The sequence below is a fragment of the Oncorhynchus nerka genome, unplaced genomic scaffold (assembly GCF_034236695.1).
Source record: "Oncorhynchus nerka isolate Pitt River unplaced genomic scaffold, Oner_Uvic_2.0 unplaced_scaffold_1192, whole genome shotgun sequence".
NCBI classification, from domain to species: Eukaryota; Metazoa; Chordata; class Actinopteri; order Salmoniformes; family Salmonidae; genus Oncorhynchus; species Oncorhynchus nerka.
In genome coordinates, this window is record NW_027040143.1 from 56,102 (window position 1) to 127,440 (window position 71,339).

Genomic DNA, 71,339 nt, shown 5'->3' on the forward strand with positions numbered 1-71,339 from the left:
AAAGACAAACAGCATCTCCACAAACAGCCACCTAAACTACTGTCCTACAGAGGCAAACAGCATCTACACAAACAGCTACCTGAACTACTGTCCTACAAAGACAAACAGCCACCTGAACTACTGTCCTACAAAGACAAACAGCATCTCCACAAACAGCCACCTGAACTACTGTCCTACAGAGGCAAACAGCATCTACACAAACAGCCACCGGAACTACTGTCCTACAAAGACAAACAGCATCTACACAAACAGCCACCTGAACTACTGTCCTACAAAGACAAACAGCATCTACAGAAACAGCCACCTGAACTACTGTCCTACAGAGACAAACAGCATCTACACAAACAGCCACCTGAACTACTGTCCTACAGAGACAAACAGCATCTACACAAACAGCCACCTGAACTACTGTCCTACAAAGACAAACAGCCACCTGAACTACTGTCCTACAAAGACAAACAGCCACCTGAGCTACTGTCCTACAAAGACAAACAGCCACCCGAACTACTGTCCTACAAAGACAAACAGCCACCTGAACTACTGTCCTACAGAGACAAACAGCATCTACACAAACAGACACCTGAACTACTGTCCTACAAAGACAAACAGCATCTACACAAACAGCCACCTGAACTACTGTGCTACAAAGACAAACAGCATCTACTCAAACAGCCACCTGAACTACTGTCCTACAAAGACAAACAGCATCTATACAAACAGCCACCTGAGCTACTGTCCTACAGAGACAAACAGCCACCTGAACTACTGTCCTACAGAGACAAACAGCTACCTGAACTACTGTCCTACAAAGACAAACAGCATCTCCACAAACAGCCACCTAAACTACTGTCCTACAGAGGCAAACAGCATCTACACAAACAGCTACCTGAACTACTGTCCTACAAAGACAAACAGCCACCTGAACTACTGTCCTACAAAGACAAACAGCATCTCCACAAACAGCCACCTGAACTACTGTCCTACAAAGACAAACAGCATCTACACAAACAGCCACCGGAACTACTGTCCTACAAAGACAAACAGCATCTACACAAACAGCCACTTGAACTACTGTCCTAAAAAGACAAACAGCATCTACACAAACAGCCACCTGAACTACTGTCCTACAAAGACAAACAGCCAACTGAACTACTGTCCTACAAAGACAAACAGCATCTACACAAACAGGGAATCTGAGAAAAAATGGCTTTAAAGTTTGTTTTCTAGTCCATGCATATTAACCATGACCACTGATCTGAACTATGACCCCTAAGTACTGATACTACACTCTGCCTTGGTCTGACCTTAAACAGCTGTCTGGGTAATGAAACAGCAAAGTACAGCATCTAGAAATCTAAATGTGTTGATCCAGATTTATTGTTGTTTTTCTGTTTGATGGAAACACTTTGAGTTCTAACTACATTCCAACTGTATTTAATGGTGTTATGTAGTTGTGTTGTCATGTTGTATTGTAGTAACCCTCAACTGTATTTAATGGTGTTATGTAGTTGTGTTGTCATGTTGTATTGTAGTAACCCTCAACTCTATTTAATGGTGTTATGTAGTTGTGTTGTCATGTTGTATTGTAGTAACCCTCAACTGTATTTAATGGTGTTATGTAGTTGTGTTGTCATGTTGTATTGTAGTAACCCTCAACTGTATTTAATGGTGTTATGTAGTTGTGTTGTCATGTTGTATTGTAGTAACACTCAACTGTATTTAATGGTGTTATGTAGTTGTGTTGTCATGTTGTATTGTAGTAACCCTCAACTGTATTTAATGGTGTTATGTAGTTGTGTTGTCATGTTGTATTGTAGTAACCCTCAACTGTATTTAATGGTGTTATGTAGTTGTGTTGTCATGTGGTATTGTAGTAACCGTCAACTGTATTTAATGGTGTTATGTAGTTGTGTTGTCATGTTGTATTGTAGTAACCCTCAACTGTATTTAATGGTGTTATGTAGTTGTGTTGTCATGTTGTCATGTTGTATTGTAGTAACCCTCAACTGTATTTAATGGTGTTATGTAGTTGTGTTGTCATGTTGTATTGTAGTAACCCTCAACTGTATTTAATGGTGTTATGTAGTTGTGTTGTCAATTTGTGAATGTTGTATTGGCCTAACCCTCAACATTTTCTGGTGATGGAGAGAGACACAGACAAGACACAGACACAGCAACAGTATAGGATATGATGGAGAGAGACACCAGCCAAGACACAGAGACAGCAACAGAATAGGATATGATGGAGAGAGACACCAGACAGGACACAGAGACAGCAACAGAATAGGATATGATGGAGAGTGACACCAGACAGGACACGGAGACAGCAACAGAATAGGATATGATGGAGAGAGACACCAGACAAGACACGGAGACAGCAACAGAGGAATAGGATGTGATAGAGAGAGACACCAGACAAGACACGGAGACAGCAACAGAGGAATAGGATATGATGGAGAGAGACACCAGACAAGACACGGAGACAGCAACAGAGGAATAGGATATGATGGAGAGAGACACCAGACAAGACACGGAGACAGCAACAGAGGAATAGGATATGATGGAGAGAGACACCAGACAAGACACAGAGACAGCAACAGAGGAATAGGATATGATGGAGAGAGACACCAGACAAGACACAGAGACAGCAACAGAATAGGATATGATGGAGAGAGACACCAGACAAGACACAGAGACAGCAAGAGAGGAATATGATATGATGGAGAGACACCAGACAAGACACAGAGACAGCAACAGACGACACAGAGAAAGTGATGGAGAGAGACAGAAGAATAGAGTTCCAGACAGTTGTAGAATGTATGCCAAGGCACATTGTAAGAGCTGTAAAGAGAGAGGGAGAGAGAACAGGCAGAACCTGATATGTAAATGAGCAGAGCAAATGAAACTCACTGTTGACGACCTGATGATCATTCAGACTCTGTTTCTATTGAGAGATAAAAGGTAAGACGACGATTGTTATGAGTATTCATATAGTTGATGATATTGTTATGTGTATTCATATAGTTGATGATATTGTTATATTCATATAGTTGATGATATTGTTATGTGTATTCATATAGTTGATGATATTGTTATATTCATATAGTTGATGATATTGTTGTGTGTATTCATATAGTTGATGATATTGTTATATTAATATAGTTGATGATATTGTTATGTGTATTCATATAGTTGATGATATTGTTATATTCATATAGTTGATGATATTGTTATGTGTATTCATATAGTTGATGATATTGTTATATTCATATAGTTGATGATATTGTTATATTCATATAGTTGATGATATTGTTGTGTGTATTCATATAGTTGATGATATTGTTATATTCATATAGTTGATGATATTGTTATATTCATATAGTTGATGATATTGTTGTGTGTATTCATATAGTTGATGATATTGTTGTATTCATATAGTTGATGATATTGTTGTATTCATATAGTTGATGATATTGTTATGTGTATTCATATAGTAGATGATATTGTTATGTGTATTCATATAGTTGATGATATTGTTATATTCATATAGTTGATGATATTGTTGTATTCATATAGTTGATGATATTGTTGTATTCATATAGTTGATGATATTGTTATATTCATATAGTTGATGATATTGTTATGTGTATTCATATAGTTGATGATATTGTTGTGTGTATTCATATAGTTGATGATATTGTTATATTCATATAGTTGATGATATTGTTATATTCATATAGTTGATGATATTGTTATATTCATATAGTTGATGATATTGTTATGTGTATTCATATAGTTGATGATATTTCTGGTGGACAGTGTTATAATAGTCCGACTCTCCTTAAAATGTTTGATATAAATTAGATGCGTGGGGTGAATTGGTTCTGTGCCCATCTGTGTGCCCCAGGGTGATCGCTCCTACACTATCTAGAATCTAAAAGGGTTCTTTGGCTGTCCCCATAGGAGAACCCTTTGTAGAACCCTTTTTGGTACTAGGTAGAACCCTTTTGGGTTCCATGAAGAACCATTTCCACAGAGGGTTCTACATGGAAGCAAGAAGGGTTCTACCTGGAACTCAGTGTTCTCATATGAAAAATAATCTCCTATGGGGACAGCCGAAGGACCCGTTTGGAACCCTTTAGTCTAAGAGTGTACTGTATCATAGGTCTATAGACCAGGGTGATCTCCTACTGTATCATAGGTCTATAGACCAGGGTGATCTCCTACTGTATCATAGGCCTATAGACCAGGGTGATCTCCTACTGTATCATAGGTCTATAGACCAGGGTGATCTCCTACTGTATCATAGGTCTATAGACCAGGGTGATCTCCTACTGTATCATAGGCCTATAGACCAGGGTGATCTCCTACTGTATCATAGGTCTATAGACCAGGGTGATCTCCTACTGTATCATAGGTCTATAGACCAGGGTGATCTACTACTGTATCATGGGTCTATAGACCAGGGTGATCTCCTACTGTATCATAGGTCTATAGACCAGGGTGATCTACTACTGTATCATGGGTCTATAGACCAGGGTGATCTCCTACTGTATCATAGGTCTATAGACCAGGGTGATCTCCTACTGTATCATAGGTCTATAGACCAGGGTGATCTACTACTGTATCATAGGTCTATAGACCAGGGTGATCTACTGTATCATAGGTGTATAGACCAGGGTGATCTCCTACTGTATCATAGGTCTATAGACCAGGGTGATCTCCTACTGTATCATAGGTCTATAGACCAGGGCGAACTCCTACTGTATCATAGGTCTATAGACCAGGGTGATCTCCTACTGTATCATAGGTCTATAGACCAGGGTGATCTCCTACTGTATCATAGGTCTATAGACCAGGGTGATCTCCAACTGTATCATAGGTCTATAGACCAGGGTGATCTTCTACTGTTCATTAGTTCCCACCGTAGCAAAACGTTTGGCAACAGAACCCGTTTAGGTCACATTGTACAGCGTTTAGAGTGAACTGTTTAGGTCACATTGTACAGCGTTTACAGTGAACTGTTTAGGTCACATTGTACAGCGTTTACAGTGAACTGTTTAGGTCACATTGTACAGCGTTTACAGTGAACTGTTTAGGTCACATTGTACAGGGTTTACAGTGAACTGTTTGTGTTTTATGCAACTGTCACGGTCGTTGTAATGGACGGACCAAGGCACAGCATGTGTTGAATTCCACATATTTATTTAAAGTGAAACTACTTAACAAAACAATAACCAAGCAACAAAACGTGACGACGTGGTGCAACACACACAGACACAAAACAACAATGGAGGACTGAAGCTGATCCCCAATTAGAGACAACGATAATCAGCTGCCTTTAATTGGGAACCATACCAAAAACACCAACATAGAAATAGGAAAACTAGAACACCCTCCTAGTCATGCCCTGATCTACAACACCATAGAGAACCAAGGGCTCTCTGTGGTCAGGGCGTGACAGCAACATTTTAAAACTGTTGACTGTGGAGTAAACTAATGAATACAACCCAGGTTGTTGCCTACGACTCTGCATGTTGATACCTGCCTGATGCTGAAACCTGATTGTAGCCTGAGGGGTAAACTATGATACTAGCTAGATATACTGGTTTTCTAAAGTTAGCCAGATTCAGTTAGCTTCACATTCCAGCTCAGACCTCATCCATCAGAATATACAGAACAGAACAGAAAATATCTCAATGACTTGACATGTTCTGGTTGTGAATTCAGGCTACAAGGTGAGAATCCTGCCAGTGTTGTCACATATTATCAGGGTGGGTGGAATCAGGCACAGAGAGCAGACAGTTTATTCTCCGGAGCACAAGAAACACGGTTTCAACACACAGGGTGAACAATCCAACACAGGATCAAAGACAGACCGGAGAATAAAACACAAGTACTACACCAACTGACATGAATACAAAAACAATCCCGCACAAAACAAGGGGGGGACAACCTACTACATATAAGGATGTTAATTAAACTAAAATACACACAGGTGAAACTATTAAGACAAAACCAACAGACAAACGAAAAAGGGATCGGTGGTGGCTAGTAGGACGGTGCCCGAACAGGCAGGAGAGCCAACTTCGGCGAAAGTCGGGATAGGTGTAATGTTAGTATAGTGAAGTAAAACACTCCTAACAGTAGATAAATTAAATGTCTGGTGTAATGTTAGTATAGTGAAGTAAAACACTCCTAACAGTAGATAAAATAAATGTCTGGTGTAATGTTAGTATAGTGAAGTATAACACTCCTAACAGTAGATAAATTAAATGTCTGGTGTAATGTTAGTATAGTGAATGGAAGTAAAACACTCCTAACAGTAGATAAATTAAATGTATGGTGTAATGTTAGTATAGTGAAGTAAAACACTCCTAACAGTAGATACATTAAATGTCTGGTGTAATGTTAGTATAGTGAAGTAAAACACTCCTAACAGTAGATACATTAAATGTATGGTGTAATGTTAGTATAGTGAAGTAAAACACTCCTAACAGTAGATAAATTAAATGTCTGGTGTAATGTTAGTATAGTGAAGTATAACACTCCTAACAGTAGATAAATTAAATGTCTGGTGTAATGTTAGTATAGTGAAGTAAAATACTCCTAACAGTAGATACATTAAATGTCTGGTGTAATGTTAGTATAGTGAAGTAAAACACTCCTAACAGTAGATACATTAAATATATGGTAAAAGTGAAGTATAACACTCCTAACAGTAGATACATTAAATAGATACATTAAATGTCTGGTGTAATGTTAGTATAGTGAATGACAGTAAAACACTCCTAACAGTCTACTTCTACTGAGACAGGTTGGTGTCAGTTTAATCATACAACATGGAGCTGACTGGACGTGGTCAAGTCAAATTCAATATATCAATATTCATATATTATAGTTCTACATTTAACATTTCATATGATAATGTAATTGTATCATAGTTCCTCTACATTTCATATGATAATGTAATTGTATCATAGTTCCTCTACATTTCATATGATAATGTAATTATATCATAGTTCCTCTACATTTCATATGATAATGTAATTATATCATAGTTCATCTACATTTCATATGATAATGTAATTATATCATAGGTCCTCTACATTTCATGTGATAATGTAATTATATCATAGTTCATCTACATTTCATATGATAATGTAATTATATCATAGGTCCTCTACATTTCATATGATAATGTAATTATATCATAGTTCCTCTATAGTGTAGTATTCCTCTACATTTCATATGATAATGTAATTATATCATAGTTCCTCTATAGTGTAGTGAGCCACGTCACAATTCCAACCAAGTTACCCAATTGATGCCAATGGCGCGATGCATAGGTTTTTGGCCTTTAACACATGCAACCTGGGTTCACTTCCCTGCCCCGCTGTTTGCTACATTGGTGTCAGAAGTGGTGTCTGAGACATGCTTTTGTGTGAGCCAGGTAACAATTCCCACCATGTGGGTTAACCCTATTGGTGCAATACGTAGGGTGTTGACCTCCCTGCCCGCTGTTTTCAACTATATTAACAGCACAGGCTGCCTGTAGGGTGTTGACCTCCCTGCCTGCTGTTTTCAACTATATTAACAGCACAGGCTGCCTGTAGGGTGTTGACCTCCCTGCCTGCTGTTTTCAACTATATTAACAGCACAGGCTGCCTGTAGGGTGTTGACCTCCCTGCCTGCTGTTTTCAACTATATTAACAGCACAGGCTGCCTGTAGGGTGTTGACCTCCCTGCCTGCTGTTTTCAACTATATTAACAGCACAGGCTGCCTGTAGGGTGTTGACCTCCCTGCCTGCTGTTTTCAACTATATTAACAGCACAGGCTGCCTGTAGGGTGTTGACCTCCCTGCCTGCTGTTTTCAACTATATTAACAGCACAGGCTGCCTGTAGGGTGTTGACCTCCCTGCCTGCTGTTTTCAACTATATTAGCAGCATAGGCTGCCTGTAGGGTGTTGACCTCCCTGCCTGCTGTTTTCAACTATATTAACAGCACAGGCTGCCTGTAGGGTGTTGACCTCCCTGCTGTTTTCAACTATATTAACAGCACAGGCTGCCTGTAGGGTGTTGACCTCCCTGCCTGCTGTTTTCAACTATATTAACAGCACAGGCTGCCTGTAGGGTGTTGACCTCCCTGCCCGCTGTTTTCAACTATATTAACAGCACAGGCTGCCTGTAGGGTGTTGACCTCCATGCCCGCTGTTTTCAACTATATTAACAGCACAGGCTGCCTGTAGGGTGTTGAGCTCCCTGCCCGCTGTTTTCAACTATATTAACAGCACAGGCTGCCTGTAGGGTGTTGACCTCCCTGCCTGCTGTTTTCAACTATATTAACAGCACAGGCTGCCTGTAGGGTGTTGACCTCCATGCCCGCTGTTTTCAACTATATTAACAGCACAGGCTGCCTGTAGGGTGTTGACCTCCCTGCCCGCTGTTTTCAACTATATTAACAGCACAGGCTGCCTGTAGGGTGTTGACCTCCCTGCCTGCTGTTTTCAACTATATTAACAGCACAGGCTGCCCAACATTCATTGAACAAAGAGACACAATAATACGAGTGAAAGGATTTTAGGATAATATCAGTAAGTGTTGATTTAGAGTTGTCTTCTGGGTTCAGCCTTCTAGTTGCCTTTATCAACAGGTTGAAATGTAATAAATGACATCACAATGACATGTCCTCAGAGTTGGAAAGATACTACATCTGTACACATTATTTAACATGGTGACATGGTGCTGCTAGTGAAAGAAAACATTAAGAGACAGAATACAGGTGGTGGAGTTTGCACAAAGTTTACGTACAACAATATATTGAACTAGGTAGACTGAGCATAGAGCTAAAGGCTGTAACCACGGGGAAGAAACTGTTCAGATTGGGGTCTATAACATCCAATCACTTAGGTTTACAGCAGCTGACAGTTGCAACTTCATTGCTAATAACTCAAACTTCCTTTTTCAGATAAAGACATCATCTCTGTACAGATGTAGGATCTGAATTTGATCACCCTGTTGCAGGAAAACTAAAACTTGTAGTGTATTTGATGTTTTAAAAGGCTTCTGAAGTTTGTAATTTCCACTTTCCACTTTAAAATGTTAATTATAGTCCACATAATTTTTCTTCTTCAGTAAACTGTCTCAAATTAAGATCCTACATCTGTAGCAAAACACCTGTCTTTCATGTGTTCTCCTTTGACCATTTGACATCTTTTATTTACTGTTGTTTAGGCTGGTTGAATGAGTTGTCTATGAAAGCTACATCATCTGTAAGAAAACAGACGGCTGCACCAGTGACTGTAAGTTATGTGATTTCCTCATGTGAAATTAAAAGTATGTTTGTAGCCTACGCAGTTATAAAATGGCTGTTGAAACTGTGGCACATATTTCTCAGTACATTAGAAGTCAGATAAATGTGTTGAGACGTAGGAAAGATGGGCAAACTCTCGTTGGTCTTGGCTTTCTACACACTATTATAAGGTTAGTCGATGTCAGACATTCAATAGTCAGAGTAGGTTTGAGTTATGATCACTTATCATGCTGACAAACCTGATGGTCTCTGTGAACTGATCTGAACAGGTTTAGACTGGTCATCTATGATATGTAGGTTATATACAGTACATTCTCTGTCCTGCTACTGGAAGGTCTATAACATTATGTGAACTGATCTGAACAGGTTTAGGTTGGTCTGGTCATCTATGAACAGGTTTATGGTCATCTATGATATGGTTATATACAGTACATTCTCTGTCCTGCTACTGGTTGGACTATAACATTATGTGAACTGACCTGAACAGGTTTAGGCTGGTCATCTATGATATGTAGGCTATAGCCGTGTTATAGACCTTGATCTGCATATCACTAACAAACTGCTATTATACATTATAACCTAGTCTATTTTACATAATATAACATCTGCATATCACTAACAAACCACTACAATACATTATAACCTAGTCTACTTTACATAATATAACATCTACATATCACTAACAAACCACTACTATACATTATAACCTAGTCTACTTTACATAATATAACATCTACACATCACTAATAACCCACTACTATACATTATAACCTAGTCTACTTTACATAATATAACATCTACATATCACTAACAAACCACTACTATACATTATAACCTAGTCTACTTTACATAATATAACATCTACACATCACTAATAACCCACTACTATACATTATAACCTAGTCTACTTTACATAATATAACATCTACATATCACTAACAACCCACTACTATACATTATAACCTAGTCTACTTTACATAATATAACATCTACATATCACTAATAACCCACTACTATACATTATAACCTAGTCTACTCTACATAATATAAAATATCTTACTTGATGCATAAAACCTTTCTGAAAGGATCAATGATTTCCCCCTCAGATCAATCATGTCTGTTTTAACCCTTCTGTCTACATTCTCAGATACATTTATAAAATAACAGATTGAAAGACAATAAATAGCCACTTTTAATGAATAAAAATAAGTTTTAGACATGGCCTTGTGTTGTTGTACTGTCTATAACTACCTTAACAGACAGTGACTTATTATTATTATTATTGTTGTTGCTGTACTGTCTATAACTACCTTAACAAACAGTGACTTATTATTATTATTATTATAGTTGCTGTACTGTCTATAACTACCTTAACAAACAGTGACTTATTATTATTATTATTGTTACTGTACTGTCTATAACTACCTTAACAAACAGTGACTTATTATTATTATTATTATTATTATTATTATTATTATTATTATTATTGTTGCTGTACTGTCTATAACTACCTTAACAAACAGTGACTTATTATTATTATTATTGTTGCTGTACTGTCTATAACTACCTTAACAAACAGTGACTTATTATTATTATTATTATTATTATTATTATTGTTGCTGTACTGTCTATAACTACCTTAACAAACAGTGACTTATTATTATTATTATTATTGTTGCTGTACTGTCTATAACTACCTTAACAAACAGTGACTTATTATTAATATTATTATTATTGCTGTACTGTCTATAACTACCTTAACAAACAGTGACTTATTATTATTATTATTATTATTATTGTTGTTGTACTGTCTATAACTACCTTAACAAACAGTGACTTATTATTATTATTATTATTATTATTATTGTTGCTGTACTGTCTATAACTACCTTAACAAACAGTGACTTATTATTATTATTATTATTATTATTGTTGCTGTACTGTCTATAACTACCTTAACAAACAGTGACTTATTATTATTATTATTATTATTATTATTATTATTATTGTTGCTGTACTGTCTATAACTACCTTAACAAACAGTGACTTATTATTATTATTATTATTATTATTATTGTTGCTGTACTGTCTATAACTACCTTAACAAACAGTGACTTATTATTATTGACAGTTACCATGGAGATGAAATGTCACAACTACATGTTCATGTGATGCATTAAATCACCTGACTGTTTCTATGTATGTTAGTAAATGTTTCATTTCTCAAAGAGATAATGAATACATGAGAACAATAATTAGTTGTCACTGTGTTAATCACAACCAACATGCTGGATCTCTGTTTAGGGGTCAGTGCTCTAAAATGAGTCTCTCTGGGGAGAGAGAGGAGGGGGGCCCTGCCTCTAAAATTCATCTCTCTGAGGGACATGACACCAAAGCTAAGAGGTAAGATGACAATTTAATGAATAATTTATAAAGTTTATTTCCAAAATAAATAGCTATCTTAAGATGAATGCACTTACTGTAAATCACTCTGGATAAGAGCATCTGCTAAATCAGGAGTTCTCAATCCGGGGTCTGTGGAGGTACTGCAGGGGTTCTCAATCCGGGGTCTGTGGAGGTACTGCAGGGGTTCTCAATCCGGGGTCTGTGGAGGTACTGCAGGGGTTCTCAATCCGGGATCTGTGGAGGTACTGCAGGGGTTCTCAATCCGGGGTCTGTGGAGGTACTGCAGGGGTTCTCAATCCGGGGTCTGTGGAGGTACTGCAGGGGTTCTCAATCCGGGGTCTGTTGAGGTACTGCAGGGGTTCTCAATCCGGGGTCTGTGGAGGTACTGCAGGGGTTCTCAATCCGGGGTCTGTGGAGGTACTGCAGGGGTTCTCAATCCGGGGTCTGTGGAGGTACTGCAGGGGTTCTCAATCCGGGGTCTGTGGAGGTACTGCAGGGGTTCTCAATCCGGGATCTGTGGAGGTACTGCAGGGGTTCTCAATCCGGGGTCTGTGGAGGTACTGCAGGGGTTCTCAATCCGGGGTCTGTGGAGGTACTGCAGGGTTCTCAATCCGGTGTCTGTGGAGGTACTGCAGGGGTTCTCAATCCGGGGTCTGTGGAGGTACTGCAGGGGTTCTCAATCCGGGGTCTGTGGAGGTACTGCAGGGGTTCTCAATCCGGGGTCTGTGGAGGTACTGCAGGGGTTCTCAATCCAGGGTCTGTGGAGGTACTGCAGGGGTTCTCAATCCGGGATCTGTGGAGGTACTGCAGGGGTTCTCAATCCGGGGTCTGTGGAGGTACTGCAGGGGTTCTCAATCCGGGGTCTGTGGAGGTACTGCAGGGGTTCTCAATCCGGGGTCTGTGGAGGTACTGCAGGGGTTCTCAATCCGGGGTCTGTGGAGGTACTGCAGGGGTTCTCAATCCGGGGTCTGTGGAGGTACTGCAGGGGTTCTCAATCCGGGATCTGTGGAGGTACTGCAGGGGTTCTCAATCCGGGGTCTGTGGAGGTACTGCAGGGGTTCTCAATCCGGGGTCTGTGGAGGTACTGCAGGGTTCTCAATCCGGTGTCTGTGGAGGTACTGCAGGGGTTCTCAATCCGGGGTCTGTGGAGGTACTGCAGGGGTTCTCAATCCGGGGTCTGTGGAGGTACTGCAGGGTTCTCAATCCGGGGTCTGTGGAGGTACTGCAGGGGTTCTCAATCCGGGGTCTGTGGAGGTACTGCAGGGGTTCTCAATCCGGGATCTGTGGAGGTACTGCAGGGGTTCTCAATCCGGGGTCTGTGGAGGTACTGCAGGGGTTCTCAATCCGGGGTCTGTGGAGGTACTGCAGGGGTTCTCAATCCGGGGTCTGTGGAGGTACTGCAGGGGTTCTCAATCCGGGGTCTGTGGAGGTACTGCAGGGGTTCTCAATCCGGGGTCTGTGGAGGTACTGCAGGGGTTCTCAATCCGGGGTCTGTGGAGGTACTGCAGGGGTTCTCAATTCGGGGTCTGTGGAGGTACTGCAGGGGTTCTCAATCCGGGGTCTGTGGAGGTACTGCAGGGGTTCTCAATCTGGGGTCTGTGGAGGTACTGCAGGGGTTCTCAATCCGGGGTCTGTGGAGGTACTGCAGGGGTTCTCAATCCGGGGTCTGTTGAGGTACTGCAGGGGTTCTCAATCCGGGGTCTGTGGAGGTACTGCAGGGGTTCTCAATCCGGGGTCTGTGGAGGTACTGCAGGGGTTCTCAATCCGGGGTCTGGGGAGGTACTGCAGGGGTTCCGCGGCACCCTGACTGTACTCGTTGCAATGTAAGACATTTGATAGGATTTTTACATGACAAAACCACTTTGCCTACTCTTAATTATTGCCTAATATAATGGAATGCATATTTGAACTCTTAACTACTTAGGACAGCTCACGAGGTGTCCTAAATATCTGCTGACTAGGTGGGTAGGTAATTTAGGCAATGGGTAGGTAACTAGGTCATTTATACCCATAAGTGTAAAATGTCTTTATTCTCAGCACTTATACGACCAATTTTCTACTCAGACACTTTGGCGATATGGACCCAGATCTCAACATATTGTCATAAAAAAACTGAATGTTTGATCTCAAAATGTTGTTATAATTTTGTAAAAAATGTTGTTAAACATAATAATAAAAAATGAATATTACTAATGTAACCCACTGTAAAGACTGGGTTTAGGTTATTGTGTTGCACTGCTCATGTCCGCGTTCTGGAACTGTCCGCGTCCCCGTACAGAACTGTCCGCGTCCACGTTCGGTGTGGATATTGTCCGGTTACGCGCAGAGTGGACTGAGGTGATGTTGGGGAATAACGACAGAGTTTGTTTTAGTGTTGAGACACCGAAGTTTATTGTTCAATTTGCTTTTTTCTTTACGGTGAGGGACATTATGAGTGTAGCCAGATCCTTTTCACTCTCTATCCTCGTTTCATTTTGTGGTTCACCGGATTCATCATCGAGACGAGGGACAGACGAACGACCTGCTAACTCGTCGGTACAGCTCGGTAAACTAGCTAGCTACTCTACCAGCAGCATCCTAGTTATCCTAGCTAGTCGGTACAGCTCGGTAAACTAGCTAGCTACTCTACCAGCAGCATCCTAGTTATCCTAGCTAGTCGGTACAGCTCGGTAAGTTAGATAGCTACTCTACCAGCAGCATCCTAGTTATCCTAGCTAGTCGGTACAGCTCGGTAAGTTAGATAGCTACTCTACCAGCAGCATCCTAGTTATCCTAGCTAGTCGGTACAGCTCGGTAAGCTAGCTAGCTACTCTACCAGCAGCATCCTAGTTATCCTAGCTAGTCGGTACAGCTCGGTAAGTTAGCTAGTTACTCTACCAGCAGCATCCTAGTTACCATAGCTACCACTACATCATCACCGGCTGTCTGCATTTCTTGTGGACCGATGGAGCTCCCCGGTTGTTTCTTCCACCTGTTAAATCCCGGTGAGGCTTCTCCCTCTCTCGTTGACGGATGCTGGCTACCTCTGTCCGGTTCTCCTCTCTTCACTAGATGGACGGTAACTTTAGTGTTTAACCCGTCTGAGTCCAAGGACCGAACTTTTTAATATTATTTTCAGGGCGCCTCAATAGCAGGTATTGAACCCCGGGTAAATAATCACTAGTCAGAACCTCAACCTCAGTATACATTCATTATAAAAATATATTGTGAGTAAACAACCTCGAGAGTGCGTCTTCCAGCCCTCCAATAAATTACATAATTCAACCCTCCCGGTTAGTAAATTTACCTCAACAAGCCCCTCATTTGCTCGAGAAGGCAGAGTGACGGCACAAGCTTTTTTTGACTAAAATCAAATCAAATTTGATTCGTCACATACACATGGTTAGCAGATGTTAATGCGAGTGTAGCGAAATGCTTGTGCTTCTAGTTCCGACAATGCAGTAATAAAACTAGAGAGAGAAGAGAAGGCAGAGCGGGTCGATGCTGACGAATTTGACAATGCTACTACAATTGCTACAATGCTAACAGATGCTACTGAGCCAGATGTCTATGTGTCAGGGGAGAAGCTCCAGGTGGTATCCGATTTTAAGTACCTTGGCATCATACTTGATTCCAACCTCTCTTTTAAAAAGCATGTGAAAAAGGTAATTCAAATAACCAAATTCAACCTAGCTAATTTCCGATTTATACAAAATTGTTTGACTACAGAGGTAGCAAAACTGTACTTCAAATCTACTTAACATACTGCTTGACTAGTTGGGCCCAAGCTTGCTGTACAACATTAAAACCTATTCAGTCTGTCTACAAACAGGCTCTCAAAGTGCTTGATAGGAAGCCCAATAGCCATCATCATTGTCACATCCTTAGAAAGCATGAGCTCTTGAGTTGGGAAAATCTTGTGCAATACACCGACGCATGTCTTGTATTCAAGATCCTTAATGGCCTGGCTCCCCCTCCACTCAATATGTTTGTTAAACAGAAAACCCAGACATATGGCAGCAGATCCACAAGGTCTGCCATGAGAGGTGACTGTATAGTTCCCCTAAGGAAAAGCACCTTTAGTAAATCTGCATTCTCTGTGAGAGCTTCCCATGTCTGGAATACACTGCCATCAGACACACATAACTGCACCACATATCACACTTATCACAAAATAACTTATTCAAGCATATCACAAAATGCTTGAAGACATGGCTAAAGGTCAATCAGATTTGTGAACATGGTCCCTAGCTGTGTGTTGCCGCTTTCCATGTTGTCTATTGTCTGTAGCTTGTGAGGTGTGGAAACACTTTGTTGCTTTTATGAATTTTTTGCTGCTTTTTGTTCTATGTTGCTCTGTCTGTATGCTACGTCTTGCTTGTCCTATGTTGCTCTGTCTGTATGCTATGTCTTGCTTGTCCTATGTTGCTATGTCTTGCTTGTTCTATGTTGCTCTGTCTGTATGCTATGTCTTGCTTGTCCTATGTTGCTCTGTCTGTATGCTATGTCTTGCTTGTCCTATGTTGCTATGTCTTGCTTGTTCTATGTTGCTCTGTCTGTATGCTATGTCTTGCTTGTCCTATGTTGCTATGTCTTGCTTGTTCTATGTTGCTCTGTCTGTATGCTACGTCTTGCTTGTCCTATGTTGCTCTGTCTGTATGCTATGTCTTGCTTGTCCTATGTTGCTATGTCTTGCTTGTTCTATGTTGCTATTGTCTATATTGTAATTGTTTTTAATAACCTGCCCAGGGACTGCGGTTGAAAATTAACCGGCTGGCTAAAACCGGCACTTTTACTGAAACGTTGATTAATGTGCACTGTCCCTGTAAAAATAAAATAAACTCAAAGTCAATGAATGTACCTGGAAAAAACGTTTTTCTCAACCAGAGGTGAATTCATTAATTAATGTTTAGGCTTATTGATAATCGTTATATCAATGAAGTACAATTTCAAAACATGAGCATAAAAACAGATCATAATAAACATGAATCATCATTATATTACTTCACAGTAATCTGTTAAATGCTTTTTCAGTGTTTCCTCTTGTGTTAGCAGTGTGGAAAGGGACAGAAAGAAGCACACAGGAGTTTTCCTGTGAGGGGGAGTGGTGGTGTATCCAGGGAGAAAACTAAACTAATCTTCTGAAATGTCATTTGTGGTCTTATGCCTCCATCTATTGGAATTATGGAGCAACTGCAGTAGTACTGAATAATGTGTAATTCCTTACGAAAGTATTAATTACTCAGAATTTCAAAATATAAAATCTTCTAGTTAATTTGATCAATTTACATAAAATAACCATTTATAGCATAACAAACAATGAAACTGACAGACACCAAAAGTGATCAAATTAACTAGAAGATTTTATATTTTGGAATTGTGATACAGTGAGTTATAAGTGAAATAATCTGTCTGTAAACAATTGGGTTTTAATGACTTCCGGAAGTTTACATACACAACAATCGTTTACAGACAGATTATTTCACTTATAATTCACTGTATCACAATTGCAGTGGGTCAAAAGTTTACATACACTAAGTTGACTGTACCTTTAAACAGCTTGGAAAATTCCAGAAAATTATGTCATGGCTTTAGATGCATCTGATAAGCTAATTGACATTATTTGAGTCAGGTGTACCTGTGGATGTAATTCAAGGCCTACCTTTAAACTCAGTGCCTCTTTGCTTGACATCATGGAAAATCTACAGATATCAGCCAACAAATTGTGGACCTCCACAAGTCTGGTTCATCCTTGGGAGCCATTTCCAAATGCCTGAAGGTACCACGTTCATCTGTACAAACAATAGTACGCAAGTATAAACACCATGGGACCATGCAGCCGCCATACCGCTCAGGAAGGAGACGTTCTGTCTCCTAGAGATGAATGTGCGAAAAGTGCAAATCAATTCCAGAACAACAGCATAGGACCTTGTGAAGATGCTGGAGGACACAGGTACAATAGCATCAATATCCACAGTAAAACTTGTCCTATTTCAACATAACCTGAAAGGCCGCTCAGCAAGGAAGAAGCTACTGCTCCAAAACCACCATAAAAAAGCCAGACTACGGTTTGCAACTGCACATGGGGACAAAGATCATACTTTTTGGAGAAATGTCCTCTGGTCTAATGAAACAAAAATAGAACTGTTTGGCCATAATGACCATCGTTATGTTTGGAGGAATAAGGGGGATGCTTGCAAACCGAAGAACATCATCCCAACTTTGAAGCACGGGGGTGGCAGCATCACGTTGTGGGGGTGCTTTGCTGCAGGAGAGACTGGTGCACTTCATAAAATAGATGGCATCATGAGGGAGGAAAATTATGTGGATATATTGAAGCAACATCTCTAAACATCAGTCAGGAAGTTAAAGCTTGGTGGCAAATGGGTCTTCCAAACGGACAATTACCCAAAGCATACTTCCAAAGTTGTGGCAAAATGGCTTAAGGACAAAAAAGTCAAGGTATTGGAGTGGCCATCACAAAGCCCTGACCTCAATCCTACAGAAAACATGTGGATAGAACTGAAAAAGCGTGTGCAAGGAGACCTACAAACCTGACTCGGTTACACCAGCTCTGTCAGGAGGAATGGGCCAAAATTCACCCAACTTATTGTGGGAAGCTTGTGTAAGGCTACCCAAACATTTGACCCAAGTTAAACAATTTAAAGACACTGCTACCAAATACTAATTGAGTGTATGTAAACTTCTGACCCACTGGGAATGTGATGAAATAAATAAAAGCTGAAATAAATCATTGTCTATACCATTATTCTGACATTTCACATTCTTAAAATAAAGTGGTGATCTTAACTGACCTAAAACAGGGAATTTTTACTGGGATTAAATGTCAGAAATGGCAAAAAACTGAGTTTAAATGTATTTGGTATGTCAACTTCCGACTGTACATATATATGGGGTGGGCAGTCTATGTTTGTTTTTCTATGATTTGGGGATTTCTATGTTTCGGCCTAGTATGGTTCTAAATCAGAGGCAGGTGTCATTAGTTGTCTCTGATTGAGAATCATACTTAGGTAGCCTTGGTTTCACTGTGTGTTTGTGGGTGTTTGTTTCCGTGTCTGTGTTTTTCGCCACACGGTACTGTTTCGGGTTTCGGTCGTTTATTGTTTTTTGTATTCAGTTGTTCATGTGTACTATTTCTTATTAAAAGAGCCACGCCGCATATTGGTCCTCCGATCCCTTACATATATATATATATATATATATATATATAACTTTTTTATTTACCTTTCAAAGCAGAATTACGTTCCCATTGTTCCTCAACTGTAGTGTTTTATTTAATCTCTAATTTTATCCAATGTAAAAAAAACACCATTTCATGTTTTGCAACATAAGACATAATTCAGCCGGTTGGTCACGTTTGGGAGAGGCATTTAAATAGCATTTTGAGGGAAAAAACATGATTCTTTGTCTCTCTGAAATGAAACCATCAAGTGATAGACTTTAAACAAATGCATGTCTTTCATTGAACAACCCAATGCCATGATAGTGAAAAAACACACCAAGATATTTCACAATTTATTTAAAGAATAAAAGCTAATTTACCAACATTTCTGAAAAGTGATATATAGCGTTATGGAATGAAACTCTTATGTTTCCCCATCTGAGCTCAGAGTAGATGAGAGATGTAATGTTTGTCTCTGTTGTGTTGAAGCCCAATCAAGCAGGAGAGACCAGCCTCCCCTGTACCCAGCTGTGTGTCCATGAAGAGTGACCGGTCTATGCTTCAACCTATACTGTTTAGAGAGGGATACTTTTCTACTGAACAAAGGTAAGAAGAACTCATGGGTCCTGGTCAGTGAGTTAAACAACACTGTCTCTAGTCATTTCTCCTCTCCCATTTTCCCATTTATTGTTGTTGTTTTCATAATCAATATGCTAATCCTTTTGTCCATTTCCATAGTCCTAAAACAATATTAAACAAAAACAACATTCCCTCGTGTGTGTGTGTGTGTGTGTGTGTGTGTGTGTGTGTGTGTGTGTGTGTGTGTGTGTGTGCACTCCCTGGATGAGGAGTGTGGTGGTTAATTTCTTTACTATCAAATGAGGAGAGACACACTTATCACACAAGTCAGAGTTACACTTAAACTAAATCTTTAATAATACGAGCTTTGCAATAGCCTAGACTTGTCAATGATTCACCATTTATAATTATCCGTTGAGAGTGATAAATCAAAAGCACAAAGGTCTTTTATAGCCAAGATACACCCCTTTCAACATGACGAACAACAGATACATAGAAAGGTTAAGGCTCCAAACTAAACTAAAACTAAAACCATTTCTCCAACGGTAACATGAACTCATGCTCTTTCACCTAAAGACATCATACATCTTCTCTGTCACTTTTATGTCATAGAGGCCCATCATTAGTACACAATAGTTAACAGAATACTCTATTCTGTCGAAAAAAACAACCCTGACGGGAGATATATGTTTTATGTTTTGTCCACAGAAACCAACAGGAGAGATCAGAGTCAGAGATTCTCAGTGGTCAGTCTTCCCAGAGTCATCAAACAGACCTGGCCTCCATATTCAGTGTATGTGGTCCTGTTATGTAGATTTGTTTTTGTTTACCTCAAGTAAAGTTGATCTGTCAATCATTCATTAATGTGTTGATGAGAAAGCATTTATTCTCTTGCTTAACTTATTTATTTACTTGATTTATTTCAGTTGCTTGAAGAGAAAATTATGATATTTGTGAAGAACGAGCTGAAGATGTTCAAGAGGATTCTTAGTCCAGAACTCCCAGAAGGCTTTGAGAGTCAGAAGCAGGATAAGGAAGTGGTGGATGCTGAAGATGAGCAGCAGGAGAGCAGTGCCAGAGAGGGGGCTCTGAAGATCACACTGCACATCCTGAGGAAAATGAACCAGAAGGAGCTTGCTGACACACTGGAGAAATGTAAGATCTGTCTGCCTCATGTTGAATGATGTTTTATAACATTTAAAAGCTGTAGCTAAAGTACAGCTAAAGTAGCTGTGTAACTCAATGATATTGTAGCAGCCTTAACACAACACCTAGTGACCTCATCAAGTAGCAGCAGGGATGTGTTGTGGTGATTCATTTAGAGAGAGAACATTAATAATACCATCAATAATACTGATAATAATATAATCAGTCACACCAGTCTGTAATGCATTATGAAAACATTTACACATTTATACAGTCAGTTAAGATAATAAATTATTATAATGTATAACTTTATAACAGTCCTACAATACTGTAGACATTAAAACAGACGTAATATTAATATCCTCTGTGTTATTTCTAGATTCAGATGAGCTTGCTGTGATTTGCCAACGTGAACTCAAATCTAATCTAAAGAAGAAGTTTCAATGTGTATTTGAGGGGATCGCTCAACAAGGAAACCCAACACTTCTCAATAAGATCTACACAGAGCTCTACATCACAGAGGGTGGAACAGGAGAGGTCAATAATGAACATGAGCTGAGACAGATTGAGACAACACCCAGGAAACAAGCAAGACCAGAGACTGCAATCAAATGTAACGACATCTTCAAACCCTTAACTGGACAAGACAAACCTATCAGAACTGTGCTGACAAAGGGAGTCGCTGGCATTGGAAAAACAGTCTCTGTGCAGAAGTTCATTCTGGACTGGGCTGAAGGAAATGCAAATCAGGATGTCCAATTTGTATTTTCATTCCCTTTTCGTGAACTGAATTTGATGAAAGGCGACAAACACACTTTCATTGAACTTCTCAATCACTTCTCAATGGAAACCAAACTATCAAGAATCTCCAACTACGACAAGTACAAAGTTCTGTTCATCTTTGATGGTCTGGATGAATGCCGACTGCCCCTAGACTTCCAGAAGAACAAGATCTGTTGGGACGTCACAGAGTCAACCTCAGTGGATGTTCTGCTGACAAATCTCATCAGGGGAAATCTGCTTCCCTCTGCTCTCCTCTGGATCACTACCCGACCTGCAGCAGCCAATGAGATCCCTTCATGGTGTGTTGATCAGGTGACAGAGGTACGAGGGTTCAATGACCCACAGAAGGAGGAGTACTTCAGGAAGAGATTCAGTGATGAGGACCTGGCCAGCAGAATCATCTCACACATAAAGACATCAAGGAGCCTCCACATCATGTGCCACATTCCAGTCTTCTGTTGGATTTCTGCAACAGTCTTTGAACACATGCTGAAACATAAGAGAGAAGAGATGCCCAAGACTCTGACTGAGATGTACACACACCTTGTGGTGTTTCATACCAAACAGAAGAATGAAAAGTATCTTGGGAAAGAAGAGACAGGTCCACACTGGAATAAAGAGAGCATTCTGTCACTGGGAAAACTGGCTTTTCAACAGCTTGTGAATGGCAATCTGATTTTCTATGAAGAAGACCTGAAAGAGGCTGGCATTGATGTTAATGAAGCCTCAGTGTACTCAGGATTGTGCACACAGCTCTTTAAAGAGGAATGTGGGCTGTACCAGGACAAGGTGTACTGCTTTGTTCATCTGAGCATTCAGGAGTTTCTGGCTGCTGTATATGTGTTCCTCTCATTCATCAACAACAATGAGAATCTAATTGACAACCTGCAAACAAAAGACAATACTGAAGTTACTGTCTACAAGAGTGCTGTGGATAAAGCCTTACAAAGTGAGACAGGAAACCTGGACCTTTTCCTCCGCTTCCTTCTGGGCCTCTCCATGGAGTCCAATCAGAAGCACTTACGAGGTCTACTGACAAAGACAAGAATCAGCTCACAGAGCCATGAAGAAACAGTCAAGTACATCAAGAAGAAGATCAGGGAGAATCTCTCTCCAGAGAGGAGCATCAATCTGTTCCACTGTCTGAATGAACTGAATGACCATTCTCTAGTGGAGGAGATCCAAAGCTACCTGAGATCAGGAAGTCTCTCAAAACCCAAACTGTCACCTGCACAGTGGTCAGCTCTGGTCTTTGTGTTGCTGACTTCAGAAAAGGAGCTGGATGTGTTTGACCTGAAGAAATACTCCAGATCAGAGGAAGGTCTTCTGAGGCTGCTGCCAGTGGTCAAAGCCTCCAGAGCTGCTCTGTGAGTAAATAAAATGACATATAAGAACTAATCATCAGGAAGAAATTCAGTTTAGAGAAAAATATGTATTATAATATGTATATAATATTATATTGGAAAACCTATTGAATAAATGCATTGATTTTCACATTAGTATAACAATATGACCATACAATTCTAGGAAACGGAAGATGAATCTATATGTTGTTTGAGAGAATAAACCAAATGCATCTGCCATTGTCCTTCTACACTACTGGTGTTAAATTAACAGTGTGTTTGTGAAGTCATGATGATCTCTAAGAAAAGAAAAGCTAAGAAAAAAAAAAAAAAAAGCTAAGTGAAATATTTTAATACATCCTGTCTGTCATTGTATTTCTTCTGTGTTTCAGACTCACTGTCTGTAAACTCACAGACACATCCTGTAAAGAGTTGGCCTCAGTTCTCATTTCAAACCCCTCACACCTGAGAGAGCTGGATCTGAGTAACAATGACCTGAAGGATTCAGGAGTGATCTGCTCTCTGCTGGACTGGGGAATCCCCACTGTAAACTGGAGACTCTGAGGTCAGTATTCCTGTAGTTGGTCAACAAGTGATAACTGTTCACCAGATCCACATGTGTTTACCAGACACACATAGTCCACACCATATGTGTTTGAGGTCAGTATAATATATATTGTGGACTGTATACTCAATACAATCTAAATCTGATACCTCACTGTCTAAATAGATATGGTGTGGACTGTATACTCAATACAATCTGATACCTCACTGTCTAAATAGATATGGTGTGGACTGTATACTCAATACAATCTAAATCTGATACCTCACTGTCAAAATAGATATGGTGTGGACTGTATACTCAATACAATCTGATACCTCACTGTCTAAATAGATATGGTGTGGACTGTATACTCAATACAATCTACATCTGATACCTCACTGTCTGTCTTCTGACTGATACTGCTTTTTAAACTGGTCTGGTCAGTCTACTATAATATTTGTACTATACATGTTTCTATCTGCAGGCAATACTTTGATCATTTGTCATTTTTTTACGATGATACACTATTTTATGAATAGATATGGAAGGTTTCAGGACACTGATATATTTGAATATGTTGAAAAAATATACTGCCACTATTTTCACCACCAAAGAATATCAGTGTGGTTTTAATATGATTTGACTCTTTGCAGGCTGTCAGGCTGTCTAGTCACAGAGGAAGGCTGTGCTTCTCTGGTCTCAGCTCTGAGGTCAAACCCCTCACACCTGAGAGAGCTGGACCTGAGCTACAATCACCCAGGAGACTCAGGAGTCAGACTGCTCTCTGCTGGACTGGAGGATCCACACTGCAGACTGGAGAAACTCAAGTATGTAGAGGGTTTATGTCAATGTTCATATCAGACATGTTGGACTTATCAGGCTAGTTAAGACAAACATTCTGACCACCACTTGGACAAAGTTGTGTGTGTGTGTGTGTGGGGGTGAGTGTCCTGTCTGTATGTGGACAAAGTTGTGTGTGTTCAGTGTTCTCTCACACACTGGACACACACACACAAAACACTCACACACACACTGGACACTCACAAACTGGACACACACAGTAAATATACACAAACAAGCACTGGACACACACACACACAGTACACACACACACACACAGTACACACACACAGTACACAGTACACACACACACACACACACACACACATACTGGACACTGACAAACTGGACACGTACACACACACACACAAACAAGCACACACAGAACACACACAGAGAAAATGGACACACACACAGGACACACTCACACTGGACACACACAGACACACACACAGGACTTACACACACACTGGACTCACACACACACACACACACACAAACAAGCACTGGACACACACACACACAGGACACGCACACACACACAAACACACACACTGTACACACACACTGTACACACACACTGTACACACACACACACACTGTACACACACACAGTACACACACACAAACAAGCACTGGACACACACACACTGGACACACACACACACTGGACACACACTGGACACACACACACACTGGACACACACTGGACACACACAGACACACACTGGACACACACACACAAAAAAAAAACACACAAACAAGCACTGGACACACACACTGGACACACACACACACTGGACACACACTGGACACACACAGACACACACTGGACACACACAGACACACACTGGACACAAACACACACTGGTCACAAACACACACTGGTCACAAACACACACTGGACACAAACACACTGGACACAAACAAACACACACAGACAAACACTGGACACACACAGACACACACTGGACACACACACACTGGACACAAACACACACTGGTCACAAACACACACTGGTCACAAACACACACTGGACACAAACACACTGGACACAAACAAACACACACAGACAAACATTCGCTTGATATATGCTATGTCCAGTGTGTGTCCAGTGTGTGTCCAGTGTGTGTCCAGTGTGTGTCCAGTGTGTGTCCAGTGTGTGTCCAGTGTGTGTGTGTGTGTCCAGTGTGTGTCCAGTGTGTGTCCAGTGTGTGTCCAGTGTGTGTGTGTGTGTCCAGTGTGTGTCCAGTGTGTGTCCAGTGTGTGTCCTGTGTGTGTGTCCAGTGTGTGTCCAGTGTGTGTCCTGTGTGTGTGTCCAGTGTGTGTGTGTCCAGTGTGTGTCCAGTGTGTGTCCAGTGTGTGTCCTGTGTGTGTGTCCAGTGTGTGTCCAGTGTGTGTCCAGTGTGTGTGTGTGTGTGAGTTCAGGTGTATCCCTCAATGACTGTCTGTTCTTCTGCTTACCGCTACAGTGTGGAACATGGTGGAGAGAACAGAATGAAACCTGGGCCTAGAAAATGTGAGTGTTGACAGCTGTGAAGAATATAACTAAGAATAAGTCTTAACTCAAGTGAAGTCAAAGTCAAAGACCACCATCATTACTGACTTGGTCATATTAAATATCAGCTGTAGTTCTACAGAATCAGAAATCAGGGACACCAACGTTTACAAAGAGTTGATATGACAGTGTGTGTGTGTGTGTGTGTTTGCGTTCGTATTACTAAATGTGTGTTTATGTTCATGTATACAGGTGTGTGTGTGGATGTGTGTGTGTGTTACGTTAGAAGTGTGTGTGTGTGTTCATGATGCATACAGGTGAGTGTGTGTGTGTGTGGTATCTTAGTGTTACATTATAAATGTGTGTGTGTGTGTGTGTGTGTAATTAATGGGAACAAGTGTGTTTTATATTACCATACAGTATAACATATGATCATTCAACAAGTCTCAAGTTACCTTAACTTCTCCTTTTGATACCTAGAAACATCTACATTAAATGAATTAGTGAAAAGTGAGTTAACATTCTAATGTGAATGATGATGATTTCTAATATTGTGTCTGGTTTCATCCATCAGATGTCTGTGATCTCACACTGGACCTAAACACAGTAAACAGACTCCTCTCTCTGTCTGAGGGGAACAGAAAGGTGACATGGAGGACAGAGGAGCAGCCGTATCCTGATCACCCAGAGAGATTTGAGGACTGTAGACAGGTGCTGTGTAGAGAGGGTCTGACTGGGCGCTGTTACTGGGAGGTAGAGTGGAGTGGGAGAAGGGCTGATATAGGAGTGACATATAAAGGAATCAGCAGGAGAGGAAGGGGTAATGACTGTTGTCTTGGAAACAATGACAAGTCCTGGAGTCTGTTCTGCTCTGACAACAGTTACTCTGCCTGGCACAATACTAATCCCACTACCATAGACGTCCCCTCCTCCAGCTCCCACAGAGTAGGAGTGTATCTGGACTGGCCAGCCGGCACTCTGTCCTTCTATAGAGCCTCCTCTGACACACTGACCCACCTGATCACATTCACCTCCACATTCACTGAGCCCCTCTATCCAGGGTTTAGGGTTTATTATGACTCCTCAGTATCTCTGTAAATAATAATAATCCCTGAAAAATAATAACCTGGACTCACACTAAACACACACACACACTGGACACACACACACATTGGACACACACACACACTGGACACACACACACTGGACATACACACACTGGACACACACACACTGGACACACACACACTAAACACACACACACACCGGACACACACACACACACTGGACACACACACACACTGGACACACACACACACTGGATATACACACACTGGACACACACACACTGGACATACACACACTGGACACACAGACACTGGACATACACACACTGGACATACACACACTAAACACACACACACTGGACACACCTAAACACACTAAACACACACACAATCCGGACACACACACACACACTGGACACACACACACAATCCGGACACACACACACACCTTGGACACACCATGGACACACACACACACTGGACACTCACACACACTGACACACACACACTGACACAAATACTTGATACAAAGAACATGCACACACACACACTGGACACACACACTGGACTCACACACACTGGACACACACACACACACACACACACACTGGACACACACTGGAAACACACACACACACTGGACACATACACACTGGACACACACAGGGTTAACTACTTTTGTCTTGGATACAATGACAAGTCCTGGAGTCTGTACTGCTCTGACAACAGTTACTATGCCAGACACAATAATAAACCCACTCTCATAGACGTCCTCTCCTCCAGCTCCGACAGAGTATGAGTGTATCTGGACTGGCCAGCCGGCACTCTGTCCTTCTATAGAGCCTCCTCTGACACACTGACCCAACCGTACACATTCACTGAGCCCCTCTATCCAGGGTTTTGGGTTTACGATGTTGACGCCAGTGTCCTTGTAAATAATAACCTGACACACACACACTGACACACACAAGACAAACACACACACACACAAACACACTGGTGTCGTGTGGGCGAGCAGTTTGCTGATGTCAACGTTGTGAACAGAGTTCCCCATAGTGGTGGTGATGTTATGGGCAGGCATAAGCTACGGACAACGAACACAAGTGCATTTTATCAATTGTCAATTTGAATACCGTGATGAGATTCCATAGTCATCTGCCGCCATCACCTCGTGTTTAAGTATGTCGCAGGGAACACAATTCCTGGAAGCTGAAAAAAATGGCCTTTGTCACCAGACATGTCACCCATTGAGCATGTTTGGGATGCTCTGGATAGACATGTCACCCATTGAGCATGTTTGGGATGCTCTGGATTGACGTGTATGACAGCGCACAATCAACAGCCTGATCAACTCTATGTGAAGGAGATGTGTTGTACTGCATGAGGCAAATGGTCACGCCAGATACTGACTGGTTTTCTGATCCACACTCCTACTGTTTCATTAAGGTGTCTGACAAACTGATGCATATCTGTGTTCCCAGTCATGTGAAATCCATAGACTAGGGCCTAATGAATTTAGTATTTCAACTGACTGATGTCCTTATGTGAACTGAAACTCACTAAAATGCTTGAAATTGTTGAATGTTGGGTTTATTTTATTGTTCAGTTTAATAAAAAGATCAGTATTCAATGTTTTATGTTTGTCATTCCTTCCTTTCACTAAATGGTAGTAACACTAAGTCATTCCATCCTTTCACTAAATGGTAGTAACACTAAGTCATTCCTTCCTTTCACTAAATGGTAGTAACACAAAGTCATTCCATCCTTTCACTAAATGGTAGTAACACTAAGTCATTCCATCCTTTCACTAAATGGTCGTAACACTAAGTCATTCCATCCTTTCACTAAATGGTAGTAACACTAAGTCATTCCATCCTTTCACTAAATGGTAGTAACACTAAGTCATTCCATCCTTTCACTAAATGGTAGTAACACTAAGTCATTCCTTCCTTTCACTAAATGGTAGTAACACTAAGTCATTCCTTCCTTTCACTAAATGGTAGTAACACTAAGTCATTCCATCCTTTCACTAAATGGTAGTAACACTAAGTCATTCCATCCTTTCACTAAATGGTAGTAACACTAAGTCATTCCATCCTTTCACTAAATGGTAGTAACACTAAGTCATTCCTTCCTTTCACTAAATGGTAGTAACACTAAGTCATTCCATCCTTTCACTAAATGGTAGTAACACAAAGTCATTCCATCCTTTCACTAAATGGTAGTAACACTAAGTCATTCCATCCTTTCACTAAATGGTAGTAACACTCTGAAGTCATTCCTTCTTTTCACTAAATGGTAGTAACACTAAGTCATTCCATCCTTTCACTAAATGGTAGTAACACTCTGAAGTCATTCCTTCCTTTCACTAAATGGTAGTAACACTAAGTCATTCCATCCTTTCACTAAATGGTAGTAACACTAAGTCATTCCTTCCTTTCACTAAATGGTAGTAACACTAAGTCATTCCATCCTTTCACTAAATGGTAGTAACACTAAGTCATTCCATCCTTTCACTAAATGGTAGTAACACTAAGTCATTCCATCCTTTCACTAAATTGTAGTAACACTAAGTCATTCCATCCTTTCACTAAATGGTAGTAACACTAAGTCATTCCATCCTTTCACTAAATGGTAGTAACACTAAGTCATTCCATCCTTCACTAAATGGTAGTAACACTAAGTCATTCCATCCTTTCACTAAATGGTAGTAACACTAAGTCATTCCATCCTTCCACTAAATGGTAGTAACACTAAGTCATTCCATCCTTTCACTAAATGGTAGTAACACTAAGTCATTCCATCCTTTCACTAAATGGTAGTAACACTAAGTCATTCCATCCTTTCACTAAATGGTAGTAACACTCTGAAGTCATTCCATCCTTTCACTAAATGGTAGTAACACTAAGTCATTCCATCCTTTCACTAAATGGTAGTAACACTAAGTCATTCCATCCTTTCACTAAATGGTAGTAACACTAAGTAATTCCATCCTTTCACTAAATGGTAGTAACACTCTGAAGTCATTCCTTCCTTTCACTAAATGGTAGTAACACCAAGTCATTCCATCCTTTCACTAAATGGTAGTACCACTAAGTCATTCCATCCTTTCACTAAATGGTAGTAACACTAAGTCATTCCATCCTTTCACTAAATGGTAGTAACACTAAGTCATTCCATCCTTTCACTAAATGGTAGTAACACTAAGTCATTCCATCCTTTCACTAAAGCTCTAAACTAATGTTTTATTGACAGATGTTAAATGTTCTGGATTTTGATGATTAAATCCCATATAGCCTACTGGCCAGGACTTTGATATGGCATCTTCTGATTGGGTGTCTCAGGTCAGGACTTTGTTATGGCATCTTCTGATTGGGTGTCTCAGGTCAGGACTTTGTTATGGCATCTTCTGATTGGGTGTCTCAGGTCAGGTCTGAGCCATGATCAGAATGTGTCTCTGTCTATTTCCAGCCCTGCCATTTCTACCTGTCCTGATCTAGTGTTTGACCCCTGACCTCCTCACACCGTCTCACTGTCCATGTCTGCTTTTAGCTCCCACCTCTACTTCACTGTGTTATAATGGACCTTATGCTTGTTATGTCACCTCTGTAACCAGGTATCAAACATACTGACCTTTCTGACCCTGTCCCATGGCCCTACTTCACTGTGTTATAATGGACCTTATGCTTGTTATGTCACCTCTGTAACCAGGTACCAAACATACTGACCTTTCTGACCCTGTCCCATGGCCCTACTTCACTGTGTTATAATGGACCTTATGCTTGTTATGTCACCTCTGTAACCAGGTATCAAACATACTGACCTTTCTGACCCTGTCCCATGGTTCTACTTTCTAGAACTGAACATTTAAAGTCCTCTGAGTTTTGTTTACTGTCCATTTTACTTATGTATGATGTATTTGTTGTGTATTGGGGTTGTGCCGCAGAGCATCATGGGGGTTTGTATGTGTTGAGATGATCACGTTCCAGATAAATGGTTGAACTGATTCCTGTCTCCCGTCTCATCATTATTGAATTGTTATACAGACCTGGTTATGAAACCCACAAAACATAACAACAGATTGGTGATGAGTCTGAATCTACAGGTGTCACGTTCTGACCTTTATTTCCTTTGTTTTGTCATTATTTAGTATGGTCAGGGCGTGAGTTGGGGTGGGCAGTCTATGTTTGTTTTTCTATGTTTTGGGGGTATCTCTATGTTTCGGCCTAGTATGGTTCTCAATCAGAGGCAGGTGTCATTAGTTGTCTCTGATTGAGAATCATACTTAGGTAGCCTGGGTTTCACTGTGTGTTTGTGGGTGATTGTTCCTGTTTTGCACCAGATAGGGCTGTTTTTGGTTTTCCACGTTTATTGTTTTGTAGTGTTCATGTTTATCTGTTTTTATTAAACATGAGTCAATATAACCACGCTGCGTTTTGGTCCTCCTCTACTTCACCAGAGGAAAACCCTGACAACAGGAACTATTCTGTCTGGAAGGAGTCGGTTTTTACAACTGTTTAAAACTGATTTTCTGTGGTTCAGTCAAGGCTCATGTTAACACAGTGTATTACTAGCAGAGGGAGCAAGTGCATCAGTGGAGCTAACAGAGAGAGTTAACATCATCATGGAGGGAAGTGGAGCTAACAGACATCATCATGGAGGGAAGTGGAGCTAACAGAGAGAGTTAACATCATCATGGAGGGAAGTGGAGCTAACAGAGAGAGTTAACATCATCATGGAGGGAAGTGGAGCTAACAGAGAGAGTTAACATCATCATGGAGGGAAGTGGAGCTAACAGAGAGAGTTAACATCATCATGGAGGGAAGTGGAGCTAACAGAGAGAGTTAACATCATCATGGAGGGAAGTGGAGCTAACAGAGAGTTAACATCATCATGGAGGAAGTGGAGCTAACAGAGAGAGTTAACATCATCATGGAGGGAAGTGGAGCTAACAGAGAGAGTTAACATCATCATGGAGGGAAGTGGAGCTAACAGAGAGAGTTAACATCATCATGGAGGGAAGTGGAGCTAACAGAGAGAGTTAACATCATCATGGAGGGAAGTGGAGCTAACAGAGAGAGTTAACATCATCATGGAGGAAGTGGAGCTATTAACATCATCATGGAGGGAAGTGGAGCTAACAGAGAGAGTTAACATCATCATGGAGGGAAGTGGAGCTAACAGAGAGAGTTAACATCATCATGGAGGGAAGTGGAGCTAACAGAGAGAGTTAACATCATCATGGAGGGAAGTGGAGCTAACAGAGAGTTAACATCGTCATGGAGGGAAGTGGAGCTAACAGAGAGAGTTAACATCATCATGGAGGGAAGTGGAGCTAACAGAGAGAGTTAACATCATCATGGAGGGAAGTGGAGCTAACAGAGAGAGTTAACATCATCATGGAGGGAAGTGGAGCTAACAGAGAGAGTTAACATCATCATGGAGGGAAGTGGAGCTAACAGAGAGAGTTAACATCATCATGGAGGGAAGTGGAGCTAACAGAGAGAGTTAACATCATCATGGAGGGAAGTGGAGCTAACAGAGAGAGTTAACATCATCATGGAGGGAAGTGGAGCTAACAGAGAGAGTTAACATCATCATGGAGGGAAGTGGAGCTAACAGAGAGAGTTAACATCATCATGGAGGGAAGTGGAGCTAACAGAGAGAGTTAACATCATCATGGAGGGAAGTGGAGCTAACAGAGAGAGTTAACATCATCATGGAGGGAAGTGGAGCTAACAGAGAGAGTTAACATCATCATGGAGGGAAGTGGAGCTAACAGAGAGAGTTAACATCATCATGGAGGGAAGTGGAGCTAACAGAGAGAGTTAACATCATCATGGAGGGAAGTGGAGCTAACAGAGAGAGTTAACATCATCATGGAGGGAAGTGGAGCTAACAGAGAGAGTTAACATCATCATGGAGGGAAGTGGAGCTAACAGAGAGAGTTAACATCATCATGGAGGGAAGTGGAGCTAACAGAGAGAGTTAACATCATCATGGAGGGAAGTGGAGCTAACAGAGAGAGTTAACATCATCATGGAGGGAAGTGGAGCTAACAGAGAGAGTTAACATCATCATGGAGGGAAGTGGAGCTAACAGAGAGAGTTAACATCATCATGGAGGGAAGTGGAGCTAACAGAGAGAGTTAACATCATCATGGAGGGAAGTGGAGCTAACAGAGGAGAGTTAACATCATCATGGAGGGAAGTCATCATGGAGGGAAGTGGAGCTAACAGAGAGAGTTAACATCATCATGGAGGGAAGTGGAGCTAACAGAGAGAGTTAACATCATCATGGAGGGAAGTGGAGCTAACAGAGAGAGTTAACATCATCATGGAGGGAAGTGGAGCTAACAGAGAGAGTTAACATCATCATGGAGGGAAGTGGAGCTAACAGAGAGAGTTAACATCATCATGGAGGGAAGTGGAGCTAACAGAGAGAGTTAACATCATCATGGAGGGAAGTGGAGCTAACAGAGAGAGTTAACATCATCATGGAGGGAAGTGGAGCTAACAGAGAGAGTTAACATCATCATGGAGGGAAGTGGAGCTAACAGAGAGAGTTAACATCATCATGGAGGGAAGTGGAGCTAACAGAGAGAGTTAACATCATCATGGAGGGAAGTGGAGCTAACAGAGAGAGTTAACATCATCATGGAGGGAAGTGGAGCTAACAGAGAGAGTTAACATCATCATGGAGGGAAGTGGAGCTAACAGAGAGAGTTAACATCATCATGGAGGGAAGTGGAGCTAACAGAGAGTTAACATCATCATGAAGGGAAGTGGAGCTAACAGAGAGAGTTAACATCATCATGGAGGGAAGTGGAGCTAACAGAGAGATTAACATCATCATGGAGGGAAGTGGAGCTAACAGAGAGAGTTAACATCATCATGGAAAGTGGAGCTAACAGAGAGAGTTAACATCATCATGGAGGGAAGTGGAGCTAACAGAGAGAGTTAACATCATCATGGAGGGAAGTGGAGCTAACAGAGAGAGTTAACATCATCATGGAGGGAAGTGGGAGCTAACAGAGAGAGTTAACATCATCATGGAAAGTGGAGCTAACAGAGAGAGTTAACATCATCATGAGGGAAGTGAGCTAACAGAGAGAGTTAACATCATCATGGAGGGAAGTGGAGCTAACAGAGAGAGTTAACATCACATGGAGGGAAGTGGAGCTAACAGAGAGAGTTAACATCATCATGGAGGAAGTGGAGCTAACAGAGAGAGTTAACATCATCATGGAGGGAAGTGGAGCTAACAGAGAGTTAACATCATCATGGAGGAAGTGGAGCTAACAGAGAGAGTTAACATCATCATGGAGGGAAGTGGAGCTAACAGAGAGAGTTAACATCATCATGGAGGGAAGTGGAGCTAACAGAGAGAGTTAACATCATCATGGAAAGTGGAGCTGAGAGAGTTAACATCATCATGGAGGGAAGTGGAGCTAACAGAGAGTTATCATTTTACATTTACATTTAAGTCATTTAGCAGAATCCAGAACTTACAAATTGTGCGTTCACCTTAAGACATCCAGTGGAACAGCCACTTTACAATAGTGCATCTAAATCTTTTAAGGGGGGGTGAAAGGATTACTTTATCCTATCCTAGGTATTCCTGAAAGAGGTTTTCAGGTGTCTCCGGAAGAATCACCCATCATGAAGGGCAGAAAGGACCCGTGTCGGAGCGGGAAAACAATTTGATTAAAAGGGAGGAATATACAGTGATTAAAAGAAAGGACATTAATTACACTTAAACCAAAGAACTTTGGAATTTAAAACTGCTAAATGAGCGACCTGAATAAAGATCACGTGACTGAGAACCACTGTGGTTGAGGACAATACTGAAGTGAGTGACAATCAGGAGCCTATTGAATAATGAAAAATGTCTGGAATTGTTGGTACCATTGAACCACTACAGAAAGGTTTGAATATTCTGTTCTTGAAATTACATTGATGAGGACATCATTGTTTCTTATAGTTTTAGTGTAATGGGGCCAAAGACATGTAATTTACTAGAACCCTGTTACATCCAGACAGAACAGGTAATAAGACGTGTTTACTGAAAGGACCTGTTTCACCAGAACCACTAGTTAATACTGAAAGGACCTGTTTCACCAGAACCACTAGTTAATACTGAAAGGACCTGTTTCACCAGAACCACTAGTTAATACTGAAAGGACCTGTTTCACCAGAACCACTAGTTAATACTGAAAGGACCTGTTTCACCAGAACCACTAGTTAATACTGAAAGGACCTGTTTCACCAGAACCACTAGTTAATACTGAAAGGACCTGTTTCACCAGAACCACTAGTTAATACTGAAAGGACCTGTTTCACCAGAACCACTAGTTAATACTGAAAGGACCTGTTTCACCAGAACCACTAGTTAATACTGAAAGGACCTGTTTCACCAGAACCACTAGTTAATACTGAAAGGACATGTTTCACCAGAACCACTAGTTAATACTGAAAGGACCTGTTTCACCAGAACCACTAGTTAATACTGAAAGGACCTGTTTCACCAGAACCACTAGTTAATACTGAAAGGACCTGTTTCACCAGAACCACTAGTTAATACTGAAAGGACCTGTTTCACCAGAACCACTAGTTAATACTGAAAGGACCTGTTTCACCAGAACCACTAGTTAATACTGAAAGGACCTGTTTCACCAGAACCACTAGTTAATACTGAAAGGACATGTTTCACCAGAACCACTAGTTAATACTGAAAGGACATGTTTCACCAGAACCACTAGTTAATACTGAAAGGACCTGTTTCACCAGAACCACTAGTTAATACTGAAAGGACCTGTTTCACCAGAACCACTAGTTAATACTGAAAGGACATGTTTCACCAGAACCACTAGTTAATACTGAAAGGACCTGTTTCACCAGAACCACTAGTTAATACTGAAAGGACCTGTTTCACCAGAACCACTAGTTAATACTGAAAGGACATGTTTCACCAGAACCACTAGTTAATACTGAAAGGACATGTTTCACCAGAACCACTAGTTAATACTGAAAGGACCTGTTTCACCAGAACCACTAGTTAATACTGAAAGGACCTGTTTCACCAGAACCACTAGTTAATACTGAAAGGACCTGTTTCACCAGAACCACTAGTTAATACTGAAAGGACCTGTTTCACCAGAACCACTAGTTAATGCTGAAATGACCTGTTTCACCAGAACCACTAGTTAATAATGAAAGGACCTGTTTCACCAGAACCACTAGTTAATACTGAAAGGACCTGTTTCACCAGAACCACTAGTTAATACTGAAAGGACATGTTTCACCAGAACCACTAGTTAATACTGAAAGGTTCAGGTTCCACAGGACACATCAGGAAGAGGGAGAATCAGGACCAATGTTTGCTGCTGCAGTAAAGAACCTATCAGAACACTGAGTTGAATGGTGTTCTAAATGACATCATAAGAGACAGACTAGAATGTGGCTACGGAGTGAAGATGCACCAAAGAGACTGTTGACTGAGGGTCATCTGACCTTGGTGAAGGACATTGAAATCACTGTGTCCATGGAAGTAGCTGCTGAAGAGGAATTCATCAGGAACTTAGTGGGTTCATCTAACAATCCTAATCACCAGCTGATACATTATAATCTCATAAACAGGGTTCACCTTCCACCTAGAAAACATCATTTAATGAAAACCATAACCTCTCCTCTGTGTGATCTATGTAATCAAGGTGCCTTGGGCTCCTTTCTGCAAATGCAGGTTTTTCTACTTTGCTCTTTAATTATTTGTTACTTTTATTCTATTCTAATCACATTTTATTATTTGCTCTTTAATTATTTGATTATTAATTATAATTATTTAATTATTTGGTACCTGTTGTATTCAGCATTTCACTGTAAGGTATTTCATGGTACCTGTTGTATTCAGCATTTCACTGTAAGGTATTTCATGGTACCTGTTGTATTCAGCATTTCACTGTAAGGTATTTCATGGTACCTGTTGTATTCAGCATTTCACTGTAAGGTATTTCATGGTACCTGTTGTATTCAGCATTTCACTGTAAGGTATTTCATGGTACCTGTTGTATTCAGCATTTCACTGTAAGGTATTTCATGGTACCTGTTGTATTCAGCATTTCACTGTAAGGTATTTCATGGTACCTGTTGTATTCAGCATTTCACTGTAAGGTATTTCATGGTACCTGTTGTATTCAGCATTTCACTGTAAGGTATTTCATGGTACCTGTTGTATTCAGCATTTCACTGTAAGGTATTTCATGGTACCTGTTGTATTCAGCATTTCACTGTAAGGTATTTCATGGTACCTGTTGTATTCAGCATTTCACTGTAAGGTATTTCATGGTACCTGTTGTATTCAGCATTTCACTGTAAGGTATTTCATGGTACCTGTTGTATTCGGCGACAAATAACATTGGATTTGATTTGCAGCACAACAACAATTGACAGCTGGTTATCTGCAACTGAAACCATAAAATAATTACTGTTGTGGGTTTTACCTACTGATTGTCTCATCATAACTACTGTTGTGGGTTTAACCTACTGATTGTCTGTTCATCATAACTACTGTTGTGGGTTTAACCTACTGATTGTCTGTTCATCATAACTACTGTTGTGGGTTTAACCTACTGATTGTCTGTTCATCATAACTACTGTTGTGGGTTTAACCTACTGATTGTCTGTTCATCAAACTACTGTTGTGGGTTTAACCTACTGATTGTCTGTTCATCATAACTACTGTTGTGGGTTTAACCTACTGATTGTCTCATCATAACTACTGTTGTGGGTTTAACCTACTGATTGTCTGTTCATCATAACTACTGTTGTGGGTTTAACCTACTGATTGTCTCATCATAACTACTGTTGTGGGTTTAACCTACTGATTGTCTCATCATAACTACTGTTGTGGGTTTAACCTACTGATTGTCTGTTCATCATAACTACTGTTGTGGGTTTAACCTACTGATTGTCTCATCATAACTACTGTTGTGGGTTTAACCTACTGATTGTCTCATCATAACTACTGTTGTGGGTTTAACCTACTGATTGTCTGTTCATCATAACTACTGTTGTGGGTTTTTACTCTACTGATTGTCTGTTCATCATAACTACTGTTGTGGGTTTAACCTACTGATTGTCTGTTCATCATAACTACTGTTGTGGGTTTAACCTACTGATTGTCTCATCATAACTACTGTTGTGGGTTTAACCTACTGATTGTCTGTTCATCATAACTACTGTTGTGGGTTTAACCTACTGATTGTCTGTTCATCATAACTACTGTTGTGGGTTTAACCTACTGATTGTCTCATCATGATTGTCTGTTGTGGGTTTAATCATCATAACTACTGTTGTGGGTTTAACCTACTGATTGTCTGTTCATCATAACTACTGTTGTGGGTTTAACCTACTGATTGTCTCATCATAACTACTGTTGTGGGTTTAACCTACTGATTGTCTGTTCATCATAACTACTGTTGTGGGTTTAACCTACTGATTGTCTGTTCATCATAACTACTGTCATTTAACCTACTGATTGTCTCATCATTTACATTTACATTTAAGTCATTTAGCAGACGCTCTTAACTACTGTTGTGGGTTTTACCTACTGATTGTCTCATCATAACTACTGTTGTGGGTTTAACCTACTGATTGTCTGTTCATCATAACTACTGTTGTGGGTTTAACCTACTGATTGTCTGTTCATCATAACTACTGTTGTGGGTTTAACCTGTTCATCATAACTACTGTTGTGGGTTTAACCTACTGATTGTCTGTTCATCATAACTACTGTTGTGGGTTTTTACTCTACTGATTGTCTGTTCATCATAACTACTGTTGTGGGTTTAACCTACTGATTGTCTCATCATAACTACTGTTGTGGGTTTAACCTACTGATTGTCTCATCATAACTACTGTTGTGGGTTTAACCTACTGATTGTCTCATCATAACTACTGTTGTGGGTTTTTACTCTACTGATTGCCTCATTATCATTTGTTGGGGAATAATCAGAATTGGTTGGTAACATAGGTAAGATGTTTTATATTCATCATATGTTTGTAAGTTACTTCTCATCAGAATGGTATTTTTGTATAATACTGTGGCGGGGTTGCAGTTATCTGTTCTATGTCAAGACTAAGTTGCTTGGACCGCAGAGAGGGGAGAGGTCAAGGGATCATCATGTGTAAACATATCTTTTGCTCCACTGTGTGTGTGTGCCAGTCACTCCCTACTTTTCCCATCAGGGAAAGGAGAATGGCAGTGTCTGGAATCATTCTATGCTCCCCGTGAGCTTGTCCAGGATTGGTTGTATTTAGAATTGGTTGTATCTAAATGACAATTTGATATATGCCTGTTGATATGGAGGATTGGTTTATGGTTCTGGGGTTTGAGTAAGGAGACAAAGCTGAACGATTTATTATGTCTATGCTGTCTGACTATGTGTGTTCTTTGCTATTAAAGGATCTCAGTTGCAATGTGTAAGGGGGCTCTCAGAGAATTCATTGATTGACACTGAATTGCCTGAGAGTCACAGGGTGGTGATAGAGCTCATATAATTAAAGATGGACTTTTATAAACTCTGACTTGTGTTGTGGTTTGCGCTCATGATTTGGTAAATAGAGGACATTTCCTACGACATTTGGCGACGAGGAGGGGATGTGAATCTTCACTCGGTGACCGTTCCTACGATCTAGGTAAATAAATTGTGCACGAGGGATCCCTAAACTTGGGATCTCAGGGAGAACCACACTTCGGGAACGAAGCAGATGGACCAACCTTTGATCTAAGAGGAAGCGAGCCGAGTGGATACCACATCTCGAACTGAGTTTTTTTAAAGAAAAAGGTGAGCGAACCACACACAGATTTGAAGTCGAGTTTTTAATTATGCCTGTTACGTATACACTGAGCGTGAATTCCTTTGTAAGGAAGGCACCTTGGTGGCGTAAGCAGGGCCGAGTCAGAGGAGAGTAATCTGGGGGTTTTGTGGACTCAAAAGATACTCTGCACTGTCCGGTTGCCAGTGACCAAGAGCCCTCCTGACACTGAATTGATCACAGTGGGGATTTGGTGAGGTCGTCTGTTGGGGTGAGGAGCCAAAGGGGACTATGTGTTCTTGGTGAAACACGAAATTTGGTGAAGCCCTATTGGAAGAAGGACCTCATTCTGTGCGTCTGTGTGATTTGTCTAAGTGACCCTCAGATGTGGTGAATTCCAATTATTTTAAATGTGCTAGCCAGGTATGCCCTGGGTTACTCTGTGTGAGTATTTTGTTATGGGATCACTAGGTAATAGTTGTCGGACCGTTCTGTGTGAGCGGGGTAGGGTTGACTCAATGCACAAAACCTACTTTTGATCTGAAATCACAGATAAACCAAGTGAAAAGAGGTTGTTTATTTTTGCCTCCACATAAAACTGTTGTGTGCATGAATAAACATTTCTAGCACATTTTCTAGCACTTTTCAGTACTTTGAAGCACCTTTGGCAGTGATTACAAACCTTTTTTCTGATGTTCTGTGTGGACGTCTGACCAGTTCTATGTGATCATCTGACCAATCCTGTGTGGGTGATCCTGAAAGTTCTGTGTGAACATCTGACCAATCCTGTGTGGATGATCCTTAAAGTTCTGTGTGAACATCTGACCAATCCTGTGTGGATGATCCTTAAAGTTCTGTGTGAACATCTGACCAATCCTGTGTGGATGATCCTTAAAGTTCTGTGTGAACATCTGACCAATCCTGTGTGGATGATCCTTAAAGTTCTGTGTGAACATCTGACCAATCCTGTGTGGATGATCCTTAAAGTTCTGTGCGAACATCTGACCAATCCTGTGTGGATGATCCTTAAAGTTCTGTGTGAGTACCTAAGATTTCTTAAGATTTATATGGATTCTGTGAATTATTAAAAATGATGATAAATTGTATGTGTGTATAATCAATTACTAGAGAGTTGAGAAAGTAATGCTGAGAACGATTAGATACAATTTAAACCACCCATTCGTAGACGTACGTAGGTTTTGAGTTGATATCTTAAATGGATAATTGATGAAGTTTTTAAGCACTATTAAAATAATCTACAAAATCTGGGAAATTGAGCTCTAGAAACTGATTAGAGTGTGTCCACTTTTGGTTATCTTACCCTAACGATGTAACTATAAAACGCATATTGGATTATCTCCGTCTGGGTGAAACATGTTAAATTAAACTGCCCTTAAGGTCTGAACATGTTATAATTTTTCTTCCCAGTATGAGAGAAGTTGCGGGATTTATTGAATAACCTGTTTTCCATAAAGTTAAAGAGAATTCGAGGATGCTCGATGTAATTTATAATGTTGTACAAAGCCTAAAGTTTTCCATCAAACTAATTATCATTGAGTGATTAATGTGATGTAGTAAAGTAATTGAAATACGTTGCATAAGTAAACATAATCTACTTTTATTAAAAGGCGCAATATCTGCTTCCTAGTCATTAGTGTCGATTTTATTCTTTGATTGCTAATCTATTCATTTGGCATTTGAGAATCATAGCTGGAGTAACGTTTGTACTATTCAATTTGGGCTATTATTTTTCTGGGAATTGCTGATAGTGACGTGTCTTGATTTTACTTGTAAAGTGTGTTTATTTCTGGAGAATGTTAGTCATTTACATGCTTTGGTGGTTCAGTGGTAGGATTCTCGCCTGCCACGCGGGATGCCCGAGTTCCATTCCCAGTCATGGCGCTGGCTGAATTCAGAGTTTTTGATTGTAAATAATCTATTTGTATGTTTTGCCTGGAAAGTTATGGTCGCTAGTGTTTGTATAAGAGATAAATTTAATGTTTTCAATAGATTGTTTAGGTTAAATTGATAGACTAATTCAACTTAAAATAATAACGAAGTGAATTCTGATGCGAGACGATGTCTGTTCACTAAATGATCTGCTGGAATAATGTATTGAGAATTGGGTCGTATTTAAATTACTGTATCAATAGAGAAGACAGTTACCTAAGTTAAAGAAATTCTGAATAATAGCGGGGAGAGAATGGCAATGGAAAGTGGTTACCCGAAGTGTTTTTCATTCTTATAGATTGACTGACGCATGTTATAATTTTGGCGCTGCGTGTTATTTTTAAAGAAATAGGATACATTCTCATAAGTGTGAAGAGCAAAGAGAAGAGGAAGTTATAAAGTTGGGGTTTTTAATCTTACGATAGAGGTAAGGAAAAACGTTGAAATGAGAGGGGTTATATTTTTACCCAACTGGGGGAAAAAGAAGGAAGAGAGTTAGTTGCTATGTTGGCTACTAATTGTCAGGGAAAGTTGCTGGAGGCAGGTAGATTGTTGTAGAATAACGTAAATTTGCGTTATTAGTTTGAATATACAATAACCTTACTCTAATTGTTTTGACCGTTGTTCAGGTACATTTTTTTCTGTATTTCTAGCAGCTGATTCGCTAGGTGGGCATCAGAGATTTGTGGCGTTTATATTTACTGTATTGTTCTGAGAATTGGGAGACTGGATGTCTGAATCATAAAACATCGTAAGGATAGATTCTGATGGTTATTGATTCTTGGTTTGATTGTTTAAGTAACACCAGTTAATTTGAGCAGGAAAGTTCATGTAGTCTAACGTTATAGCATGTTTCCATTATGTGGAACAATGTCAGGTCATTAAAGATGATTGCTGGATTGAATAGTACGCCAACCTGTTGACAGAAGACTAAATGGGTATGAATGTTGAAAAGCAAACTTGGGCCAAACTAGTAAACTAGTATGTTAACGTGGGGAGTATCATATATTTGAATTATAGTGTTGTTACCGCAATAGTCAAAACAATTTCATATGGTTTGGGTAATTAGCTAGGTTGAATTTTGTATTTGAGTCCCTTTATAATTTGCTTTTTAAAAGAGAGGTTGGAATCAAGTATGATGCCTTGGCACTTAAAATCAGATACCACCAGGAGCTTTTTAGTAGTAGTTGGTTTTTGAGGAACATGCAGACTGTGTTTTATTTTATTGAGATGTAAACATGTCATCTGAACCATTATAGTAGTGAGTTCTTGTGTAGTCTGTTATTTGCATGAATTTATCACTGTATCATCTGCATACATTGGAACTTCAGACCCTGTACAGACTAAAGGAAGATCATTAATGGATGTGCTGAACAGTATTGACCTTTGGGGAATGAAAGCTTTGTGGATATGAATGGAAAAAAGTTTGTTTTGATTTTTACGCTGAGACAGCACCAACTTTTGAAAGATTTGTTAAAATCAGGATAGTTTTTACAAAATGTATATCAATAGGTTGAAATGATTAGATTTCTGATTAAAGGGGTTTATTTGTTTATGGTTTGTTTTAGGAGTTGATTTAACTTAATTAAACATTGTATTCTGATGTGTTTGAGTAGGATTCTTTCTTCCGGGATGGATGGAAATTGAAGGAGACATGGGATTTACATTACTCTCATACGGAGAGATGTGTGTAAAACATTGGGGAGGATTCAGTTTTTTGAGGGTTTGAATTGAAGTTATACACCTTAAGTGATATGTGAAGGAGTGTATTGTATTGTTGAGTGTATTGTATTGTTGTGTTTGTTTTGTTCTATTCCCGAGGGTATAGGTCTAACTTTTGATCCTTGGCTCTATGATGGAGTTGACAGTGAGATGGGGAGTATAAACCAATTTGAAAGAATAGTTTCAATAGAATGTTTTGATATTCTCTGTGAAATATGTTTAGATATGTGTATTAAGAATAATTGGTAAAAGTAATAATTGATCATGTAGTTAATGAACTGAACTAAACTATTGTTCTGATCTGTTCTTTCGAGGTTATCATGAAAAGTGACATCAGACGGTATCTTAATGCATGGAAGAGATAATTGGACTGAATGGTGTGTGTACCTCAATACCCCCTCTAACTGGCTGAAGAAGAGAGACAAAGGCATTGAAGGAGGCTTTCCTAACCACTTCTACCGAGAGAAAAGAACCAAGCCAGAAATTGGTGTACAGTATCAGATCTAAGCTATCAACTGCTTTTCTTTCATGTTTCTCTCATACTGTGAGAGTCCACTTAGATTGATCACGGAGAAAGATCTGTTCTAACATTTTCTTATGATGCTGGTATATTGGTTGACGAATGGACAAGACATGAGTGGTAAAGATGAGACATTGAAATTGGGACATTATCATGGGCCGTCCACTTTGAACTGTAAAGCTATCTGAAGAAAAACGAAAGAGACGCCAGAAGATGCAGTGCCTGAGAGTGGGGGTTGGTCAACTGTGCCATTAAATTGTTTATACTTTTGTGGTATCAGGTTGATTGAAGAGGTTGTCGTGGAAGAATCAGAATTTGTTGGTAACATATGTAAGATGTTTTATATTCAACAAATGTCTGTAAATGACTTCTCATCACATCAGAATGTTATTTTTGTATAATACTGTGGCGAGGTTGCAGTATCTGTTCTATGTCAAGACTAAGTTGCTTGGACCGCAGAGAGGGGAGAGGTCAAAGTATCATCATGTGTAAACATATCTCTTGGCTCCACGATGTCTGTGTGCCAGTCAGAGTGTCTCTGATCTTGTCAAGATAGGATTGGTTGTATTTAGGGTTGGTTGTATCTAAATGATAATTTGATATATGCCTGTTGATATGGAGGATTGGTTTATGGTTCTGGGGTTTGAGTAAGGAGACAAAGCTGAACGATTTATTATGTCTATGCTGTCTGACTATGTGTGTTCTTTGCTATTAAAGGATCTCAGCTGCAATGAGAGGGGGCTCTCAGAGAATTCATTGATTGACACTGAATTGATCTGAGAGTCACAGGGTTGTGATAGAGATCATATAATTAAAGATGGACTTTGATAACTAACTCTGACTTGTGTGTGGTTTGCTCTCATGATTTGGTAAATAGAGGAAATTTCCACGACAAAACACTCCTAACAACCAGACCACTAGGAGGTGTCCACATGGTCTGATAAACACTCCTAACAACCAGACCACTAGGAGATGTCCACATGGTCTGATAAACACTCCTAACAACCAGACCACTAGGAGGTGTCCACATGGTCTGATAAACACTCCTAACAACCAGACCACTAGGAGATGTCCACATGGTCTGATAAACACTCCTAACACTCCTAACAACCCCACCACTAGGAGGTATCCACATGGTCTGATAAACACTCCTAACAACCAGACCACTAGGAGGTATCCACATGGTCTGATTAACACTCCTAACAACCCCACCACTAGGAGGTGTCCACATGGTCTGATAAACACTCCTAACAACCCCACCACTAGGAGGTGTCCACATGGTCCTAAAACACACCATTTGCTTCCTTTTTTATCACATTCTAATAATCAAACTGTTGGGGACAAATATGAACTGGTATAGTATGGTCAGATTGCTTGCGATTAGAGGGTTGGGCCAGTAACCGAAAGGTCACTGGTTCGAATACCCTAGCCGTCAAGGTGAAAATCTGTCTATGTGCCGTTAAGCAAGGCACTTAACCCTATTTTGCTCTAGTGGAACCGTACTACTATGGTTGACCCTGTAAAACAACACTTTTCACTGCATGTGACAATAACACATTACAATTCTTTCTCAATTACAACATTTAGTTTAACAATGTTGGTTATAAACCTTGTTGACATTCATCCAATGACACCTTGACTTGCATTACATTCTCACTGCAGAAAAACATCCTCATGTTATGGACCAACCAGAAATGTCACATATCTGTTTGACAGTAACCCTGGAGGAGGAATGTGTGAACTATCTTGTCATCTCTTTGGGTAACCACATTGGAACATTCTAGTCTTGAAGGACATGAACTGGAAGAACAGGTTTCAGCAAAGTATGGAGTCATTGTTTTCAGGAAGGTGTAACCATGATGATGGGAGGGACAGGAGGCAGACTAAGTGCAAGGGCAGCCACCTGAACTACTGTCCTACAGAGACAAACAGCATCTACACAAACAGCCACCTGAACTACTGTCCTACAGAGACAAACAGCCACCTGAACTACTGTCCTACAAAGACAAACAGCATCTACACAAACAGCCACCTGAACTACTGTCCTACAAAGACAAACAGCCAACTGAACTACTGTCCTACAAAGACAAACAGCATCTACACAAACAGCCACCTGAACTACTGTACTACAGAGACAAACAGCATCTACACAAACAGCCACCTGAACTACTGTCCTACAGAGACAAACAGCATCTACACAAACAGCCACCTGAACTACTGTCCTACAAAGACAAACAGAATCTACACAAACAGCCACCTGAACTACTGTCCTACAAAGACAAACAGCCACCTGAACTACTGTCCTACAAAGACAAACAGCCACCTGAACTACTGTCCTACAAGACAAACAGCCACCTGAACTACTGTCCTACAAAGACAAACATCTACACAAACAGCCACCTGAACTACTGTCCTACAGAGACAAACAGCATCACAAAACAGCCACCTGAACTACTGTCCTGACAGAGACAAACAGCCACCTGAACTACTGTCCTACAGAGACAAACAGCCACCTGAACTACTGTCCTACAAAGACAAACAGCATCTACACAAACAGCCACCTGAACTAATGTCCTACAAAGACAAACAGCATCTACACAAACAGCCACCTGATCTACTGTCCTACAAAGACAAACAGCCACCTGAACTACTGTCCTACAAAGACAAACAGCATCTACACAAACAGCCACCTGAACTACTGTCCTACAAAGACAAACAGCCAACTGAACTACTGTCCTACAAAGACAAACAGCATCTACACAAACAGCCACCTGAACTACTGTCCTACAGAGACAAACAGCATCTACACAAACAGCCACCTGAACTACTGTCCTACAGAGACAAACAGCATCTACACAAACAGCCACCTGAACTACTGTCCTACAAAGACAAACAGAATCTACACAAACAGCCACCTGAACTACTGTCCTACAAAGACAAACAGCCACCTGAACTACTGTCCTACAAAGACAAACAGCCACCTGAACTACTGTCCTACAAAGACAAACAGCCACCTGAGCTACTGTCCTACAAAGACAAACAGCCACCCGAACTACTGTCCTACAAAGACAAACAGCCACCTGAACTACTGTCCTACAGAGACAAACAGCATCTACACAAACAGACACCTGAACTACTGTCCTACAAAGACAAACAGCATCTACACAAACAGCCACCTGAACTACTGTGCTACAAAGACAAACAGCATCTACACAAACAGCCACCTGAACTACTGTCCTACAGAGACAAACAGCCACCTGAACTACTGTCCTACAGAGACAAACAGCTACCTGAACTACTGTCCTACAAAGACAAACAGCATCTCCACAAACAGCCACCTAAACTACTGTCCTACAGAGGCAAACAGCATCTACACAAACAGCTACCTGAACTACTGTCCTACAAAGACAAACAGCCACCTGAACTACTGTCCTACAAAGACAAACAGCATCTCCACAAACAGCCACCTGAACTACTGTCCTACAGAGGCAAACAGCATCTACACAAACAGCCACCGGAACTACTGTCCTACAAAGACAAACAGCATCTACACAAACAGCCACCTGAACTACTGTCCTACAAAGACAAACAGCATCTACACAAACAGCCACCTGAACTACTGTCCTACAGAGACAAACAGCATCTACACAAACAGCCACCTGAACTACTGTCCTACAGAGACAAACAGCATCTACACAAACAGCCACCTGAACTACTGTCCTACAAAGACAAACAGAATCTACACAAACAGCCACCTGAACTACTGTCCTACAAAGACAAACAGCCACCTGAACTACTGTCCTACAAAGACAAACAGCCACCTGAACTACTGTCCTACAAAGACAAACAGCCACCTGAGCTACTGTCCTACAAAGACAAACAGCCACCCGAACTACTGTCCTACAAAGACAAACAGCCACCTGAACTACTGTCCTACAGAGACAAACAGCCACCTGAACTACTGTCCTACAAAGACAAACAGCATCTCCACAAACAGCCACCTGAACTACTGTCCTACAGAGACAAACAGCCACCTGAACTACTGTCCTACAGAGACAAACAGCTACCTGAACTACTGTCCTACAAAGACAAACAGCATCTCCACAAACAGCCACCTAAACTACTGTCCTACAGAGGCAAACAGCATATACACAAACAGCTACCTGAACTACTGTCCTACAAAGACAAACAGCCACCTGAACTACTGTCCTACAAAGACAAACAGCATCTCCACAAACAGCCACCTGAACTACTGTCCTACAGAGGCAAACAGCATCTACACAAACAGCCACCGGAACTACTGTCCTACAAAGACAAACAGCATCTACACAAACAGCCACCTGAACTACTGTCCTACAAAGACAAACAGCATCTACACAAACAGCCACCTGAACTACTGTCCTACAGAGACAAACAGCATCTACACAAACAGCCACCTGAACTACTGTCCTACAGAGACAAACAGCATCTACACAAACAGCCACTTGAACTACTGTCCTAAAAAGACAAACAGCATCTACACAAACAGCCACCTGAACTACTGTCCTACAAAGACAAACAGCATCTACACAAACAGCCACCTGAACTACTGTCCTACAAAGACAAACAGCATCTACACAAACAGCCACTTGAACTACTGTCCTAAAAAGACAAACAGCATCTACACAAACAGCCACCTGAACTACTGTCCTACAAAGACAAACAGCCAACTGAACTACTGTCCTACAAAGACAAACAGCATCTACACAAACAGGGAATCTGAGAAAAAATGGCTTTAAAGTTTGTTTTCTAGTCCATGCATATTAACCATGACCACTGATCTGAACTATGACCCCTAAGTACTGATACTACACTCTGCCTTGGTCTGACCTTAAACAGCTGTCTGGGTAATGAAACAGCAAAGTACAGTATCTAGAAATCTAAATGTGTTGATCCAGATTTATTGTTGTTTTTCTGTTTGATGGAAACACTTTGAGTTCTAACTACATTCCAACTGTATTTAATGGTGTTATGTAGTTGTGTTGTCATGTTGTATTGCAGTAACCCTCAACTGTATTTAATGGTGTTATGTAGTTGTGTTGTCATGTTGTATTGTAGTAACCCTCAACTGTATTTAATGGTGTTATGTAGTTGTGTTGTCATGTTGTATTGTAGTAACCCTCAACTGTATTTAATGGTGTTATGTAGTTGTGTTGTCATGTTGTATTGTAGTAACCCTCAACTGTATTTAATGGTGTTATGTAGTTGTGTTGTCATGTTGTATTGTAGTAACCGTCAACTGTATTTAATGGTGTTATGTAGTTGTGTTGTCATGTTGTATTGTAGTAACCCTCAACTGTATTTAATGGTGTTATGTAGTTGTGTTGTCATGTTGTCATGTTGTATTGTAGTAACCCTCAACTGTATTTAATGGTGTTATGTAGTTGTGTTGTCATGTGGTATTGTAGTAACCCTCAACTGTATTTAATGGTGTTATGTAGTTGTGTTGTCATGTTGTATTGTAGTAACCCTCAACTGTATTTAATGGTGTTATGTAGTTGTGTTGTCATGTTGTGAATGTTGTATTGGCCTAACCCTCAACATTTTCTGGTGATGGAGAGAGACACAGACAAGACACAGACACAGCAACAGTATAGGATATGATGGAGAGAGACACCAGCCAAGACACAGAGACAGCAACAGAATAGGATATGATGGAGAGAGACACCAGACAGGACACAGAGACAGCAACAGAATAGGATATGATGGAGAGAGACACCAGACAGGACACGGAGACAGCAACAGAATAGGATATGATGGAGAGAGACACCAGACAAGACACGGAGACAGCAACAGAGGAATAGGATGTGATGGAGAGAGACACCAGACAAGACACAGAGACAGCAACAGAGGAATAGGATGTGATGGAGAGAGACACCAGACAAGACACAGACACAGCAACAGAGGAATAGGATATGATGGAGAGAGACACCAGACAAGACACAGAGACAGCAACAGAGGAATAGGATATGATGGAGAGAGACACCAGACAAGACACAGAGACAGCAACAGAGGAATAGGATGTGATGGAGAGAGACACCAGACAAGACACAGAGACAGCAACAGAAGAATAGGATGTGATAGAGAGAGACACCAGACAAGACACAGACACAGCAACAGACGACACAGAGAAAGTGATGGAGAGAGACAGAAGAATAGATTTCCAGACAGTTGTAGAATGTATGCCAAGACACATTGTAAGAGCTATAAAGAGAGAGGGAGAGAGAACAGGCAGAACCTGATATGTAAATGAGCAGAGCAAATGAAACTCACTGTTGACGACCTGATGATCATTCAGACTCTGTTTCTATTGAGAGATAAAAGGTAAGACGACGATTGTTATGTGTATTCATATAGTTGATGATATTGTTATGTGTTTTCATATAGTTGATGATATTGTAATGTGTAATCATATAGTTGATGATATTGTTATGTGTATTCATATAGTTGATGATATTGTTATATTCATATAGTTGATGATATTGTTATGTGTATTCATATAGTTGATGATATTGTTATGTGTATTCATATAGTTGATGATATTGTTATGTGTATTCATATAGTTGATGATATTTCTGGTGGACAATGTTATAATAGTCCTACTCTCCTTAAAATGTTTTTGATATAAATGAGATGCGTGGGGTGAATTTGTTCTGTGCCCATCTGTGTGCCCCAGGGTGATCACTCCTACACTATCTAGAATCTAAAAGGGTTCTTTGGCTGTCCTCATAGGAGAACACTTTGTAGAACCATTTTGGGTTCCATGAAGAACCCTTTCCACAGAGGGTTCTACATAGAAGCCAGGAGAATTCTACCTGGAACCCAAAAGCGTCTCCTATGGGGACAGACGGAGGACCTGTTTGGAACCCTTTAGTCTAAGAGTGTACTGTATCATAGGTCTATAGACCAGGGTGATCTCCTACTGTATCATAGGCCTATAGACCAGGGTGATCTCCTACTGTATCATAGGTCTATAGACCAGGGTGATCTCCTACTGGATCATAGGTCTATAGACCAGGGTGATCTCCTACTGTATCATAGGTCTATAGACCAGGGTGATCTCCTACTGTATCACAGGTCTATAGACTTGTCTTCTCAAAACAGGCTTAAAAAACAACAAGCAACAAACAAACATTTTCTCTTTCTAATCTACTGTTAACACTTTTTACTCAGGGAGGTATTTTGTGTGAAAGAGACAAATAAATATTGTGGAAAGACTAACAACAACTTACACTTCCTCAAAACAGGTTGTGTGTGTTCATTAGTGCCATTTAAAACTGTTGGCATACCAAGCACACCAACATAGAAATAGGACAACTAGAACACCCCCCTAGTCATGCCTTGATCTACAACATCATAGAGAACCAAGGGCTCTCTGTGGTCAGGGCGTGACAGCAACATTTTAAAACTGTTGGCTGTGGAGTAAACTAATGAATACAACCCAGGTTGTAGCCTACGACTCGGCATGTTGATACCTGCCTGATGCTGAAACCTGAACGTAGCCTGAGGGGTAAACTATGATACTAGCTAGATATACTGGTTTTCTAAGTTAGCCAGCTTCAGTTAACTTCACATTCCAGCTCAGGCCTCACCCATAAGAATATACACAACAGAAAATATATCAATGTCTTGACATGTTCTGGTTGTGAATTCAGGCTACAAGGTGAGAATCCTGCCAGGGATTATTGTAAAGTGTGTAGAGACATTAAATGTCTGGTGTAATGTTAGTATAGTGAAGTAAAACACTCCTAACAGTCTACTTCTACTGAGACAGGTTGGTGTCAGTTTAATCATACAACATGGAGCTGACTGGACGTGGTCAAGTCAAATTCAATATATCAACATTCAATATTTTATAGTTCTACATTTAACATTTCATATGATAATGTAATTGTATCATAGTTCCTCTATAGTGTAGTGACCCTCTACATTTCATATGATAATGTAATTGTATCATAGTTCCTCTACATTTCATATGATAATGTAATTATATCATAGTTCCTCTACATTTCATATGATAATGTAATTGTATCATAGTTCCTCTATAGTGTAGTGACCCTCTACATTTCATATGATAATGTAATTGTATCATAGTTCCTCTACATTTCATATGATAATGTAATTGTATCATAGTTCCTCTATAGTGTAGTGACCCTCTACATTTCATATGATAATGTAATTATATCATAGTTCCTCTACATTTCATATGATAATGTAATTGTATCATATTTCCTCTATAGTGTAGTGACCCTCTACATTTCATATGATAATGTAATTGTATCATATTTCCTCTATAGTGTAGTGGCCCTCTACATTTCATATGATAATGTAATTGTATCATATTTCCTCTATAGTGTAGTGACCCTCTACATTTCATATGATAATGTAATTGTACCATAGTTCCTCTATAGTGTAGTGATGGTGCTGAATTAGGTAGTCTGAGCATAGAGGTAAAGGCTATAACCACGGGGAAGAAACTGTTCAGATTGGGGTCTATAACATCCAATCACAGAGGTTTACAGCAGCTGACAGTTGCAACTTCATTGCTAATAACTCAAACTTCCTTTTTCAGATAAAGACCTCATCTCTGTACAGATGTAGGATCTGAATTTGATCACCCTGTTGCAGGAAAACTAAAACTTGTAGTGTATTTGATGTTTTAAAAGGCTTCTGAAGTTTGTCATTTCCACTTTCCACTTTAAAATGTTAATTATAATCCACATAATTGTTCTGCTGTAGTAAACTGTCTCAAATTAAGATCCTACATCTGTAGCAAAACACCTGTCTTTCATGTGTTCTCCTTTGACGATTTGACATCTTTTATTTACTATTGTTTAGGCTGGTTGAATGAGTTGCCTATGACAGCTACTTCATCTGTAAGAAAACAGGCGGCTGCACCAGTGACTGTAAGTTATGTGATTTCCTCATGTGAAATTAAAAGTATGTTTGTAGCCTACGCAGTTATAAAATGGCTGTTGAAACTGTGGCACATATTTCTCAGTACATTAGAAGTCAGATAAATGTGTTGAGATGTAGGAAAGATGGGCAAACTCTCATTGGTCTTGGCTTTCTACACACTATTATAAGGTTAGTCGATGTCAGACATTCAATAGTCAGAGTAGGTTTGAGTTATGATCACTTATCATGCTGACAAACCTGATGGTCTCTGTGAACTGATCTGAACAGGTTTAGGTTGGTCATCTATGATATGTAGGTTATATACAGTACATTCTCTGTCCTGCTACTGGTAGGACTATAACATTATGTGAACTGACCTGAACAGGTTTAGGCTGGTCATCTATGATATGTAGGCTATAGCCGTGTTATAGACCTTGATCTGCATATCACTAACAAACTGCTATTATACATTATAACCTAGTCTATTTTACATAATATAACATCTACATATCACTAACAAACCACTACAATACATTATAACCTAGTCTACTTTACATAATATAACATAGACATATCACTAACAACCCACTATTATACATTATAACCTAGTCTACTTTACATAATATAACATCTACATATCACTAACAACCCACTACTATACATTATAACCTAGTCTACTTTACATAATATAACATCTACATATCACTAACAAACCACTACAATACATTATAACCTAGTCTACTTTACATAATATAACATAGACATATCACTAACAACCCACTATTATACATTATAACCTAGCCTACTTTACATAATATAACATATCACTAACAACCCACTACTATACATTATAACCTAGTCTACTTTACATAATATAACATCTACATATCACTAACAAACCACTACTATACATTATAACCTAGTCTACTTTACATAATATAACATCTACACATCACTAATAACCCACTACTATACATTATAACCTAGTCTACTTTACATAATATAACATATCACTAACAACCCACTACTATACATTATAACCTAGTCTACTTTACATAATATAACATCTACACATCACTAATAACCCACTACTATACATTATAACCTAGTCTACTTTACATAATATAACATCTACACATCACTAATAACCCACTACTATACATTATAACCTAGTCTACTTTACATAATATAACATCTACATATCACTAACAACCCACTACTATACATTATAACCTAGTCTACTTTACATAATATAACATCTACATATCACTAACAACCCACTACTATACATTATAACCTAGTCTACTTTACATAATATAACATCTACACATCACTAACAACCCACTACTATACATTATAACCTAGTCTACTTTACATAATATAACATCTACATATCACTAATAACCCACTACTATACATTATAACCTAGTCTACTTTACATAATATAACATCTACATATCACTAACAACCCACTACTATACATTATAACCTAGTCTACTCTACATAATATAACATCTACATATCACTAACAACCCACTACTATACATTATAACCTAGTCTACTCTACATAATATAAAATATCTTACTTGATGCATAAAACCTTTCTGAAAGGATCAATGATTTCCCCCTCAGATCAATCATGTCTGTTTTAGCCCTTCTGTCTACATTCTCAGATACATTTATAAAATAACAGATTGAAAGACAATAAATAGCCACTTTTAATGAATAAAAATAAGTTTTAGACATGGCCTTGTGTTGCTGTACTGTCTATAACTACCTTAATAAACAGTGACTTATTATTATTATTATTATTGTTGCTGTACTGTCTATAACTACCTTAACAAACAGTGACTTATTATTATTATTATTATTATTATTATTGTTGCTGTACTGTCTATAACTACCTTAACAAACAGTGACTTATTATTATTATTATTGTTGCTGTACTGTCTATAACTACCTTAACAAACAGTGACTTATTATTATTATTATTGTTGCTGTACTGTCTAGAACTACCTTAACAAACAGTGACTTATTATTATTATTATTATTATTATTATTGTTGCTGTACTGTCTAGAACTACCTTAACAAACAGTGACTTATTATTATTATTATTGTTGTACTGTCTATAACTACCTTAACAAACAGTGACTTATTATTATTATTATTGTTGTACTGTCTATAACTACCTTAACAAACAGTGACTTATTATTATTACAGACAGTTACCATGGAGATGAAATGTCACAACTACATGTCCATGTGATGCATTAAATCATCTGATTGTTTCTGTGTCTGTTAATAAATGTTTTATAAGAGAAAATTAATAAATGATAACAATTGACATTAAATAATTACTGTGTTAACCACAAACAACATTTTGGATCTCTGTTTAGGGGTCAGTGCTCTAAAATGAGTCTCTCTGGGGAGAGAAAGGAGGGGGACCCTGTCTCTAAAATGAGTCTCTCTGGGGAGAGAGAGGAGGGGGGCCCTGTCTCTAAAATGAGTCTCTCTGGGGAACATGACACCAAAGCTAAGAGGTGAGATGACAATTTTTGATAACATAAAATGTTTCCAAAATGTTCACATTTGTTTTTTAGTCAGAAATGGTTGTTATGGGTACCTTTAATAATACTGTTCTCAGATTTTTAACTAATATAGGGTTCTCAATCCGGGGTCTGTGGAGGTACTGCAGGGAAAACATTTTCTGGTCATGGTTAACCATATTTGTTTTCAGAAAAAGAAAACTAAAACACCTAACTAAAACGCATGTCCCTGTTCTCTTTTTCAAGACGTGGCCGATTTAAACAGCCAGAAGACATTTTTGTGTTTTAAATTCAGAAACAACACTTTGTTTTGATGACTTGTTGTTTCTAAATGGCTGCTGGGTAAATTGAAACGCATCAAAATGTTCGTTCGTAGGCATCGGATTGAGTGAATGCTGCGCAGTTTCACTGAGTTAGAAGACAAATGGACAGGACAGATTTGTAGATCTGAAGCAGTTGCTACTTCAGATTATGAGCCTATCAGGTGTCGTGAATGAGTTATGTAGTACCCACAGAAGGCCACAGGGAGGAGCAAGAGAGCTATAAACCCATACTGTTTTTTACCTTAAAATCCCTGAACCTAACAATCAATCAAATGTATTTATAAAGCCCTTTTTACATCAGCATCTATCCCTACGTATGACCTATTTTAGCATTAACCTTAACCCAAATTATTTTAGAAACTGTTTTAGTAATAATATTATGTTAGTAAATACCATTATTGTACTAAATAGCACTGATTATTTTGTTAATCAAAACCTGTCTCAGCATTTTGCTGTTTTTATTTTGTTATTAGTTATTTTATTATATTTATTATTGCAAGGCAGAACACTTGATCAACAAGTCACATGTGTTTTATTTTTCAAATGTAGTTTGAACTGTGTGACCTGGTAACCTCTATGTGAAAGTCTAGCAACTGGAATGGGATAGGTAGGGCAGGTTAGAGACTGATCTAAGGAATTCGAAAAATACACTTTATTTCTCAGCTGCCTCACCAATATCTGTATGTGAATTAATAACTTTGAATTGCTAAATATTTATTGAAAATATAGAGCCAAATGGTGGTGTATCCAGGAGAAAACTATCGTGGTGATTTTGTGTTCTTATGCTGCCATCTACTGGAATTAGACAACTAATGTCATTTGTGGAATTATGCTGAACTTTTTAGAAACTGCAATACTACTGAAAAATGTGTAATTCCTTACTAATGTAGTAGAATTAGTAGAAGAATTAGAATAATTAGTAGAATTGTAAAATACAAAATGTTCTGGTTCATTTGACCACTTACAACCATTAAATAACCATTTATAGTGTAACAAACATTGAAACTGACATAAACCATAAACACCATACAGTTAAATAGAGTTAAAGAGTTAAATGTATTAAAAATTATTTATTTAGATGGGTGACATTATCTGCCAAAGTAGCAGCCCTGTAGACAGAGAAGAGCTCTCCAGTAGGTACCAAAACATTCAAAGGACATTTTCTCAAAGTTTATCATCTTTCAAAACATAATTACTTTCCCATTGTTCCTCAACTGTAGTGTATGATATTTAGTTTTCTAACACTGAGTCTGTACTTTTATCCAATTAAAAAACACAATTTCAAGTTTTGCCACATAAGACAACATTCAGCCGGTTGGTCACATTTGAGAGTGAGGCAGATGAATAGCATTTTGTGGGAAAAAACATTATTATTTGTCCCTCTGAAATGAAACCATCAAGTGATTTTAAAGAAATGCATGTTTGTCATTGAACAATCCCATGCCTTGATTAGAGAATGAAAAAACCCACCAAGCTCTTTAACTTCTTATGGGAGGTGGGAGGCTAGTGCCAAATTGCAGAGCGCCAAATTGAAAATACAGAAATACTCTGGTTACAAGTTAATCAACGTTCAAAGCAGAATTTTTCATTTAGTTTAGACTTATAAACTTTAGAGAGGGAGACTTTTCTACTGAACAAAGGTAAGAAGAACTCATGGGTCCTGGTCAGTGAGTTAAACAACACTGTCTCTAGTCATTTCTCCTCTCATTTTCCCATTTATTGTTGTTGTTTTCATAATCCATAGGCTAATCATTTTGTCCATTTTCATAGTCCTAAACAATATTAAACAAACACAACATTCAACCCCTGTGTGTGTGTGTGTGTTTGTGTGTGTGTACTCCCTGGATGAGGAGATGTAATCTCTATCCTGATTGCCTACTCACTTTTACCCCGACCTACATGTACATATTACCTCAACTACCTCAACTACCTGGTACCCTGCTCATTGACTCAGTACTGGTACTCCTTATAGTCTCATTATTACCTCAACTACCTGGTACCCTGCACATTGACTCAGTACTGGTACTCCTTATAGTCTCATTATTACCTCAACTACCTGGTACCCTGCACATTGACTCAGTACTGGTACTCCTTATAGTCTCATTATTTTCCCGGTACCCTGCACATTGACTCAGTACTGGTAATCCTTATAGTCTCATTATTTTCCCGGTACCCTGCACATTGACTCAGTACTGGTACTCCTTATAGTCTCATTATTTTCCTGGTACCCCTACCCCAGGCCCTGGATAAAAACATATGCTGATTTCAAAACTAAATGTTTAAATACAGATCTTATATTACTGTATTTAATAATGGTTTAAAAAAAATGTTGTATATTGATGTCAAATGTATCATTTGTACAGTTCTTTATGAAACTCTGTAAAAACCTGGCAGTACTACTGATTTCACTGAGAGTGAGGCAGATATATATTATTACTGTATAAAACCTAGCAGTACTACTGATTTCACTGAGAGTGAGGCAGATATATATTATTACTGTATAAAACCTAGCAGTACTACTGATTTCACTGAGAGTGAGGCAGATATATATTATTACTGTGTAAAACCTGGCAGTACTACTGATTTCTCTGAGAGTGAGGCAGATATATATTATTACTGTATAAAACCTAGCAGTACTACTGATTTCACTGAGAGTGAGGCAGATATATATTATTACTGTGTAAAACCTGGCAGTACTACTGATTTCTCTGAGAGTGAGGCAGATATATATTATTACTGTGTAAAACCTGGCAGAACTACTGATTTCACTGAGAGTGAGGCAGATATATATTATTACTGTGTAAAACCTAGCAGTACTACTGATTTCACTGAGAGTGAGGCAGATATATATTATTACTGTGTTAAACCTAGCAGTACTACTGATTTCACTGAGAGTGAGGCAGATATATATTATTACTGTATAAAACCTAGCAGTACTACTGATTTCACTGAGAGTGAGGCAGATATATATTATTACTGTGTAAAACCTGGCAGAACTACTGATTTCACTGAGAGTGAGGCAGATATATATTATTACTGTATAAAACCTAGCAGTACTACTGATTTCACTGAGAGTGAGGCAGATATATATTATTACTGTGTAAAACCTAGCAGTACTACTGATTTCACTGAGAGTGAGGCAGATATATATTATTACTGTGTAAAACCTAGCAGTACTACTGATTTATCTGAGAGTGAGGCAGATATATATTATTACTGTATAATTCTACTGCAGAGATAGCCTGCAAAGTAATGTCATACTTTCCAGGTCCATATCCAAACAGTTCGAACTTCTAATTTTAAAAATTAATCTCTCCAGAAATAAGTCTCTCACTATTGCCGCCCGTTACCGACCCCCCTCAGCTCCCAGCTGTGCCCTGGACACCATTTGTGAATTGATCGCCCCCCATCTAGTTTCTGTTAGGTGACCTAAACTGGGATATGCTTAAAACCTGTTAGAGCTACTAGTTCCCCTTTGGGAACTCACCCCACCCCCCCTGAGCTGTAATGTGGCGCAGGGAACGCAAGAAATAATCCTAAAAATATTTAACCACCACAGAATCGCTTGAAAAATGGCTCAAATGAAAGATAAAGAAGTTATTTATCTACCCAGCAAGTCAGATTTCTAAAATGTTTTACGGCGAAAACATAGCACATATTTATGTCCAACCACCACTGCATACATACTTCATTAGCTTAGCCAAGTAGGAAAAATATGCAATCAACAAACGCAGGATTAAAAGAAAAATCATTTCACTAACCTTTTGAAATCTTCATCAGATGACAGTAATATAACATGTTACACAGTACATTCATTTTTTTCAATAATATGCAATATATATCCATAAATCTCTGTTTACAATTATGCATCGTTCAAAAATGCTACTGCAATGTCAGGAGAAATAAATAGCTCCGGCAGATAACGTCAGCTAACAAGGAATACACATCATAAACTTTGACTAAATATGCATGTTTTACATATGTATGGCAAGATAAACTTCTTCTAAATGCAATTGCTATGTTACAATTATTTTTAACGTTACATTTGGCGTTTACTAGGCTATAATAGAGAGTCGGCGCTCTCATTTAGCATGCTGACTCCTCTATCATGGAGTCGGCAGAAACCCAAAATGAAGACGTAAATATTCCCTTACCATGGCTGTTCTTGCTTCAGAAGACGTGGAAGGGTTAATACTCACCAAGTTAGCGTTCAGTTTGCAACTCTGTGTCTTTCCGTTCTCAAACTAGACACTTTTCGGTCTAAATGTATGCAAATTTCAAGTGGCTGCGCACCAAAACGTCGAGTATACATTATATTTCGAGTAAACTTGTCAAACTATGTTTATAATTAAGCCTTAGCATGTTATAAAGGTCTACAGCAATCGTGAGGGCGAACAGATTAGCACACGTTGTTCAGTCTGTCCTGGGAGAAAGAGAGAAATCTTCAATCTCCCATTGGTGAAACTTTTTTTGTGCGTCACCGGGACGTTTGGTCACGCTGAACGTCTCGTGAGCACGTGATTCTCGCAGTTACAGGCCTCATCGAAAGCAGGCTTCACGCTGAAGACATAGAACGTGTTTCCATGGTTATAGCTCTTTGGGAAGTGTGTAAACAGTGACGTCAAAGTGATGGCAACTTTTCCCATTACAAGAGAGACTTTGGGAGAATGCATGCCCTGAGACTTCTGCTTTAGCTAGAGACAAAATTTAAACGGTTTTATAAGCTTTAGAGTGTTTCCTATTCGATAACAATTTTTAATTGCATATATTAGCAACTTTTGACAAAAATGTATCATGGTTTATATGGGTGCCGAATTCCTCCAGAAGGGGCAGTATTCTGGGGTAGCCTTAACAGGTTTTTAACACACCGGCAGTCCTACAATCTAAACTAGATGCCCTCAATCTCAGACAAATCATCAAGGAACCCACGAGCTACAACCCTAAATCTGTAAACATGGGCACCCTCATAGACATTATTCTGACCAACTGGCTCTCCAAATACACCTCCGCTGTCTTCAATCAGGATCTCAATGATCACTTCCTCATTGCCTGTATCCGCTACGGGTCCGCGGTCAAACAACCACCCCTCATCACTGTCAAACGCTCCCTAAAACACTTCTGCGAGCAGGCCTTTCTTATCGACCTGGCCCGGGTCTCCTGGAAGGATATTGACCTCATCCTGTCAGTTGAGGATGCCGGGTCATTCTTTAAAAGTAACTTCCTCACCATCTTAGATAAGCATGCTCCGTTCAAAAAATGCAGAACTAAGAACAGATATAGCCCTTGGTTCACTCAGACCTGACTGCCCTCGACCAGCACAAAAACATCCTGTGGCGGACTACAATAGCATCGAATAGTCCCGCGATATGCAACTGTTCAGGAAGTCAGGAACCAATACACGCAGTCAGTCAGGAAAGCAAAGGCCAGCTTTTTCAAGCAGAAATTTGCATCCTGTAGCTCTAACTTCAAAAAGTTCTGGGACACTGTGAAGTCCATGGAGAACAAGAGCACCTCCTCCCAGCTGCCCACTGCACTGAGGCTAGGTAACACGGTCACCACCGATAAATCCATGATAATCGAAAACTTCAATAAGCATTTCTCAACGGCTGGCCATGCCTTCCTCCTGGCTACTCCAACCCGGCCAACAGCTCCGCCACCCTCGCAGCTACTCGCCCAAGCCTCCCCAGCTTCTCCTTTACCCAAATCCAGATAGCAGATGTTCTGAAAGAGCTGCCAAACCTGGACCCGTACAAATCAGCTGGGCTTGACAATCTGGACCCTCTATTTCTGAAACTATCCACCGCCATTGTCGCAACCCCTATTACCAGCCTTTTCAACCTCTCTTTCGTATCGTCTGAGATCCCGAAGGATTGGAAAGCTGCCGTGGTCATCCCCTCTTCAAAGGGGAGACACCCTGGACCCAAACTGTTACAGACCTATATCCATCCTGCCCTGCCTATCTAAGGTCTTGAAAGCCAAGTTAACAAACAGGTCACTGACCATCTCGAATCCCACCATACCTTCTCCGTGTGCAATCCGGTTTCCGAGCCGGTCACGGGTGCACCTCAACCACGCTCAAGGTACTAAACGATATCATAACCGCCATCGATTAAAGACAGTACTGTGCAGCCGTTTTGGCCAAGGCTTTCGACTCTATCAATCACCATATTCTTATCGGCAGACTCAGTAGCCTCGGTTTTTCTAATGACTGCCTTGCCTGGTTCACCAATTACTTTGCAGAGTTCAATGTGTCAAATCGGAGGGCATGCTGTCCGGTCCTCTGGCAGTCTCTATGGGGGTGCCACAGGGTTAAATTCTCGGGCCAACTCTTTTCTCTGTATATATCAATGATGTTGCTCTTGCTGCGGGCGATTCCCTGATCCACCTCTACGCAGACGACACCATTCTGTATACTTCTAGCCCTTCCTTGGAAACTGTGCTATCTAACCTCCAAACGAGCTTCAATGCCATACAACACTCCTTCCGTAGCCTCCAACTGCTCTCAAACGCTAGTAAAACCAAATGCAATTACATGCAAATGCCAATTACATGCAACAAGGGAGACATTTCTTCATCACAGAGTAAATACTCCTGGTATATACCAGGTATCGAGGCACAGAGTAAATACCCCTGGTATATACCAGGTATCTAACCACAGAGTAAATACTCCTGGTATATACCAGGTATCTAATCACAGATTAAATACTCCTGGTATATACCAGGTATCTAGTCACAGAGTAAATACTCCTGGTATATACCAGGTATCTAGTCACAGAGTATATACTCCTGGTCTATACCAGGTATCTATAGTATATACCAGGTATCTAATCACAGAGTAAATACTCCTGGTATATACGATGTATCTAATCACAGAGTAAATACTCCTGGTATATACCAGGTATCTAAACACAGAGTAAATACTCCTGGTATATACCAGGTTTCTAATCACAGAGTAAATACTCCTGGTATATACCAGGTATCTAAACACAGAGTAAATACTCCTGGTATATACCAGGTATCTAATCACAGAGTAAATACTCCTGGTATATACCAGGTATCGAGGCACAGAGTAAATACTCCTGGTATATACCAGGTATCTAGTCACAGAGTATATACTCCTGGTCTATACCAGGTATCTATAGTATATACCAGGTATCTAAACACAGAGTAAATACTCTTGGTATATACCAGGTTTCTAATCACAGAGTAAATACTCCTGGTATATACCAGGTATCTAAACACAGAGTAAATACTCCTGGTATATACCAGGTATCTAATCACAGAGTAAATACTCTGGTATATACCAGGTATCGAGGCACAGAGTAAATACCCCTGGTATATACCAGGTATCTAACCACAGAGTAAATACTCCTGGTATATACCAGGTATCTAATCACAGAGTAAATACTCCTGGTATATACCAGGTATCTAATCACAGATTAAATACTCCTGGTATATACCAGGTATCTAGTCACAGAGTAAATACTCCTGGTATATACCAGGTATCTAGCCACAGAGTATATACTCCTGGTCTATACCAGGTATCTATAGTATATACCAGGTATCTAAACACAGAGTAAATACTCCTGGTATATACCATGTATCTAATCACAGAGTAAATACTCCTGGTATATACCAGGTTTCTAATCACAGAGTAAATACTCCTGATATTGATACAAATAGCGTGTTTGTGTTCAAAATGTTAAACACAGGTTCTACAAATCCCAGAGCACAAAACAGACAAGGTTGTAAAAATCTTACTTTTAAAAGGTTGTATTCTGTTAACTCAAACCCAAGTAAAACTGAATGTTCTTCAACTGATCGCTGCCTGCACCCGCCCACCTGACTAGCATCACTACTCTGGACGGTTCTGACTTAGAATACGTGGACAACTACAGATACCCACCCGACTAGCATCACTACTCTGGACGGTTCTGACTTAGAATACGTGGACAACTACAGATACCCACCCGACTAGCATCACTACTCTGGACGGCTCTGACTTAGAATACGTGGACAACTACAGATACCCACCCGACTAGCATCACTACTCTGGACGGTTCTGACTTAGAATACGTGGACAACTACAGATACCCACCCGACTAGCATCACTACTCTGGACGGTTCTGACTTAGAATACGTGGACAACTACAAATACCTGGGTGTCTGGTTAGACTGTAAACTCTCCTTCCAGACTCACATTAAGCATCTCCAATCCAAAATTAAATCTAGAATCAGCTTCCTATTTCGCAACAAAGCCTCCTTCACTCATGCTGCCAAACATACCCTCGTAAAACTGACTAGCCTACCGACTGTCATTTACAAAATAGCCTCCAACACTCTACTCAGCAAATCGGATGCAGTCTATCACAGTGCCATCCGTTTTGTCACCAAAGCCCCATATACTACCCACCACTGCGACCTGTATGCTGTTGTTGGCTGGTCCTCACTACACATTCGCTGCCAAACCCACTGGCTCCAGGTTATCTGTAAGTCTTTGCTAGGTAAAGCCACGATTTATCTCAGCTCACTGGTCACCATAGCAACACCCACTTGTAGCACGCGCTCCAGCAGGTATAGTTCACTGGTCATCCCCAAAGCCAACACCACTATGGCACTATGGCCTATCTATTGCCTTAATTCCCTAATCGTACTACATCTGCACTGAACATAGATTGTTCTATTGTGTTACAGTCCGTTTGCTAATCCCTTTCTATTGTGTTACTGACTGTCCGTTTGCTAATCCCTTTCTATTGTGTTACCGACTGTCTGTTTGCTAATCCCTTTCTATTGTGTTACTGACTGTCCGTTTGCTAATCCCTTTCTATTGTGTTACCGACTGTCCGTTTGCTAATCCCTTTCTATTGTGTTACTGACTGTCCGTTTGCTAATCCCTTTCTATTGTGTTACCGACTGTCCGTTTGCTAATCCCTTTCTATTGTGTTACTGACTGTCCGTTTGCTAATCCCTTTCTATTGTGTTACCGACTGTCCGTTTGCTAATCCCTTTCTATTGTGTTACTGACTGTCCGTTTGCTAATCCCTTTCTATTGTGTTACAGTCCGTTTGCTAATCCCTTTCTATTGTGTTACCGACTGTCCGTTTGCTAATCCCTTTCTATTGTGTTACTGACTGTCCGTTTGCTAATCCCTTTCTATTGTGTTACCGACTGTCCGTTTGCTAATCCCTTTCTATTGTGTTACTGACTGTCCGTTTGCTAATCCCTTTCTATTGTGTTACCGACTGTCCGTTTGCTAATCCCTTTCTATTGTGTTACCGACTGTCCGTTTGCTAATCCCTTTCTATTGTGTTACCGACTGTCCGTTTGCTAATCCCTTTCTATTGTGTTACCGACTGTCCGTTTGCTAATCCCTTTCTATTGTGTTACCGACTGTCCGTTTGCTAATCCCTTTCTATTGTGTTACCGACTGTCCGTTTGCTAATCCCTTTCTATTGTGTTACCGACTGTCCGTTTGCTAATCCCTTTCTATTGTTACCGACTGTCCGTTTGCTAATCCCTTTCTATTGTGTTACTGACTGTCCGTTTGCTAATCCCTTTCTATTGTTACCGACTGTCCGTTTGCTAATCCCTTTCTATTGTGTTACCGACTGTCCGTTTGCTAATCCATTTACATTTACATTTAAGTAATTTAGTGTCTTATCCAGAGCTTACAAATTGGTCCGTTCACCTTAAGACATCCAGTGGAACAGCCACTTTACAATAGTGCATCTAAATCTTTTAAGGGGGGGTGAGAAGGATTACTTTATCCTATCCTAGGTATTCCTGAAAGAGGTGGGGTTTCAGGTGTCTCCGGAAGGTGGTGATTGACTCCGCTGTCCTGGCGTCGTGAGGGAGTTTGTTCCACCATTGGGGGCCAGAGCAGCGAACAGTTTTGACTGGGCTGCGCGGAACTGTACTTCCTCAGTGGTAATCCCTTTCTATTGTGTTACCGACTGTCCGTTTGCTAATCCCTTTCTATTGTGTTACCGACTGTCCGTTTGCTAATCCCTTTCTATTGTGTTACCGACTGTCCGTTTGCTAATCCCTTTCTATTGTGTTACTGACTGTCCGTTTGCTAATCCCTTTCTATTGTGTTACCGACTGTCCGTTTGCTAATCCCTTTCTATTGTTACCGACTGTCCGTTTGCTAATCCCTTTCTATTGTGTTACCGACTCTCCGTTTGCTAATCCCTTTCTATTGTTACCGACTGTCCGTTTGCTAATCCCTTTCTATTGTTACTGACTGTCCGTTTGCTAATCCCTTTCTATTGTGTTACTGACTGTCCGTTTGCTAATCCCTTTCTATTGTGTTACTGACTGTCCGTTTGCTAATCCCTTTCTATTGTGTTACCGACTGTCCGTTTGCTAATCCCTTTCTATTGTGTTACAGTCCGTTTGCTAATCCCTTTCTATTGTGTTACAGTCCGTTCGCTAATCCCTTTCTATTGTTACCGACTGTCCGTTTGCTAATCCCTTTCTATTGTTACTGACTGTCCGTTTGCTAAACCCTTTCTATTGTGTTACTGACTGTCCGTTTGCTAATCCCTTTCTATTGTGTTACAGTCCGTTTGCTAATCCCTTTCTATTGTGTTACTGACTGTCCGTTTGCTAATCCCTTTCTATTGTGTTACCGACTGTCCGTTTGCTAATCCCTTTCTATTGTGTTACCGACTGTCCATTTGCTAATCCCTTTCTATTGTGTTACAGTCCGTTTGCTAATCCCTTTCTATTGTGTTACCGACTGTCTGTTTGCTAATCCCTTTCTATTGTTACTGACTGTCCGTTTGCTAATCCCTTTCTATTGTGTTACTGACTGTCCGTTTGCTAATCCCTTTCTATTGTGTTACCGACTGTCCGTTTGCTAATCCCTTTCTATTGTGTTACCGACTGTCCGTTTGCTAATCCCTTTCTATTGTGTTACTGACTGTCCGTTTGCTAATCCCTTTCTATTGTGTTACCGACTGTCCGTTTGCTAATCCCTTTCTATTGTTACCGACTGTCCGTTTGCTAATCCCTTTCTATTGTTACCGACTGTCCGTTTGCTAATCCCTTTCTATTGTGTTACCGACTGTCCGTTTGCTAATCCCTTTCTATTGTTACCGACTGTCCGTTTGCTAATCCCTTTCTATTGTGTTACCGACTGTCCGTTTGCTAATCCCTTTCTATTGTGTTACTGACTGTCCGTTTGCTAATCCCCTTCTATTGTGTTACCGACTGTCCGTTTGCTAATCCCTTTCTATTGTGTTACAGTCCGTTTGCTAATCCCTTTCTATTGTGTTACAGTCCGTTTGCTAATCCCTTTCTATTGTTACCGACTGTCCGTTTGCTAATCCCTTTCTATTGTTACTGACTGTCCGTTTGCTAATCCCTTTCTATTGTGTTACTGACTGTCCGTTTGCTAATCCCTTTATATTGTGTTACAGTCCGTTTGCTAATCCCTTTATATTGTGTTACTGACTGTCCGTTTGCTAATCCCTTTCTATTGTGTTACCGACTGTCCGTTTACTAATCCCTTTCTATTGTGTTACCGACTGTCCATTTGCTAATCCCTTTCTATTGTGTTACAGTCCGTTTGCTAATCCCTTTCTATTGTGTTACTGACTGTCCGTTTGCTAATCCCTTTCTATTGTGTTACCGACTGTCCGTTTGCTAATCCCTTTCTATTGTGTTACTGACTGTCCGTTTGCTAATCCCTTTCTATTGTGTTACCGACTGTCCGTTTGCTAATCCCTTTCTATTGTGTTACCGACTGTCCGTTTGCTAATCCCTTTCTATTGTGTTACCGACTGTCCGTTTGCTAATCCCTTTCTATTGTGTTACCGACTGTCCGTTTGCTAATCCCATGTGTAACTCTAAATTGTTGTTTTTGTCGCACAGCTTTGCTTTATCTTGGCCAGGTCGCAGTTGTAAATTTAAACTTGTCCTTAATAGGCCAACCTGGTTAAATAAAGGTGAAATAAAATTAAAAATTAAAAATTGAATTACCAATTATTAGAAGGAAAACTATTTCACTCATATTTGAAAACATTTTAGGTCAGATTTCATATAAACCTGTAAACACTGGACAGATACTTAAAGTTTTTAGCTCAATCATCTGAGCTGGAGTTTACAAACACAACACATAAAGCCAACACATAAACAAATGTAGTCCCAGATATAAATCAAATTGGTGACATACACATGATTAGCAGATGTTATTGGTCACATACACATGGTTAGCAGATGTTATTGGTCACATACACAGGGTTAGCAGATGTTATTGGTCACATACACAGGGTTAGCAGATGTTATTGGTCACATACACAGGGTTAACAGATGTTATTGGTCACATACACAGGGTTAACAGATGTTATTGGTCACATACACATGGTTAGCAGATGTTATTGGTCACATACACATGGTTAGCAGATGTTATTGGTCACATACACAGGGTTAGCAGATGTTATTGGTCACATACACAGGGTTAGCAGATGTTATTGGTCACATACACATGGTTAGCAGATGTTATTGGTCACATACACAGGGTTAGCAGATGTTATTGGTCACATACACAGGGTTAGCAGATGTTATTGGTCACATACACAGGGTTAGCAGATGTTATTGGTCACATACACAGGGTTAGCAGATGTTATTGGTCACATACACATGGTTAGCAGATGTTATTTACAATGTCTGCCTAGGAACAGTGGTTAACTGCCTTGTTCAGGGGCAGATTTTTACCTTGTCAGCTCAGGGATTCAATCTAGCAACCTTTCGGTTACTGGCCCAACACTCTAACCACGAGGCTACCTGCCACCTCTACACTCTAACCACGAGGCTACCTGCCACCTCTACACTCTAACCACTAGGCTACCTGCCACCTCTACACTCTAACCACTAGGCTACCTGCCACCTCTAACCACAGGCTACCTGCCATCTCTACACTCTAACCACAAGGCGACCTGCCACCTCTACACTCTAACCACAAGGCTGACCTGCCACCTCTACACTCTAACCATGCCACCTCTACACTCTAACCATGAGCTACCTGCCGCCACAGACATACATGGTATCACTTGTTATACATTATTATACATAAATCATTGTCTAAAGCACAAGACATACTGTTGCATGTTGGTCTATATTATTAATGGATTGATCATATAGAAATATAAAACATTATTTTAACGACTACAAAGCAATTACATGTGGAGCAGGAACCACTGACTCACTGCATTATTCTATAGTATTATCAAGACACCTGCTGTTAACTCTTAACTACTTAGGACACCTGCTGTTAACTCTTAACTACTTAGGACAGCTCACCAGGTGTCCTAAATATCTACAGAACTGTCCGCGTCCCCGACTTCCTGGTGGGACCGGTTACGCGCAGACTGAGGTGATCTCGGGAATAACATGGAGTTTGTTACAGTGTTATACCTATAAGTGTATTGTTCAATTTGCTTTTTCTTTACACAGTATGTGTGTACTCTATCCTTGTTTCAATTTGTTTTAACCGATTCATCATCGAGACGAGGGACAGACTTTAACTACATATGGTCAGCTGATCTCAATCCTAGCTTGTCTGTTATATAGTTACCAGCAGCATCCTAGTTATCCTAGCCAGTCGGTACAGCTCGGTAAGATCGCTAGCTACTCTACCAGCAGCATCCTAGTTATCCTCAGCACTTATAGCTCTACCACTACATCATCAACATATAGTTATCCTAGCCAGTCGGTACAGGCTGTCTGTAAGCTAGCTAGCTCTATCACCAGCAGCATCCTAGTTACCATAGCTACCACTACATCATCACCGGCTCCCCGGTTGTTTCTTCCACCTGTTAAATCCCGGTGAGGCTTCTCCCTCTCTCGTTGACGGATGCTGGCTACCTCTGTCCGGTTCTCCTCTCTTCACTAGATGGACGGTAACTTTAGTGTTTAACCCGTCTGAGTCCAAGGACCAAACTTTTGAATATTATTTTCAGGACGCCTCAATAGCAGGTATTGAACCCCGGGTAAATAATCACTAGTCAGAACCTCAACCTCAGTATACATTCATTATAAAAATCATCTTAATATCTGATATTGTGAGTAAACAACCTCGAGAGTGCGTCTTCCAGCCCTCTAATAAATCACATCATTCAACCCTCCCGGTTAGTAAATTTACCTCAACATCCCCCGGAGAAGGCAGAGTAACGACACCAGCCTTTTAGCGGGGCTGACAGACTGACTACAACGCTCGCGTCGCTAAATTTATTTAGTTATTAAAAATGACACACTGCTCTCGCGCGCCAAACGAGCGTCTGGAAGTCAGTTCTATTTGTGACTCTTCTTATGTTGCATCTCTCATTGGTTTATAGAAGCAGGTGTTGACCCAATCAAGTGCCATCTCCTCATTGGTTTATAGAAGGTCAGGAACCTCGTGCCATCTCCTCAGTGGTTTATAGAAGCAGGTACCCACGAACTCATCCTGGTCATTGAGTTTATACAAGCACTGTACCCTACGTGCCATTTCTCTTCATTTTCCAAAAAAATAAACTTAACTGTTTTCAAACAATAAAAGCTAATTTTCAAACATTTCCTAAAATGGATATATAGCTTTTTTCTTTTCTTATGTTTCCCCATCTGAGCTCAGAGTAGATGAGGATGTAATGTTTGTCTCTATTCTGTTGCCTAGTCAGGAGAGACCATAGAAGCCCACCCCTACCCCTGTTCCCAGCTGTGTGTCCATGAAGATACTGGTCTATGGAACAATGTTACAGGAATTAAATTCAGTCTGTTTTAATAACTCATTAAAATCAAACACTCTGTCAATTCATAAGGATTTGTATGACCCTTATTTGTATAAAATGGACAGAGCCCAGTCTTGAAAGTCAAACAGCAGCTTTTATTCTCATTATTACCTCAACTACTGCTACCCTGCACATTTTACCACAGGTTATAAACTCAAAATGGTACGTCACTAGTTTTAGTACTGGTACTCCTTAGCCTCATTATCTCCGCTCCAGTATAATGTTTGTAAACATGATTATTTGTCATCTGAAATGAAGACATCAAGTGATTTTAAGATACATATCTGTCATTGAACAACCCCATGATTAGATAGTGAACAACCCCATGATTAGATAGTGAACAACCCCATGATTAGATAGTACAACAATTGTTCATGATTATATAGAGAACAACCCCATTATTAGACTAGTGAAAAACCCCAATGATTAGATATAACAATAACATGATTAGTATTCTGATTAGATACATATACAGTAACATAATGATTCTGATTAGTAATGATTAGATAGTCTAAACAACCCCATGTTTTATTGTGAAAACCCCAATTAGATAGCAACCCCATGATTAGATTTGAACAAATTCATTAGATAGTGAACAACCCATGATAATTATGCATGATTAGATAGAGAACAATCCTTAATTAAGCCAGGTAAGAGCGTTTTAGATATTCCAGATTAGATACTAACACCCATCAACCCCATGATTAGATAGTGAACAATCATGATTATTTTTAGTGAACACCCCAGGTTATAAACTGAACAACCCCATGATTAGTTTCCCACCCTGATTAGATTCTCAAAAGCCCATTGATTTAGGTCTGAACAACCCCATGATTTCTTATCTGTCTGATTAGAAACAAGCCCCTCCCTTTAACCAATCCCATGATTAGATAGGCACAGACAATTAGATAGTGAACAATCCCATTTTCAGAAACAGCTTTGAACAATAACTTTTACTTTTCATACCATAACATAATAGTGTTTTGGAATGAAACTGGTTAATCAATCTGTAGCTAGATAGATTAATCATGTAATGTTTGTCTCTGTTGTCATACATAATCAGTAACATAAT

The 71,339-nt window shown here is 39.9% G+C and overlaps 1 protein-coding gene across 1 annotated transcript; it reads left to right on the plus strand.

Moving 5' to 3' along the window:
• Window positions 1–11,351: 11,351 nt before the first annotated feature.
• Window positions 11,352–26,735, plus strand: LOC135569178 (NLR family CARD domain-containing protein 3-like). The gene is given in 10 exon segments (XM_065015971.1): window positions 11,352–11,717; window positions 19,372–19,488; window positions 20,170–20,254; window positions 20,388–20,616; window positions 20,993–22,757; window positions 23,126–23,244; window positions 23,247–23,298; window positions 23,931–24,104; window positions 25,591–25,637; window positions 26,191–26,735. Coding segments are annotated over 10 exon segments (3,318 nt in total). The 5' UTR covers window positions 11,352–11,511; the 3' UTR covers window positions 26,715–26,735.
• The last annotated feature ends 44,604 nt before the right edge of the window (window positions 26,736–71,339 follow it).